Source organism: Urocitellus parryii, chromosome 15 (assembly GCF_045843805.1).
Source record: "Urocitellus parryii isolate mUroPar1 chromosome 15, mUroPar1.hap1, whole genome shotgun sequence".
NCBI lineage: Eukaryota > Metazoa > Chordata > Mammalia > Rodentia > Sciuridae > Urocitellus > Urocitellus parryii.
The window spans coordinates 5,723,134-5,782,702 of NC_135545.1; the positions used below are offsets into that span (position 1 = coordinate 5,723,134).

The 59,569-nt window shown below is 57.4% G+C and overlaps 3 protein-coding genes across 5 annotated transcripts; all 3 read right to left on the bottom strand.

Annotated features, from left to right (window-relative positions):
- Positions 1 to 5,020: 5,020 nt before the first annotated feature.
- On the bottom strand, positions 5,021 to 9,051 carry LOC144250501 (myeloid cell surface antigen CD33-like). Its single transcript, XM_077793333.1, has 6 exons — positions 9,025 to 9,051; positions 8,702 to 8,765; positions 8,270 to 8,638; positions 7,803 to 8,084; positions 5,332 to 5,453; positions 5,021 to 5,050 (listed from the first exon to the last, which is right to left on the bottom strand). The coding sequence occupies exons 1-6, from the start codon at positions 9,049 to 9,051 to the stop codon at positions 5,021 to 5,023; spliced, it is 894 nt and encodes a 297-aa protein (XP_077649459.1).
- A 3,406-nt stretch (positions 9,052 to 12,457) lies between these two features.
- Positions 12,458 to 43,740, bottom strand: LOC144250352 (sialic acid-binding Ig-like lectin 13). Of its 3 annotated transcripts, none has more exons than XM_077793019.1 (7): positions 43,302 to 43,740; positions 42,841 to 43,113; positions 42,574 to 42,621; positions 41,432 to 41,689; positions 18,315 to 18,411; positions 17,873 to 17,954; positions 12,458 to 12,655 (listed from the first exon to the last, which is right to left on the bottom strand). In XM_077793019.1, exons 1-7 carry the CDS (start codon positions 43,735 to 43,737, stop codon positions 12,467 to 12,469), a joined length of 1,383 nt encoding a protein of 460 aa, XP_077649145.1. In that variant the 5' UTR covers positions 43,738 to 43,740; the 3' UTR covers positions 12,458 to 12,466. The 3 variants fall into 3 exon arrangements, with proteins under 3 accessions (XP_077649145.1, XP_077649146.1, XP_077649147.1); XM_077793020.1 differs by lacking the exons at positions 12,458 to 12,655; positions 17,873 to 17,954; positions 18,315 to 18,411 and adding exons at positions 38,287 to 38,313; positions 40,626 to 40,704; positions 41,030 to 41,123; XM_077793021.1 differs by lacking the exons at positions 12,458 to 12,655; positions 17,873 to 17,954; positions 18,315 to 18,411 and adding exons at positions 40,100 to 40,123; positions 40,626 to 40,704; positions 41,030 to 41,123.
- Positions 28,885 to 32,601, bottom strand: LOC144250353 (sialic acid-binding Ig-like lectin 13). The gene is made up of 8 exons (XM_077793022.1): positions 32,491 to 32,601; positions 32,091 to 32,421; positions 31,625 to 31,897; positions 31,359 to 31,406; positions 30,217 to 30,474; positions 29,815 to 29,908; positions 29,411 to 29,489; positions 28,885 to 28,908 (listed from the first exon to the last, which is right to left on the bottom strand). Exons 1-7 carry the CDS (start codon positions 32,599 to 32,601, stop codon positions 29,417 to 29,419), a joined length of 1,188 nt encoding a protein of 395 aa, XP_077649148.1. The 3' UTR covers positions 28,885 to 28,908; positions 29,411 to 29,416.
- Positions 43,741 to 59,569: the final 15,829 nt, after the last annotated feature.

The following is a 59,569-nucleotide window of genomic DNA, read 5'->3' on the forward strand; positions in this document are numbered from 1 at the left end:
CACCAGGTCAGTGACCCTCTAGAACAGGGGCCACGCGGTGTCCTCAGGAGGCACAGAGAGGGGGCAGTGTCCTCAACCAGAGCCGAGGGGCTTCTCTCCCAGGAGTGCTGCCTGCTGGGCAAGCACTGGGGCCATTTGGGGATGTCCCCGTCACACACACTGGCACTTCCACATTAGTGTGTCTCTCACTGTGAAGTGGCCCTCGAGGGACGTCAGGTTTGCAGACAGCCCCAGTGGCTCCCAGGACAAGATGCAGCGCTCAGCTCGTGGTTCCCCTCCCCCAGCAGGGGCTCAGGTCTGCTCCACTCTCCTGGCTCCTCATATTCCAGGGTCATCGCGGGTTGGCTGTGTCCCCAGGAGCTCCTTTCATGACGACCACCCATGTGGCTTCTGTGGACACCTCTCACACACTCACCAGGTGACAGTGGGGTTGCTGTCAGGCCTGGTGACAGTGACAGAAAGCTGCTCTAAATATAGAAACACAAGGACAAGCCGCTTATTGTGTGGAGGAGAGTCCCCATGTCACTTGGTGAAGATTTGGGAGAGGTTGGCTGATCCCTGACAAGAGTGTAGCTTCCCATTTAGGTGACATCTCCCAACTCCTCCCCACGGGGCGGTACTGGTCATTGTCCCGCTGTCAGCCTCAGGGAGCTCTGGTGGCTGCAGGTCCTCTCCAGCATTTGGGGACAATGGGGTGTCCCTAAACCTATGTCATGTTAACCTCCTTGTTCCTTTGTGAAGTTTTCCTTGGTGCGTTACAGTTGTGCCCGAGAGCAGGGTCACTGGGACACCGTCATCTGGGCAGGGAAGGTGACTGGCTCCACTCAGTCCCAGTTCTGTGTCCCCCCCCTCTGTCCTCCACCTGTCCCCTCCCCTACCCACTGGGCTCTCCTACTGATTCACTGTCCTCTCATTGGGGCTCTGTTGGAGCAGGAGAAGGTGGGGTTCAGGCCCTGTTCCTGGGGACGCACAGCAGGACTTGGTCCACTGCAGTCCACGGTCCTCCCCTCTGGTCACTGTATTCCCCTGGAGCAGGCCGCGCCCCACCCCTGGCTGCAGTCTCCAGCCCCCCCCCACAGGCCAAGGCTGCTGAGCAGCGTCTCCTCACTGACTGGCCCTGGGTCCTCTGTGCCCAGTGGAGGCCTCTTCCCGGGGCCCCGCCATGGAGACCCCACTTCCCTGTGAACTCTCCTGCTCCAGGCCCCTCAGTGGAGATGGTGCTGTCCCTGTGCCTGGCCTCCTGTGCTCAGGGAGCACCCTGCTGAGGCTCCTGCTGGGTCCTCCTCCCCTGCAGGTCAGGGTAGGCTGGGTGGGTCCAGCAGCTGCTGAGGGACAGGTGGCCGCTTCCCCTTAGCTACAGTGAATGCTGCCACAGTGACCCTGGGGTGGACACGTTGCCTCCCAGGTCTGTGTGGGTTCCCTGGGGGTGGTCACAGTGGACCCTCTGGTGACCGGATCAGCTGTTCCTGGTCTTTTGAGGAACCATGGCGCTGCCCTCCACAGCGGCTGCCCCTTTCTCCTTCTCAGCACAGAGCACAGGCCTCCAGCCCCACGTCCTCCTCCTCCCTGGCTTTGCCCATTTTAAAATAGGACCCTCATGGTGGGTGTGAGGGGCACGTATTCAACAGGTGCAGTGTGAAGGGTGACGTGGTGGTTTGGGGTTCTACTTCTCTGGTGTGTGTGTGCTTAGCACCATTTGTATACCTTGGAGAAGTGTCTCCAGCCATGTGTTTATTCCTTATGGAAGAGATGACCAATCAAGTGAGGACCATCTTTACTCCTTTGTCATTTGCTGATGGCCTGGTTGTGAGGGTCCTTCCTTGAGGATTGAACCCACTGTCCACACGTGCTGGGCAATGACTCCACCACTGAGCTACTGCCCATCCCAGAGGGTCCTCCCTTGATATGCTCTGGACACAGGACAGTCCCTTGTCCCAGGGTTTCTTCAGAGAGGGTAATGTTCCCTCTCCCCCTTGAATGTCCTTTTCCCCAGAGTAGGTCCTTGTCCTCACCCCCCACAGGTGTTGCACACCAGGAGCCCATGAGTGTGGAGGGGCCAGAAGAGCTGTGCAAGGAGATGAACAAGGTCTAGCTCAGAGGATGGGGTGGCCAAGGTAGGGGATCAGCCTACGTGTCCACCAGTGGGTGATCGTCTGTGAAAAATTGATGCACACACACACACACACACACATGCACACATACACACACACACACACGTACACATGCACACCCACCGCATGCTCTTATACAACCTTGGAAAAGAAGGAAATCCTGCCATTTTTAAGACCCACCGGAGCTTGGATGACATGGGGTTAAGGGAAATAAGCCAGAAATAGAAGGACAAATATCCCATGTGTCATCAAATGTGCTCTGACAGAGTCACACTCATGTGCAAGAGCATAGGGCTGGGATGAGCCAGGTGAGAGGAGGGTCCAGAGCTGCACCTGGGAGGAATGAGTCCCGGGGTCAAGGGTGCCCAGTGGACAAGGTCAGTGTGACGTGCAGCGTATTTCAGCACAGCCAAGAGAGCTCCTTCCCATCTCCCAGGACAGAGCAACAGGGCAGACTCTGCCGGGCACAGAGCATCTTCCCACAGCACAGGGTGTGCCAGGTGGAGCGCAGAGGGGCTGGTGGGGTTGAGGGCGCCCACCTGGGAGTCCCTGTGCTCAGCCCTCCATGCTGTAGGGAGTGTCACAGCTCAGTGCTGCACACAGTGAGCAGATGCCACCTCTATCTGTGCATAAGAGAGTGACATTAGTGATGGTAACAACAGAGCACAGCGGTGAATATTCACAAGAGCCTCGTTGTGCATAAATACGGGACATTTTATCTCTCAGTTGGACCACACTCACCTGGAAATGTCTCTTGACCATGTGGAAGGCGTCCACATAAATGGTCAGACCTACAGACAAAGCTGTGGCCCTGGAGTGTGGGAGCCTCTCTGAGTGGCCAGGCCTTCCAGTCCTGACTCACCAGGCTCTGACCAACCAGGGCATTCACTGTGGCCTGGGCGGGGTCCCTCTAGGAGAGCAAGGGGGTCTTCTGTGTGGCCTTAACCCTGGGGCTGAGATCCACTCACCTGTTCCCTTGGAGTCCTGCCCCTTCTGCCTTTATGGACAGCACTTTCTAAAAACAGAGTCCCCAGACATAAAATCTGACTTCTGAAGTTCTCTCTCTCTCCCTCCATCCCTCTGTCCCTCCCTCCCTCCCTCCCTCCCTCTCTCTCCCTCCCTGTCTCTCTCTCCCTCTCCCTCCCTCTCTTTATTCCTCTCTCTCCATCCCTCTCTCTCCATCCCTCTCTCTCTCCATCCCTCTCCCTCCCTCCCTCTCTCCCTCCCTCCCTCTCTCTCTCCCCCCCACCCCCCACTGTCCTGAAGCCTGTGTGAAGGTCAGTTGTGTCTGTGTTTTATTTTGGGTCCCTGCAGATTCCCATGGCGACCTGAGTTCAGCTGCAGGCACTGGTTGGGGACAGCAGTGAAGGTCACTAATGACAACTGTGCTTCGTCTCCACCTGCCCAGGTGACTCACTGTTCCCAGTGACACAGTGTGACATCCAAAGGCTGGACTCTCTCCTCTGTCCCCAGGGTGCAGCCAGCTCCCTTCCCAGGATCCCTGTGGGGCCAGGAGCCTCTCAGAACCCCCCTCCTCCCACAGCCCTGCCCCTCTGTGTCCATTGGTTGCTCAGGGAAGCGGGCTGCCCCCACCCCTGCCCTTCTCCCCACACTGACCACATCCCTGGACACTCTGACCTTCCAGCTCTTCCCAGCGCATCCTCCCCACACCCTGCCTGGTCCCGCCTCCCCAGCTCCTCAGGAGGCTGCATGGCCCCTTCTCTGGGCACCCAGGACCCACTCTGGCCAACAACCACGGAAGCACAGGGTCCTGCTAATGCCAGGTGCACCTAGGGCCGCTGTCCTCGCAGGTCCTGCTGTCCTCGCAGGCCCTGGGTCCTGGGCTCAGCCTGCAGGGCCAGTCCGCATCCTCCCACCTCTGCTCTCGCCCCCCTCTGCGCCCAGTCACTCCACAGAGCAGAGCGGTGGCCTCTGGTCTGAGCCATGTCACCCTGCTCCTGTAACCCTGTCCCAGGTCCCTTCCTCAGGGAGCCCCAGCCTGTCTCCCCCACCCCATGGCTTTGCCCAAACACCACCCACAGCCATGGCCCCAGAGCCTGTCCCCTCAACCAGCTGCCCCCTGCACCACCTCCGACAGACCCCCGTCAGTGCCATGTGTCCTCGCCCACTGTTTATGATGGTTTCCATTCCTGCCACCTCTGCAAGGAGACCCTGGGACAGGGAGGACCTCCACATCAGTGACGTCACAGGCCTAATCACAGGTGGACGCCACCCCCAACACCTGCAGGAACCTCACACACACACACACACACACACACACACACTCACACACACACTGGACCTGAAGGAGGACCAAGATGTGCAGAGGCAGGAGGGGCCGGAGCTGGATGTCGGGAGCAGGATCTGCGCCTGCCAAGTCTCGGAGCCCAGCAGCCTGGCCCTGAGGGTGTGGGGGTCTGCAGAGGAGGGAGGACAGCTCTGGGGGAGAGTCGACAGCACGGCCCTGGGAGGCCCTCTTGTCCAGGCTCCCCTGTTCCCCTGTCACTGCCCATGGAGGGGACACGCAGCTGGTCATGCCGTGGAGGAAGTGGGCACACTCTAGAGCTGAGTCGGACACAGTGAACAGGGGAGACGAGGACCACAAGTGACCAGGGTCAGGGGGAATAGACATGAGGGAGGCCAGGTGCTGAGGGGACCAGGGAGTTCAGCAAGGCCGAGCTGGGGACCCACCTGGCTCTTCTGTAGAGACAGGGCCCTGAGCCAGGGTCACAGGGGACCCAGGCAGGAAGGTGGGCCTCAAGACAGGAGGGTAAGCTCATCTGTGGAGCTGGCCAACCTGTGGACATCAGAGCGGAGGGGTCCCTGGGCACCTGGGATGCTGAGACGCTTCGTCACTGACCTGGGACTAACTGGTGACAGTGTTTACAAGCTCCTCGCCCATTGCTGGCCTAGCTGCCCTCTTCCTGCAGGACCTCACTCTGAGGGAAGAGACCAGGGCCTTCAGGGGGGCAGCTTGGTGCAGTGGGCAGTGGTCCCTGCCCTGTGCCCTGTCAGGGGCTGGAGGTGACTGAGGGAAGCCGAGGAGGCCTGGCCTGAAGCCCTCCTTGATGAGACCCACTTCCCCCACATTGGGCCAGAACTGGGGACAGACAGCGATGGCCCATGGCCCAGGCAGAGTCCTCAGCACTCATTCTTGACACCTTGGGTCCCCATCACTGGGACTCTGGGATTCAGTGCCAGGTGCCTGCCCTGCCCACACCTCCTCTCCACCCCTGGGCAGCGCTGACCTGAGCAAGATGAGGCAGAGGCCGAGGAGCAGGATCTTGACAGCCACCTCCCCGATGGCCACCAGGACCACCTGGGCCATGGGCCCTGACCTCCCTGCAGAAAAGTGGACGAGGCCAGGGTCACCTGCTAATCCACAACCCAGGTCCCTCCTGCCACCTGAGGCCATGGACATGGCTCCTCAGGCCGCCTCCATCCCTAGTGTGGGGCCATCAGCCCAGGCCGCCCCCAGGCCGTAACTGAACAGCAGCTGGACAGACAGGACATAACTTCCTCATTGTCACAACGAAGTCTTTCGTTAATCGATTTCACCATCAAGAAAATGAACAGACAACACACAGAACTGGAGCACAGAGTGGCCAGTCACAGGGTTGGGGGAGGACAGGTCACTGTCCAGTGTGTGGAAAACCCTCCTAGGGCTCCAGTGACCAAGGACCCACACACCCAGGCTAAAGCAGGATCCGGGATTTGAAAACACCCCCTCTGAAGGGACCCACAAATGACCACACGTACAGGAAAATGTTCCCATCACCCTCCACGGGGACCTTCATGACAGTCGAAGCTGCAGTGACTGTCCCCTTCACACCCACAGCAGAGCACAGTTTGCACAGAGGAAAGCCCCAGTGTTGGTGAGAGTGTGCAGAATTCAGGACGCGTGGACAATGCTGGTGGGAATTCAGGGTGTCTGACGCTGGGGGAGGGGCGTGCATCCTGACACAGGGACAGTGACAAGAGCCTTGGTAGCTCCACCTGCAGGTTATACCCCAGGAACAGGAAGCCCTTACTCAAAGCAAAACACCAGCCCTCCCAGCAAATGTTCATAATGGCCAAAGGTGGGGAACAGCCCTCCTGTCCATCAACTGGTGAATGGATGAGCAAAGGTGGTCTTGCCCACAATAGACACTGGGCACTTGGGAAGGAGTGCAGTGCTCCTCTGTGTTACAGGGAAGAACCTTACATCACTGTCTGGTGAGCGAGGCCAGAACAGAAGCCACTCTTGTGTGATTGAACTTCTATGCAACGTCCAGAGAGCAAATCCACAGAGACTAGATCAGGTTGGTGTTGGCCAGAGGAGGAGACCTGCTTCCTGGGTGCAGGGCTTCCTTCTGGGGTGATGAACGTGTTCTGGGACTTCACAGAGGTTGTGGGTCACATCACTGCACAGGCACAAGATGCCACGTCTTGTGTAAAGTGGATTGTGGTGGGTTTATCTCAATAAAAATGTGTGGATGTAAATTTATAAACTACAGGGAGATTTGAAATTGACCTGACATGGGCAGAGATCCAAGGGTTCTTCCAGGAGTAGAGGGTGTCGCTCAGTGGTGAGCAGGTCCCGAGCCCTGGGTTCAACCCCAGCACCAGAACACAACCAGACAGGAGGTCCTCCCCCCTGGCTTGGTGGACACCCTCACTGGCCCCTCGCTGGTGGGAGTTACTGTCTCCACTCTGAGGGGAGAAGCACCTGGTCATGCCCCAGAATGAGAAGAGCCTGGGACCCAGGTGCCTCTGGTTCAGGAACTGAGCTCACTGAGTGCACACCCAGCTGTGGACGGAGGCTCAGGACCATCCGCTGCCCACTCCTGTGGGCTGAATGGACTCAGAGCCAGGTCGGCCAGTTGTGGAAGCTGCCCACAGAACAGGGTCCCTTCTTGCAGTGGGACACCACAAGGAACATGGACCCTGAGTGCTACTGACATGCAGTGACCGCTCAGTCCTCAGGTGGACAATCCAAGGCTCAGCTCACCTTTCATGCACACTGGCCACTTCTGGGAGGGACCTAGGCGCTAGGGACAGACTGCTGTCTGTTCTGCGTGTGCCCTGGACTGTGCCTCCTCCCACAAGCACTTAGATCAAAGCTGTTGAGGAATAAGAAGAGGAGGCTGGAGGCGGGTCCAGGAGGAGGCTGGGAGGGGGCCTGGGAAGCCCAGTTCTGCTGTGAGAGTGTCACCCTGTCCCTGTGGGGGTGAGGAGCAGGTGCTGGAGTCCAGGGAGCCTGGGAGGGTGGGGACAGGTGCTCAAGGCAGTGCTGGGGCTGAGGTGGGCAGTGGTCAGTGGATTCCCCAACAAGGGGCTCAATCACCAGGTTAGTCCAGCATGAGGTGGACACAGCTCTGCCCTGAACTGAGGAGTCCCTGCTCCCCCAGCCCCAGTGAGGCCCCCCCTGCCTGGGCAACCCCTGGGGAGACACTGACTGCAGGGTTCTCTGCAGCATCTGGACAGGAAGGAGGTTTGTTTCCCCTTTTAGTTGGATTGAAGATGAGGCAGCACTCCCCACACCCACCCCATGACCACAGACACACAGAGGGACAGGCCTGTGCCCTCCAAGGTCCCTGACTCAACTAGGTCCCCAGGACATGGACAAAAATTGTCCTCAGCCCTGGGACCCAAGCCTCCTTCCCTTCCCCTCACACCCTGAGGACCCAGGTGTCCTGGCCCATCACTCACAGGTGACATTGAGCTGGATGGTTCTCTCTGTGGTCACACCAGCTGCAGGGAACTTCACCTGGCAGGTGAGGTTGGTGCCATGGTCCTGGGGCCGCGGGGTGAGGGTGAGCACCGAGGAGTGGATGATGTTGGGGCCCAGGGAGGACACAGAGGGCCCTTCCCAGGAGAAGGTGGGGGGCGTCCCCTGCTTACAGGCCCAGGGCACAGAGCAGGTCAGGTTGCTGGGACGGCCAGACTCCAGGGGCCCAGGGACGAGGATGTCAGGGGTGTGGGTCAGGGCTGGTGAGCAGAGGGGGACAGGCAGGGTCAGGAGGGAGGGTGGGAGGTGGGGTCCTGAGAGAAGTTCAGGCTCTGACCCAGCTGCTCCCTGAGCCCCCAATGCTTGACCCCAACTCCCCCAGGGCAGGGTCCCACCCAGCTCTGTCCTGTGACCTCCCTGAGGGTGGCCCAGAGCTGGAGCCCTACTGTCACATGCACTGAGACTTGGTTTGCACAATAACTCCACTTGAACCTTCCTTTCTCCATCTGAAAGAAGTACAAGCCACTGTCACTACTCTGCTTGTCTCTGATGCTCAGGGAGCAGTTGTTGGTTCCTGGGTCCCCGAGGAGATGGGACTGACCCTGGGTCTCCTCGTACCCTGTCCAATAAGGGTGGTTGGAGGCCACTGAAGAGTCGTGGTCTGTATTGTCCCCTGCATGGAACCAGTAGCCAGAGACAGAGCCAATCCCTGAGCCGGGGCAGGAGAAGCTGCAGGGCACCAGGACACACAGACCCTCCTGCACTGTCACAGACTTCGGCATCTCCACACCAGATCCAGGATCCTGAGCCAGGTACCACGGGGGAAGCCGAGGGCCATCATTGTGCCCCCTCCCTGGTCCCTCTGCACAGGCCCCCTCCACTGCCCACAGCAGGGACTGCAGCAGCCGCAGCATTGGGAGGCAGAGGGTCCTGGGCTCCTGGGACTGAGCAGAGCAGCGAAAGCCTGCAGAGGGGAAGCTGCAGGACCCACGGAAGCTGGGGAGGGGCCAAGGCCTGGGCAATGACAGAAGAGGACCCTCAGGCCGGCCCTCCAGGGGAACTTGCCCTTCTGCACAGAATGGACGGAAACCCCACCTCCAGGGCCCAGAGACCCACTCAGAGGGGGACCAGGGCCCAGTCTGCCCCTTTCTCTGGGCTTCCTGGATTCCAGGGGCCTGGGCGGGAAATGTGTGCACGGCCCACCGTTCCTTTAGGATCAGCCATGCACATCCTGTCTGGGGTCAGACAGGGACCTCTGAGGTCCCCTGAGGCCCAAGAGAGGGGACACCACGTCTAGGAGAGCTCCTGCCCAGGCTGAGGTGCTGCTGTGCCCCTTATTATGCACCAGGAAGTGGTCCCTCCCTGGGTGGCATGAGGAAGTCACAGGGTGGTCCAGGCTGTCTCTCAGCCTTGCTCAATTCCACCCCAGGACCCCTGGCCCCCTGGGCAGGCACTTCAGAATATTTGACTGGGACATGGTGGAGCTGCTGCCCCCTAGTGGGTGGAGGCCAGAGATGCGGCTCCCATCTGACCCTGCAGAGAGCAGTCCCCAGCATCAGGTCAGCAGGGTCAAGAGCACCAGGTGAGGAGCCCTAGAGGCAGCCTGTGCAGCCAGGTGTGGGCACCGGGGGCACAGAAGGTGGGCAGCGTCCTGGTGACGGGTGCAGGCAGCCATCCTCCCTCACTCCCAGTGAACACAGTGGCTTCTGCTCTCTGGCCTCAGAGCCCAGCAGCCAGCTCTGTCCACGCCATCGAGGGCCTCCCCAGGGCAGGACTCAGACAAGCTGCCAACGAGCACTTAGCTGTGGGTCGAGGCCTCATGTGAGACGGGACGTGGACTGTCCTCTCCGGGGACTGGAGGGATCTTCCCAGAGACAGGGCCCTGCCAGGGGGGTGACCTGGCCAGGGGCAGAGCTGGGCAGGCCCTCCTCAGCGCCCGCCCTCTCCCTGCTCACCTGCCCTTCTCACCAAGGTGGTGCTCAGCCGCCTGCAGGTCTCTTCTCCTCTCTCACCTCCCAGCACCCTGGCCTGCCCCACCTGGTCACGCTGTCCCCGATGGAGCCCACACCTGCGGCTGCTGACAGCTGCTTGATGCTCTGAGAGGAGTGTCCCCGTCCCCCACCTGTTCCTGTGCTGAAGTCCTAACCCTGAGGTGATGGAGTTCAGGGGGGGCCTCGGGGGCCATCAGGGCCTGAGAGTGGAGCCCTCCTGAGTGGGTCCCTGTCCTTGGAGTAGAGAAGCACCTTGGCCCTCCCACCACGGGAGGCCACTGTGAGCAGGGGCCACGGGGACCAAGAGGGCCCTCGCCAGACAGACCCCCCTGTGCTCTGCTCTGCCCTCTGCCAGGGCAGACAAGGGTCCTGCCTCCTCCATCCTCAGCGCAAACCTCTGCCCCGAGCTGGGTGTGATGGTGGACAGGGCGGCCCAGGAAGGTCCTCTCTGTGGGTTGATGTCATAGTCACCTGCCTGAGCCAAGGGCTGCCCAGGTGAGGGCCTAACAGTGTCTGGACGTGCCCTGCCCCTCCTCCCACGCGGGGTCTCTGCTGAGTGTCCCAGGAGTTGAGTTTGGCTCGACCCCAACACGATGCAGCCTTTGCAGGTGTTGAATAGCACTTGGTTCCCATCAGTGTCCACAGATTTATGTTTTAGGTGGCAGTTTAAAATACATCTGATTTAAATTAAAACAGAGGAGACTCGTTTGCAGAGCTGGTTTGGCTCTCAGAACACTGGAAGGCCCAGACTTTCCCCTCGCCCTGCCCCTTCCCTTGTGATGGACATCTCACTTTGGCATGGAACATGGGCTACAGTGAAGACATCATTATCGGTCCTTTACACATGAGTCAAGTCCATAGCTGATTTGTGCTGCCCACTGCCCTCCTCCCTGGCCCCCCAGGACACCACATCCCCTTCAGCCTTGTGTCCTGGTTCCCTGGGCTGGGCTGGCCTGGGGAGTTCTGAGCTGCAGGGGCAGGTGACTTGTAGGGCGCCCTCTACTGGAGCTTCCTGGTGCTTTCCTCCTGTTCAGTCTGGGAACAAGCATTTGGAGAAGAATTGAGCTGTTCACTTTATTCTCTCAAAAATGGAAGTCAAGCGTGCATCTGGGATCTTAGCAGGTAAAAAAGTAAATTAAAGGACTGATTTGGAGTATTGGCCAGGTGTCTGAGAGAAGCTCAGCTAAAGGCTTTTCAGCAACGGTCCTGGATGAACGTTCAAGTTTATCATTGGTCAGAGAATAAATAGCAATTCTCAATTCCACCACCTGTTAGAGGCAGACTCACTCTCATCACAGAGATGTGCCCCTAGCACACTGAATCTGACTGTTATATTGATCACCTATTTGTATTTAATAGCGATGTCTAATCATGAAAAAAAAAATATTTGCATTCCATTCTGACGATATTTTTCATTTGTGACTTTAAAATTCTCCTCTGGGTTTAATTTTGGAGACATCTTCCAGGAGGAATGGAAACCTGTGTTCAAGGAAAACTGACCTAGTATTTAGAATGAAAAGCACATGCACACACTGTGACACACACATTGGTCACACACATGCTAAGCCCAGTGACAAGATCCAAGGAAGGGAACCCAGTTCCACAACCCTGACCCCTCCAAGGCATGAAGACACGCAGTTAATTTCTTTTAGGCATAAAGAGAATCCAAAGAGTCGCATTTCAATTTTGTTCCGAGACAATTCTCAGAAAAAGTGTCAAGTTGCTGGGAACAAGGAGTAAGATTTGTTGTGAAATGCTGTGAAAGGAGGGGAAGAGGCCGGGCCAGAGCTGCGCAGGCCTGACCCTAAGGCACGGTCACTTCCTGGAAAGCTGTGGAATGGCCACATGTGGCCAAGGGCACAGGCAGGTGCACCCTGATGCCTCCAGAGGAGGAGCCTGCAGGTCCTGCTGCTCAGAGCACAGGGACCTGCAGGTGCTCAGCACCCACCTCCAGGCCCTGCTGACGGGCCTGACTCCCTAACCCCCACCCGGCAGGCGGACGTCTCAGCCCAGGTTCAGAGAGACTCTGCCCCTCAGTTCCTCACCTGTAGGGCTTTTTAAAGTTTTATTCTGTTTTAATGTACAAATAGTGACTGTGTGCATTTATCGGGGACAATGTGATGTTCAATGGCTTCACACCCTGAGGACTGACACACTGGGCCAATTAGCCATCCATCACCTGGGACACCCTTCATTCCCTTGTGGGGAGGACATTTAAAATCCTCCCTTGAGGCCGGGGACATGGCCCAGTGGGTAGAGTGCTTGCCTCACGGGCACAGGGCCCTGGGTCCGTCCCCAGCACCACAAACAACACTCCTCTCTTGCAACATACAGTGTGATGTTCTGTCCTTGGTGACACCTGGGGGACCTGCAGGACAGTGTGGTGGATGACACAGGCCCAGAGAGACGCACAGCAGGATCTCACTGCAGTGGAGTCAGAAAGAGTTAAGCTCAGGAGCAGAGAGGGGAGCGGAGGCCCTGGGTGGGCAGGTGGGGGGAGGAGGAGGTGGCCACAGCACGGAGCGCAGCTGGGAACAGGTCTGGGTTCCAGTTCTGTGTGGCCCAGGACCCAGAGGCGTCCCTCTACAGGGACCTGACTTTTCCTTGGCCTGGAAGAGGCTGTGCCTCCTTGAGCCGGGGCCGGTCTCAGCCTCTCATGGCTGGATGTGGATCTCCGCGTACTCACTGTCGGGCGCCTGCTCTCCCTGCGGGCCGCTGGCCTTCACCTCATGAAACCTGAGGGCTGCATAATGGATCTCCTCATCCTCTGAGGGGCGGGTGGCCACGGCCAGGGCAGCTGGCTCTGGGGAGCGTTCCTCTGCCTGGGACTGGACCAGGCGGCTCTGAGTGGAGAGAGAGGAGAGAGTCAGGGTGGACAGTGGGGAGGAGGCCAGGGCTGCAGGCTGCCCGTGTCCTTCATGCACACAGCCTTGTGGCCAGAGTTGAACTGTCCTCATGGACACTTCCCCAAGCACCGAATGCTCCACGCACCGAGCCTCGTGAACTTCCCCCAACAGCTCCATGGGGGAGGGATGATTTCGTCTCCATTTCATAGAAGTGAAAACCAAGGTTGAAGTAGGGACGCAGCACTCCCAAACTCCCAGGTAAAATCAGGGTCTCATCTGTTTCTCCCTGACCCCAAAGCCCAGTGTCCTCCTGAGGGCCCCGGTGCCAGATCCTAAGCTGGGGGCTCGGTGCACCCTGTGGACACAGCAGACACAGGCCTGGCCTCTTGCAACTCATTCCTTAATGGACGGTGGTCACAATTAGGACTAATCAACCCCAAAATCCCATCGTGCATTATGATAAGATGGGCAGGCACAGGGCACCTGGGAGAGGCCGGGCCTGGACCAGACATGGCGCCCGCCCCAAGATGCTTACAGCCTGATGGGCTGGGGCAGGAGCCAGCCAAAGAAATGGAATCCCCCCAAGAGGAAGAGAAAGGACCCCCAAATGTCCTCATGTGAGTCCCTGGAACCTGCAAATACATCTCCTTGTGAGAGAGACTTTGCAGGAGGAATTAAGTCCAGGTCGTGGAGGTGCAGAGGGATCCTGGGTGTGTGGGTGAGCCCAGGGTAGTCACGAGGGACTCTTCAGTGAGGGTGTGGGACGTGAGGGACTGGACGATGCTGCTGGCTCTGCAGATGGAGAGAGGCCCCGCCCCCGCCCAGGTCCCCAGGCCCCCAAGACACAAAAGCAAGAAAACGTCATCTTCCGGAGCCCCCTAGGAACCAACGCCCGCTCCCTGATTTTATTCCCGGGAAACCCATTTTGGACTTGTCACCTCCCGAATGGTAAGGTGACACGTATTTTGTTTGAAGTCACTAAATCTGTGGCAAGTCTTACAGCAGCAGCGGGAAGCTAATAGAGCAGGTCAGGCAGCAGAGAGCCACGGGGCTCCCCCAGGGGTCCCCCTCATCTTAGGCCTTTCTCTGCCACCCTGGACAGCAGATGGCACCACAGAGTGACAGTGACTTGGCTCCTCCCCCTGCGTCCTGATTCTCTGAGGATTCACACTCAAGCTGCTTCTCCACCCTGAGGCCCCCAGCCCTGCTCCTCCTGGACTCTGCAGAAGCCGAGGACTCAGCCGCACACCTTCCCACGCAGAGGCCCTCTGCACTGAGCTACGGGACACCTCCAGGCCCATCCACCGCCCTGGCAGCCCTCTGTCCTGTCCACACCTCCTGATCCTGAACCTCAGAGTCAAGGATTCTTCTCTGCAACGTCCCTTGTGGTCACGTTCAGTCCCCAAGGCCCCTCGCCATCCACAGCTGTGACATGCAAGCCCTCCTCCCGCTCCCCCTCCTGACCACAGACTCGGGCCAACAGTGTGCAGACGCCCCTCAAGTGACAGCCAATAAACCTACATAACTAAAAAGGTCAAGGTCAAAAGTGGGCTTAGTGCACTGGACGGCCCAGGAGCACCAGTTACCTCCTGACCTTTAAGCACGCTCACCTCACTCACGAGAGCCTGGCACTGGGAGAGCGCTCACGCAAAGCCTGTTTTGTAGCGAGTTTGAACACCACGGAGCCACTCAACACCGCATCCACAACAGGGCAGCGCAGGCCTCCACAGAGCGCTGGTCTACCTCGGGTGTGGCTTGTGTGGACGCTGCCCCTGCCCAGGGCCACAGCATGTCATGTACCACCCATCCCTGGTCCCGGAGAAGGTCCACATGCTAAATCTGAAATGTGGCTTCTCTGAGTGGGAACTGCTTTGCATGTTCGTAAAGTTGAGAAGTCGTCCATGGAAACACTGTGAGTAGGGGCTGTCAGTACTCGGAACCCCTCCCTTGTCCAGAGCTAAAGCCTATTTCAACAGAACTCCTCCTTCCCTCCCCAAGTCCCCTCCTCCTACCTCGACTGGACCTCAGTGGCTGGCGCCTCCATTCTGACTGCTCAGGGCAAAGATCCCAGAGTCAAGCATCCTGGATCCTGTCACTCAGTCCCCTCTCCCAGTCCACAGTGGTCCCACTCAGCTGACCTCAGGATCCAGCCAGAGGCCAGTCAAGGTTCCAGCCAGCATGACCTCCTGCCTGGCACTGCCTCCCAGCCTCCTTTATAACCTCTGGCCTCTGCCCTCCCCACACACCTGCCCCCCACCACACACACACACACACACTCACGCACACATACCTGCCCCACACAGCCACACACACACACACACACACACACCTGCCCCCACACAGCCACACACACACCTGCCCCCCACCACACACACACACACACACACACACACACACACACACACACCACACACAGGGTCTCTCCTGCACACAGCAGCCAGAGGACCCCCTCCTGGTGCTCAGGCCTGCAGACCCTGCACAGCCCTACAGCAGAGGGGTTTGCATAAGCTCAGCCTCTCCCAGCTGATCTGGGGTCACCTGCCTCCCTCTGTAGAGCCCAGGCCCTGCCCTCAGCCCTGGGCAGCCTCCTGTGGGAGTAACTGCACCCACTGCTCCCTCTGCCTGGAACCTCACACCACAGACTCCAGAGCCCCCTCGTCACTACCCTCGCCACAATGGGAAGAACTTGGGAGAGCCTTCCATCTGATGAGGGCCCAAGAGCCAGGCTGCAGAAGGACCCTGCAGCACGTCAGCACAAAACACAGCCCAAGGAGACAGTGGGCAAAGAACGTGCCCAGACATTTCTCCAAAGGACACAGAAATGGCCAAGAAGCACACAAAAAAATCTTCAGTGTCACTAGTGATCAGAGAAATGCAAGTCAGAGCCACAGAGAACTGTCACCTCACATGCATTAGATGGACAGTATTAGGAAAATAATAGGAAATCAAACAAAAAAAACCCCAAAAAACAGTGTGGCCAAGGATGTTGAGAAATGGGAACCTCGTACGCTTCTGGTAAATGTAAAATGGTGTAAATTTTGCAGAAACAGGCAGTTCCTCGAAAATTAAAAATAGAACACTATACAATCCAGAAATCCTAGTTATGGGCACATATCCAGAAGAATAGAAAACAGAATCTTGAAAGGATGCTCACACAGCTGTGCATCATTCACAGTAGCCAACAAATGGAAGCAACCAGAATGCCCATCAACAGATAAATGGGCAAAGAAAATGTGGTGGATATTTTTAACCCTTAAAAGAAAGACCTTCTGTCACATGCTACAACACAGACAAACCTTAAGGATGTGCTGCATGACACAAGCCAGTCACAAAAGGGCAAATCCTGGACATGTCCACCTCAGTGAGGCCCCAGAGGAGGCAAAGGCAGAGAGACAGAGAGTAGGAGGGGGGCTGGCAGGGTGGGGGGGGCCAGGAGGGCAGCGGGTTGTGCTCATGGATGGAGATGAAGTGCTCCGGGGATCTGCTGCCCAGCTCTAACTTCAACACGGCTAAGATGGTCAACTCCAGCTGCATGGTTTTTCACCATCGAGGACAGATCTAAAAAACAGAACCTCTCAGCCCCTCCCAGTCCTGCACCCTTCCTCCCCAGAGCAAGTCTCTCTCCTTGTGCCCATGCACCACCATCTATTTGCTTGGTGGCTTGCTGCACCCCTCTGTCTAGAAGAGAAGCTCCGAGCCTCAGGTTTGCTGCTGTGTCTCCTAGATGGGTCCCTGACCCCTACACAGCTGGTCCCTGGTAGGTCTCAGGGACGTTCCCTGAGGGTTAAAGAATTCCAGAGCAGGCTACTCTGCTGCCCAAACTCTCCAAAGCAGGCTCTAGATACAAAACACAAAGGAGGAGGGTGACAGGTCCTGGAGCAGGGAGGGTGACAGGAATGAATAGTGGGACTGCAAAGAGCCTCTGAGAGGGAGGAACAGGCAGGCCCAGGCCCAGAGGCACCAATGACCCTGTTCTGTTCTGGGGACCACAGTGAAAGCCCTCTGCAGAGGAGCCCAGTGTGGGGGGCAGCCTGTGGGGAGGACGGGGCCAGGAGAGTGAGCTGGGCACTCACCAGGAAGGAAAAATTAAAAAGGGGGAGAAAAATGTCAGAAATTGAGATAAATATTTTAATGTAAAGATTTTAAAAATAGAAATTAATGCCAAAATTCATGGAAAACAAAATAAACCCAGCATTAGTGCAAGTGTCCAGATGAGCCAACTGGAGGAACACTCTGTTTGTATGTTTTAGTGACATTTTTAATGGTCAGCTTTTTTAGAGGACTTTAAAATAACTGAAATGGTCACGTTTCATTAATATGTAGCACAGCCTTTTCCTAAGTTGAGGATCTGATGTCCCCACCAGCCCTGAAGTCATTGTGCCTCCTGGCTCTGCTAGAGATGAACACGGGACGGTATTTACAACCTACTCTTTGCTTCCCTTCTGTTCAGGGGAATGCGGCCACGCTGCACCATGACTCTGGACTGAATGACAACCTTAAGTCACCTTCACTAACTTTAGTTACCTAGTTTTGTCAGCTCATTAGAACACTATTTGTCTCCATTCCTGAGATTTTCTTGGCACCCCTTAAATTTGCACTGAAGGCAAGTGGCTCCTGGCTCCCCCAGGCTCCTGACCTGATGGAGGTTGGGGGCCACCAGGGGCTGAGGAGCTCACTATCCCTGTGGTCAGCCTTGCACAGGGCCATGGTCACCAATTGCACAGACCCTGTGACACCGCAGAGCCTCATGCCACAGTAGCAGAGCTGAGTAGCCACAACAGGGACAGGGGGTCAGCAGCCAAGGGTCTACCGTCTGGCCCTGCAGACAGGTGTTCAAGTGCAGAGGAAGTGGACACTGGGCGCCTGAAGATGGCACCAGGTGGAAGGGAGACAGAGGCGGGAGGTGAACAGGTCCAGGGACCAGATCCCGAGCCCCTAACCATGAGGGGGTCAGGGAGTGTGGGGCTGGTGCTCGCTGCTCTGAGGAGCCATGATGTGACACAATGGTTTAACAGGAGACAGCAGAACAGAGGGGGGTCCCTCGGGCCTGGCCTGGGAGAAAGCAGGGAGGAGGGCGCTGTCAGCAGCCCAGGGTGTGGGCATGCAGCTGGACAGCCGGCTGTCCCGGGGAAGAGGGGAGAGCAGCTGCGCCACCCTCAGCAGAGCATCCTGGGGACATCTCTGGGAGGTGTGGGGATGGGCCATGTCACTCACCTGAGAGGCCGGGCCCTGGACAGCGTTGGTATCCCCCGAGCCCGCCGCTGGCCTGGCGGACCTCTTCCTGTAGGAGCGCGCTCTGAATGGGGACACCAAGGAGCCTCAGTGGGGCCAGGACGGCGCAGAGGGCAGATGGCCGCCCCACCCCTGCTTCTTGCTGAGCCCAGGAGGGTGGCCACGTGGGAGAGGACGGGCCTGTCCTGGAGGCTCCTACTGGGAAGGCAGCTCCGGGCTCTGGCCTCAGAGAGTGGGGACAGCCAGGGAGCCCCTTACTGGGAGGTGGGCTTGCGTGGCTGGCTCCCCCAGAGCCCACCTGGACCTCAGGTGCCTGGCTTCAAGCCCTCGGCCACCCAGGTCCCTCCAGCTCAGGGCCGGGCCCGGCTCGCCCTCCTCCTCTCCAGGGTGCTGCCCGGCCTCCCCGACGCCCACCAATGCTCACCCGAGGAGGAGGAGGGTGCAGGACAGGAAGAGCAGGGAGGCAGCTCCAGCGCCCCAGAGGGCCCCCCGCGTCACTCCGGATAGAGGCCCCGCTTTGCCTGTGGACGACCAGAGGGAATCCCTTTGCTGACTCAGCTCCCAGGATCCCTCCTCCCTCCCTGCCGCTCCCTGCAGGACCCTGGACTGAGCCTTCCTGGTCCCTGTCCCAGACCAGGAGAACTAGGATGGGGGGGGGGGGCGCCGTGTGGTTATTAAAATTTGGTATTTTGTTCATCATAAAATTGGTTTCCATCCATTTTTACTTTTTTGATTATTGCATCGTGATACTATCTTCGCTCAGTGTCTGGGCTGGTTCTGTTCTCACGGGGTTTGGTTTGCTTTTACTCTTGGCTTCTGGCTTCTGGCTTCATCCTAAATGTTGTGCCCAAGGCAAATGCCTCACGAGTCCTGGCCCACAAAGCAAGGGCCCTGCTGCCCAGACACCTGTCTAAGGCCACCTGGCCTCCAAGGTCCACCACCCACCCCTTGGCCCTGCAGGGAGAGGACAGCGAGGCTCTGGGTCCAGGCCCCCAGCTGAGGGCAGGACAGAGATGAGCTTCCCTCTCAACCAAGGAGGTGGCTGTAGGGACTGGTGTGGGGCAGGTACTGTCCCCTCCTCCTGGCCCTCTGCAGCCCACTGTGACACTCACTCTGTGGTGTCAGGCTCAGGGAGATGTGCTGGGAGCCCAGAGGGTTCTGCGCATGGCAGGTGAATTCCCCTCCACCCCTGAGGTGCTCTGCAGACAGCTCCAGCACCCCAGGGTCCATGGTCTGCGAGGGACACAGAGTCAGGTTCCCCCAGGACCAGCTCAGCCTGGCAGGGGGACTGCTGTCAACCACACAGAACAGACGCAGAGATTGACCCTCCAGGACGGAAAGAGATGAGCCATTCCCCAGGGTTGTGGATGCTGTGGAGAAAGAGACAGAGGGTCAGAGTGACAAAGAGAGCAAAGGAAAGAGAACCCTGGAGTCCAGAGAGGGGACCCCCCACACTCATGGACTGAATGAAGCACAGGAAAACACACCCTTGACCTGTGCCCAGGAACATGGCCACGTTGATGTTCCTGTGACGGATGTGTGTTCCTGTACCTCCTTCAGCTACATTGACTCAAGCTCTTGAACCAGAACATGTGGCACAGCTGTATTCTGTGCTCAGGAGCTGAGCTCACTGACGTGCACACCCAGCTGTGGACGGAGGCTCAGGACCATCCACTGCTCACTCCTGTGGGCTGAATGGACTCAGTGCTGGTTGTCAGAGGACGCCCACAGAACGGGGTCCATCTGGGCAGTGGGACACCCTCACCACCAAGAACGAGGACCCTGAGTGCTACTGACATGCAGTGACCTCTCAGTCCTCAGGTGCACAGTCCAAGGCTCAGTGCATCCTGCATGGACACTGGTCACTTCTGGGAGGGACCTAGGCTCTGGGGAAAGACTGCTGTCTGCGTGTGCCCTGGACTGTGCCTCCTCCCACAAGTACTTAGAGCAAAGCTGTTGGGGAATAAGAAGAGGAGGCTGGAGGCAGGTCCAGGAGGAGGCTGGGAAGGGCCTGGGAGCCCAGTTCTGCTGTGAGAGTGTCACCCTGTCCCTGTGGGGGTGAGGGGCAGGTGCTAGAGTCCAGGGATCCTGGGAGGGTGGGGACAGGAGCTCAAGGCACATGTGGGGCTTAGGTGGGGAGGGGTCAATGGGTTCCCCAATAAGGGGCTCTGTCACCAGGGTGAGGGGACCCAGCTCTGCCCTGAGCTGAAGAGGCCCTGCCCCCAGCCCCAGCGAGGCCCCTCCCTACCTGGGCCAGCTCCTCGGGACACAGTTACAGTCAGGTTCTGTGGAGAGTCTGGGGCAGGGAGACACGCAGACCTGTCAGTGGGAGGCTGGGGACATCAGCCTCTGTCCCAGGAGCCTCATGGTGGGGAGGGGTGGAGGCTGCATCCTCCTGGCCCAGCCCCCACATGATTTCAGGACCCAGCACCCAGTGTCCAGGGTCTGACCCCTCTCCCTCTCCCTCAGGGACCAGCCCCATCAGAGACCCAGGTGTCCCAGCCCAGCTCTCACATGAGACGTTCAGGTGGACGGTCTTTGTCCTGGTCACACGGGCCCCAGGCAGGGTCACCTGGCAGGTGAGGCTGGTGCCATGGTCCTGGGGCCGCGGAGTGAGGGTGAGCACCGAGGAGTGGATGATGTTGGGGCCCAGGGAGGACACAGAGGGCCCTTCCCAGGAGAAGGTGGGGGGCGTCCCCTGCTCACAGGCCCAGGGCACAGAGCAGGTCAGGTTGCTGGGACGGCCAGACTCCAGGGTCCCAGGGACGAGGATGTCAGGGGTCAGGTCTGGTGAGCAGAGGGGGACAGGCAGGGTCAGGAGGGAGGGTGGGAGGTGGGGCCCTGAGAGAAGCTCAGGCTCTGACCCAGCTGCTCCCTGAGCCCCTAATGCCTGACCCCAGCTCCCCCAGGGCAGGGTCCCACCCAGCTCTGCCCTGCTGCCCTGTGACCTCCCTGAGGCTGCCTTGATCTGGTGCCTTACCTGTCACTCCCACTGAGACCATGTCATGTGTGTAACTGAATCTCAAGCGTCCTCTCTCCACCCGAAAGTAGTAGGACCCCGCGTCCGTCTTCCTGGCGTCTCTGATGCTCAGGGAGCAGTTGTCGGTTCTTGGGTCCCCAAGGAGGTGGAACCGGTCCTGGGTCTCCTCCTGCACCTTCCTGTAAGGGTTGTTGGTGGCCACTGGAGCACGCATAATTGTGTCCCGTCCCCGGAACCAGTAGCCATGAACTGAGTCCGTGTTAGTCCAGCTGCTCCAGGGGTAGGAGAATTGGCAGGGCACATGGACACACAGGCCCTCCTGCACTGTCACCTTCTTCTTCTCCAACTTCAGGGTGTAACCCGGCAGGGCATAACCCCCCTGGCCCTCCTGCACTGTCACCTTCTTCTTCTCCAACTTCAGAGTGTATCCTGGCAGGTCATAACCCCCCTGGGCCTCCACCCGCCCACAGCCCCGCAGCAGGGGCACCAGCAGCAGGGGCAGCAGCAGCAGCATGTCGGCCGGGGCTGCAGGGGAAGTCTGCCCCCAGAGCTCCTCTCTGAGGAACTAAGAGCCCACAGGAGGAGGCCCACGGGAAGGGGACAGGAGGGGACTGTGGCCTCCTAGAGGAGGAGCCTCAGCCAGCCTCTACCAGGGCGGCCTCTGCCCTTAGAGACCAGCCCCCACCACCACGTCCAGCCTGCAGCCCTGAGGACAGAGAGGACAGGGACCTCCCTGTGTCACCCTGTCCCTCCCTCCCTGTTGACATTCTTCCTCTTGGGAGACTTCGTGGTTGAGCTCCATGATTGAGGGCCAAATGAGTGTCCTCCAGGACAGGCCGCAGAGCACCCAGGGCCACCGTTGTCCTGCTCCCCGTGGCCACCCCTGCTCCCCTCGGGCAGCCCTGGCCTCCTCTGCAGTTCTCCATCTGAGCTCACCCCCCCCAACACCATGGCTTCCTCTGAGACTCTGTGCAACAGAAAGTTGGGCTGTGTCTGTCCACTCAGCCCCATGGACCTGTCCATTCCATGGTATCCCCAGAACCAGCTTCCAAAACCTTGGGTGGCGGGGTCATGCCCTGTGACGGCTGGGGGGAGGGGTGGGGTTCCACACGCAGCCCCCCCTCACCACCCCCTGCATTTCCAGCTGCAGTCCCACCTGCAGCCCTCCTAGGTCCCCCGCTGCCCAGACACCCTCCCAGCAGGAGCAACTGCAGAGCCCAGTGGTCAGAAGGGCTGCTCAGGACCCTCTGTTTTCCATAGTCCCCAATTTGCAAAGAAAAACAGAAGAACAGGAAGGAGAGAGCTGGGGAAGCCACAGAGAATCTGCATGTAAGAGAGGAACTTGTGAGAGAGCTGGAGCAGCCCTCTTGTTCCACTTCCCCAATTTAGAAGAAGAGCCCCAGGTCAGAGTGGTGAGTGTGGGGGCTGAATGCTATGTCCCTCCAAAATCCACATGTTGACATCCTAACTGCTAAGGGGAGGGTCACAGGAGGAGGGGACTTTTGGAAGTGATTGGTCCTGGGGGCAGAGCCCTGATGAATGAGATTAGTGTCCCCTACAGAAGGGACCCAAGGGAGCTCCTTTGCCCTTGGGCCACAGGAGGACACAAGGAGGAGGCAGGGTCGAGGAGGACACTGGCCTCCCCAGACATGGGATCTGCCAGGCCCTGGGCTGTGGGCGTCCAGCCTCCAGAACTGTGAGGAGCAGATCTCTGCTGTGCACAAGCCCCAGTTGATGGCATCTCCCCCACAGCCCAAGGACTCAGAAGGCAAGTGGGTCCCCTCTTGCCTCTTGTCTGGGGCAGCCACCTCATCAAACGTTGTCCACCAGGGCTGACTGGGCCGGGGAGGAGAAGTCCAGTCAGATGGGGAGGGAAGGACTGTCCAGTCTGTCCAGGGGACAAGGAGAAGCTGCATTCATGCCACAGCCAGGTGGTGCCCACTCACACTGGGCCCTGAGGTCTGCAGCTAAGGGGTGAAGAGGACAGGTCCAGTGGTTTCCTTGGGGACAGCAACGTCTGGTTGGGGACACACAAGTCCCCAGACAATGCCAGTGCCACAGGGCAGGTGGCTGAGATGGGCAGGCCCAAATGGGGGTGGAGGGGATCTTGCTCTTCTGGAGAGGAAGGTGAACTCTCAGGGGACACAGGCAGAGGGACATGGTGGGGACGTCGGGCAGACCTGAGGGACATGGGTGACCCAGGGGACGCTGAGACAAAGGCCATTCCTGGCTGAGTTCCCCACACCTCTGAAGCCCCCTCTGCTGAAGTCCTCAGCCAACAGTGAGTCTGTGCTCCGTCTGTGTCCACTCCCACTCTGCCCAGCAGGGAAAGGGCACTGCTCAGAGTGGGCGCTGCCTCTGCTCAGGACTGGCTCTGGCTTGGGGATGGGAGGCCTTGGGGGTGCTGTCCGTGGTGCTATGAGAGTGGGTTCTGACCCAGGAGATGGCCACAGCTCTGTGCAGGAGCCTGACCAAGAGTCTGCAGTCAGGGGTCAGCTCGTCAGGTGCGCCAGGGGGAGCCCAGGTCCACCTGGACGGGGGCACTCAGGAGGGGGACAGATCTCTGCTTCTGTCTTGTCCACCCTCAGGAATGCCCTATGGACCACGCCAGGCTGCTGGCTCTGTCCCCATTTCACCTCCCTACACCCCTGACTGAGGGGGGATTGTCCTTGGCAGGGGGACGGGGCAGCTGGTGTGCAGGTGGGTGAGCCGCTGTGGGAAACAGTCTCCAGACACAACCCAGACCCCACCCACAGGACAAGGGGTTCCTCGGTCACTAGAGGGTTATCCCCTTCCCACGGCCCCTCCTCTTGGGGTGAATGGAGCCCAGGGCTGCTCTGGCCATAGAACGTGGAGACTGAGAAGTTCTGAGACTGGGGAGGTCAGGCAGCCTCCACCCCACCCCTGGATCCCTGGGCACCTGGGCATCCTGGGCCTCTGCTGGACAGAGACCCACGGGAGGAGCACCAAGATGTCACATGTCCCACCCTGACAGAGGCCACCATCTCAGTGCAGCTGCCTGAGAGAGCCCAGGGCCAACCACCAGCCACAGTGCCCAGCCGGGGTCCCGCCCACCCACAGCAGGGGACGTACCATCCAATGAGTCCTGGGGCTGATGGGCAGCAGTACCTGCCTGGAACAGCAGGCCACGGGGCACAGCGGAGGGAGAAGGAGGGACTGCACTGGGCTGCTCTTGTTGCTCACTGATCTGAGAGGACTGCTCTTAGCTGGCCACGAGGAGCCCTGGGTGAAGACCCTCTGGAGGTCTCCACTCGGTCAGCCTGGCCAGGCCGGACCTGCATTCCCAGAATCCTTTGCTCTACATGCTCCAGGCTAAAGCAGACCCAGGACCAGGCGGAAGGAGAAGCAGCCACAGGGCTGGGAGGGTCAGGCAGCCTGGGCTATTACAGGGATGGGTCACAGGTCACCAGGATCTGTTGGTCATCTCACTGGTGGGACACAATGGCTCCTAACTTCCAGGCCCGAGGAAGGGTCCTGGGGACAGCCACTGGGAGCAGGGATCACTGAGTGCTGGGGCAAGCACTGGTGGCCCAGGGGGACCAAGTGGCCGAGACTGAAATGGACAGCAACATGCAAACAACCAGGGAAAATGTCGTCCCTGATATTTCACTTTTACCAAGACAGTGACCTAGGACTCTGACCTGACCTCTAGGGTCCTATTCACAGTGCCCCATCCTCCCAGGAAAGAGGGCAGGGTAAGGTCCATCTCAGTACTTAGAATGTACAGTGCCTAGGTAGGTGTGTGTGTGTGTGTGTGTGTGTGAGAGAGAGAGAGAGAGAGAGAGAGAGAGAGAGAGAGAGAGAGAGGAGGCGGGGGAGAGAGCCTGGCAGACACTGCAGAGTCAGGCTCTTCTCTGATGCTGTAATGAAGCGGCTGAGTCTGGTGATTTATAAAGAGCAGAAGTTCATTTGCCTCATGGCTCTGGAGGCTCCACATGAAGAGCGTGGAGCCCCATCTTCTCCCCTGGGGGGGCTCCCTGCTGTGTCACAACATGGCAGAGGGCACCACAGGGTGGGGTGGGGCAAGCCCGCCAGCCCAGGTCTCTTCTTACAAAGCCACAAATGCCAGCAGGGGTCCCACCCCATGAGCTCATCTAATCCTACTCAACTCCCAAAGGTCCCTCCTCCTGTGGCTTTGGGACCACCTTTCCCCATGTGGACTTTGGGGGACACATTCCAGCCACAGCAGGTGACATAGAGTTACAAAGCAAGCAGGAGCCAGGTTGCATGTTACCAGGTATTGTCATGGACGAAATTCCTGTCCCCAAACGTCCCATGACCCCATTCACATCTGTAACCTGAGAACCCTGGGGAGGCTGTGCCCACTGCAGGTGACACAGAGGCAGACCATTAAAGCCACAGATTTATGGGGGGACAACAAATCTAGAATGCAACAGAGCCTCAGGGTGGGGTAAGGACAGTGCAGTGTTACCAAGGGAACGTTCAGGTGGCAGAGGACAGTCCCCTGGGATTCCCACCAGCATCTCCCTCAGAGCACTGCGTGCTGAGGCCCCTGCCCTGCAGCCCCCCCAGGCTCCCCCCAAGCTCAGCGTGTGACACCTGAGAGGACTTGAGCAGAGCTCCTGAGCTGGTCACGGGCTGGTCAAGGTGTCGTGGGACAGGAACCTGCCTGCAGGGGAACAAGGACTTCCCATCTCTGACCCCAGCCTTCCCCCGTGAGCTGGGGCTCTGGCCCTGCCATGGGGTGGCGGAGACCCACCTTTCCTTCTTACTTGGAACGTCACTGAAGGCGGTGGTGCCGGGAGAGCAGGTCTGGGACGAGATGCAAGTTCCTGCTCAGGGTGGGGGTGCGGCCACGGATGGTGCCCCCTCCGCCTACAGCCAGAGTCAGCACAGAAGGTGGAGTCTGGGCTCCCTCTCCTACGTCTGTCCCCAGGAACCAGGCCCTCAGCGTCCCTAACCCTGAACTCTCCCTGGGGTCCCCGTTGCTCTCAGGGTCCTGGAGCCCTGGCCCCACTCCTAGGAGACATCCAGCTGGACAGTTCCTCCACTCACCGGCCCCAGAACACAGCGTGCATGGCGCCTGATGTCACCTTCCCAGATACAGAGCGAGGACTTAGAGATGGCTGCCAGCGCCCTGCTCTTTCTGACCTGGGGTCAACCTTCTCCTTCCAACCTGACCTTGACCCCGTCTGTCTGGAGGCCCAGGGAGGTGGCTCAGCACACAGTGAAACTGTCCTCCCAAGACAGGGACCTGGGGAGTCCCAGGCCATGGGCGGTGCTGTCCACGGTGCTGAGCAGCATTGGTGGGGCCTGGGCTTAAAACCCACCCAGCTCTGCAGAGGACTCAGGGCCCACGGGAGGGGACCCAGCTCAGGCCAGGAGAGTGGGCGGGAAGGTCTGGCCTGTCTGACAGGAAGGATCTGGGAACAAGCAGACCTCGCCCATGGGCTGGGATCTGGAAAGCTGCCGTCCCCTTCCTGGTCCATCGTGGACTCTCCTGTTGTCCCTGCTATTTTAGGAACACTGAGTCTCCAGGAAACCCCATGGGGCCTCAGGTTGAAAACCCCAAACCTGAAGACAGAAGGATTCAGGGAGATGGGCCATGGGCACAGAGGGGGACAAGTGAGTGACAAGGACTCATGGGTGAGGGGCCATCTATTCCAGAGATTGATCATCATAATACCCCAGGCCTTCACAAGTCTGGGGCCCATGCACTAGACCCCTGTCACAGACACTTAACTACTGTGGTCCTGGAGCTTGAGTCAAGAGTAAAGGATACTCCTGGGGCCACCAGGGACAACTTCCAATGACAGGGGAACTTGGCCACAATCCTGAAGACTAAGAAGACTCCTGGGGGTGTCCCCAGCATTGTTCTGCACGTGGAAAATGCTCAAAATCATCAGTGCTCGCACTAGGACCACCTTATTATCTACTCTGCCAAACAAATGCCACAAGACTCAGTGGATCTTACACATCCTTCAAGTCTCATGGTTTCTCTGGGTCTGAATCAGAGTGCAGCTGAGTCAGGTCCTACAGCATAAGGCCTCTCACAGGCCATGATCCGACGGATGCTCCAGTCATTTGAAGGACAAGGGAAGGAGTCCCCCAGGACGACTCTCGAGGTTGGGGAACGGAGTCGGGTCCTGAAGCTGCTGGTGGAGGACCAGTCAGAGGCTCTGATTTATTAATGAAGCAGACACACGTTCAAGACAGAATGCAGGCCATCGTGGGGGTGAGAAGCTTCTGGAATAAAGAAAAGAATTCACGTTCAAGAGGGAGCGTGGGCCATCTCCAGGGGGAAACAGCAACACCTTGGTCTGGGGTGTCCATATTCACACTGGGACAGTAGTTAGGGACTGGACTAGAGGGGAGCAGGGCTGTTTCTCTGGCCCTTGTGCATTGCCCTCGAGTCCATCCTTGCAGACAGGGCAGGGGCTGAGGACCTGAGTTGGTGGCTCAGGAGGGCTTGTTTGGCATTCCAATGGCTCATGGACGCTTCTCTTTTGAGACTCACTATACCTTTACTTTTCTGCAGCCCCAAGTTCCTCCCTCAGGGCCAGTGCAGGGGCCACCTCAGAAATGTAGATGACACTGCATGGACCCGAGGGCCACAGAAAGACGGAGACCTGGCAGGGACAGGCCAGACCACTGGCCCCTCTACCAGGCATCAGTTGCTTCAGTGACCCTACAGAGAGCAAGGCATGTTGAGGTGGAAGGTGGGCAGGGCTGCAGTGCAGTCTGAGGAAGGGGGCTTTATCGTGATGGCACTGGGGAGCCCTGCCAGGGTCCTCACAGGGAGAGACACTCATCCATCCGGAACTCTGAGGGAAGACTCAGGTTCTGACGGAGATTCGAGAAAGGCGGGCCAGGGAAGCCTTTGGACCCCTCAGTGTTGGGTCTCCAGCATCTTGGGATCCCATCAAGACCTGATCACCCACCATCGACCTCAAGTGCACCCACCATCGCAGCTCTCTCCCACACTCACCTGTGCACACTCACCACTACCACCCCCAGGGCCAACACAGACCCACTCCGTCCCCATCCTCTGAGACTCTGCCCTGCACATGTGTGTTCTGCCCTGTACAAGTCCCCATCTTCACTTCACTCCCTCCCTGCAACCCCACTGCAAACAACGATGCAACGAAAGGCCACCAACTCCAATTGACATCAAATTAAAGCAATCCTGTAATTCCGACCAGCCAGGGCTGTCTCCTGAAAACCGTGAGAACAGAAGGCAGCCCGCAGCTCTGAGGAGCGAAACTTTAAAGCACAGAAAGTTATAAAAGGGGGTTGTCTGGAGAACTTACAGGTATCAGGATTTTGACAAGTGTAAGACAGAGGCAGGCAGTAGGTAATGGTCGAGCACTTAGGGAGTAAATTGGATTCCAGCATCGGAATTCATAAGAGCTTCAGAGAGGTCCTTATCTGGCCAGGGAAGGCCAAGAGTTATGAGGCGTCACTAAAGTCTCAGAGAGGGCTGCTATCTGGTCGGGGAAAGCCAGGCTGGGTGAGGTCGAGGCACGGGCAGGCATTCCAAGCAAGTGCAGAAATCGCAGTGATTCATAGTAAAGCTGAAGTTAACTTTTCATGCCTTAGTGACGTGATGGCTCCCCATCTTAAGAGGGAATTAGGCTGCGTTATCACCCACCTCGAAGGGTGCAAATCCTATGTTCTATAATTCCTGTAGCCTGTAGTGACCACAAAACCAGGAATCAGGACAAGCCGTTCCCCTCCAGGCGATCCACCAGCAACAGCCCTCTGCCACATCCACACCACGGTGGTCTCACAACCTGGTGCAGGCGCAGAGGAGAGGCCCAGCAGTGCCCTTGGAGCCTCAGGCCGAGTGGAAGCCTGGACCACAGGGTTGGAGGGAATCCCCCAGCCTCAGGCTCCCCGAGGACTTTTGTTCTGGGAGTCGTAGGCCAGGCAACACCAAGGGCTGGAGGTGACCAAGTCGAGCAGAGGCAGGAGGGGGCGGAGCTGCGTGTCGGGAGCAGGGTCTGCGCCTGCCAAGTCTCGGACCCCAGCAGCCTGGCCCTGAGGGTGTGGGGGTCTGCAGAGGAGGGAGGACGGCTCTGGGGGAGAGTCCACAGCACGGCCCTGGGAGGCCCTCTCTTCCAGGGTCCCCTGTTCCACTGTCACCACCCATGGAGGGGACACACAGCTGGTCAAGCCGTGGAGGAAGTGGGCACATGCTGGAGGCTGGTTCTGGGGACAGATGCAAGTGCCTAAGGCAGATCCAGTCAGCAGGGGAGACGAGAAACAGGCGTGACCAGGCTCAGGGGGACAGACATGAGGGAGGCCCAGCTTAGGAGGAAACAAAGGCCAGGTGCTGAGGGGACCAGGGAGGTTCAGCAAGGTCGAGGTGGGGACCCACCTGGCTCTGCTGTAGAGAAGGGCCCTGAGCCACTATCCATATGGGACCCAGCAGGAAGGGTGGGCTTCAGGATGAGGGCGGGCAGCTCACCTGTGGCCATGGGGAGGTGGCCAACCTGGGGCCTTGAGGAGAGAGGGGTCCCTGGGGATGTGGGATGCTGAGACGCTGCGTCACTGACCTGGGACTACCCGGTGACAGTGTTTCCAAGCTCCTCCACCATTGCTGGCCTAGCTGCCCTCTTCCTGCAGGACCTCGCTCTGAGGGAAGAGACCAGGGCCTTCAGGGGGGCAGCTTGGTGCAGTGGGCAGTGGTCTCTGCCCTGTAGCCTGTCAGGAGGTTGGAGATGACTGAGGGAGGCTGAGGAGGCCTGGTCTGAAGACCTCCTTGATGACACCCACTTCCCCCACATTGGGCCAGAACTGGGGACAGACAGCGATGGCCCATGGCCCAGGCGACACTCCCTCAGCCCCTGCCTGGCCGGAGCAATCTTCACCCTTTGGGTCCCCAGTGCTGGGACTCTGGGATTCAGTGCCAGGTGCCTGCCCTGCCCACACCTCCTCTCCACCCCTGGGCAGCGCTGACCTGAGCAAGATGAGGCAGAGGCCGAGGAGCAGGATCTTGACAGCCACCTCCCCGATGGCCACCAGGACCACCTGGGCCATGGGCCCTGACCTCCCTGCAGAAAAGTGGACGAGGCCAGAGTCACCTGCTAATCCACAACCCGAGTCCCTCCTCCCACCTGAGGCCATGGACATGGCTCCTCAGGCCTCTTCCATCCTTAGTGTGGGGCCATCAGCCCAGGCCTCCCCCAGGCCCTGACTGCCCAGCAGCTGGACCCCAAGCACTGTCCAGCCTCACAGCTGACTTGAGGCTGAGCAGAGGACCCTCATGCCCCCTGCTGGGCACGTGGGCATTTGCTCAGAGGCCTGGGACCTGCAGGTCCTTCCTGGGCTGGGGTCAGGTGAGCTGACCCAGGACACTCACTCTGCGGTGACAGGCTCAGGGAGATGTGCTGGGAGCCCAGAGGGTTCTGCGCATGGCAGGTGAATTTCCCTCCACCCCTGAGGTGCTCTGCAGACAGCTCCAGCACCCCAGGGTCCATGGTCTGCGAGGGACACAGAGTCAGGTTCCCCCAGGACCAGCTCAGCCTGGCAGTGGGACGGCTGTATTCGACACAGAGCAGACGCAGAGATTGACCCTCCAGGACGGAAAGAGATGAGCCATTCCCCAGGGTTGTGGATGCTGTGGAGAAAGAGACAGAGGGTCAGAGTGACAAAGAGAGCAAAGGACAGAGAACCCTGGAGTCCAGAGAGGGGACCCCCCACACTCATGGACTGAATGAAGCACAGGAAAACACACCCTTGACCTGTGCCCAGGAACATGGCCACGTTGATGTTCCTGTGACGGATGTGTGTTCCTGTACCTCCTTCAGCTACATTGACTCAAGCTCTTGAACCAGAACATGTGGCTCAGCTGTATTCTGTGCTTAGGAGCTGAGCTCACTGACGTGCACACCCAGCTGTGGACGGAGGCTCAGGACCATCCACTGCCCACTCCTGTGGGCTGAATGGACTCAGTGTTGGTTGGCAGAGGACGCCCACAGAACAGGGTCCATCTGGGCAGTGGGACACCCTCATCACCCAGAACGAGGACCCTGAGTGCTACTGACATGCAGTGACCTCTCAGTCCTCAGGTGGACAGTCCAAGGCTCAGCGCAGCCTGAATGGACACTGGTCACTTCTGGGAGGGACCTAGGCTCTGGGGACAGCCTGCTGTGTGTTCTGCGTGTGCCCTGGACTGTGCCTCCTCCCACAAGCACTTAGATCAAAGCTGTTGGGGAATAAGAAGAGGAGGCTGGAGGCAGGTCCAGGAGGAGGCTGGGAGGGGGCCTGGGAGCCCAGTTCTGCTGTGAGAGTGTCACCCTGTCCCTGTGGGGGTGAGGGGCAGGTGCTAGAGTCCAGGGATCCTGGGAGGGTGGGGACAGGAGCTCAAGGCACATGTGGGGCTTAGCTGGGGAGGGGCCAATGGGTTCCCCAATAAGGGGCTCTGTCACCAGGGTGAGGGTACCCAGCCCTGCCCTGAGCTGAACAGGCCCTGCCCCCAGCCCCAGCGAGGCTCCTCCCTACCTGGGCCAGCTCCTCGGGACACAGTGACACTCAGGTTCTGTGGAGAGTCTGGGGCAGGGAGACATGCAGACCTGTCAGTGGGAGGCTGGGGACATCAGCCTCTGTCCCAGGAGCCTCATGGTGGGGAGGGGTGGAGGCTGCATCCTCCTGGCCCAGCCCCCACATGATTTCAGGACCCAGCACCCAGTGTCCAGGGTCTGACCCCTCTCCCTCTCCCTCAGGGACCAGCCCCATCAGAGACCCAGGTGTCCCAGCCCAGCTCTCACATGAGACGTTCAGGTGGACGGTCTTTGTCCTGGTCACACGGGCCCCAGGCAGGGTCACCTGGCAGGTGAGGCTGGTGCCATGGTCCTGGGGCCGCGGAGTGAGGGTGAGCACCGAGGAGTGGATGATGTTGGGGCCCAGGGAGGACACAGAGGGCCCTTCCCAGGAGAAGGTGGGGGGCGTCCCCTGCTCACAGGCCCAGGGCACAGAGCAGGTCAGGTTGCTGGGACGGCCAGACTCCAGGGTCCCAGGGACGAGGATGTCAGGGGTCAGGTCTGGTGAGCAGAGGGGGACAGGCAGGGTCAGGAGGGAGGGTGGGAGGTGGGGCCCTGAGAGAAGCTCAGGCTCTGACCCAGCTGCTCCCTGAGCCCCTAATGCCTGACCCCAGCTCCCCCAGGGCAGGGTCCCACCCAGCTCTGCCCTGCTGCCCTGTGACCTCCCTGAGGCTGCCTTGATCTGGTGCCTTACCTGTCACTCCCACTGAGACCATGTCATGTGTGTAACTGAATCTCAAGCGTCCTCTCTCCACCCGAAAGTAGTAGGACCCCGCGTCCGTCTTCCTGGCGTCTCTGATGCTCAGGGAGCAGTTGTCGGTTCTTGGGTCCCCAAGGAGGTGGAACCGGTCCTGGGTCTCCTCCTGCACCTTCCTGTAAGGGTTGTTGGTGGCCACTGGAGCACGCATAATTGTGTCCCGTCCCCGGAACCAGTAGCCATGAACTGAGTCCGTGTTAGTCCAGCTGCTCCAGGGGTAGGAGAATTGGCAGGGCACATGGACACACAGGCCCTCCTGCACTGTCACCTTCTTCTTCTCCAACTTCAGGGTGTAACCCGGCAGGGCATAACCCCCCTGGCCCTCCTGCACTGTCACCTTCTTCTTCTCCAACTTCAGAGTGTATCCTGGCAGGTCATAACCCCCCTGGGCCTCCACCCGCCCACAGCCCCGCAGCAGGGGCACCAGCAGCAGGGGCAGCAGCAGCATGTCGGCCGGGGCTGCAGGGGAAGTCTGCCCCCAGAGCTCCTCTCTGAGGAACTAAGAGCCCACAGGAGGAGGCCCACGGGAAGGGGACAGGAGGGGACTGTGGCCTCCTAGAGGAGGAGCCTCAGCCAGCCTCTACCAGGGCGGCCTCTGCCCTTAGAGACCAGCCCCCACCACCACGTCCAGCCTGCAGCCCTGAGGACAGAGAGGACAGGGACCTCCCTGTGTCACCCTGTCCCTCCCTCCCTGTTGACATTCTTCCTCTTGGGAGACTTCGTGGTTGAGCTCCATGATTGAGGGCCAAATGAGTGTCCTCCAGGACAGGCCGCAGAGCACCCAGGGCCACCGTTGTCCTGCTCCCCGTGGCCACCCCTGCTCCCCTCGGGCAGCCCTGGCCTCCTCTGCAGTTCTCCATCTGAGCTCACCCCCCCCAACACCATGGCTTCCTCTGAGACTCTGTGCAACAGAAAGTTGGGCTGTGTCTGTCCACTCAGCCCCATGGACCTGTCCATTCCATGGTATCCCCAGAACCAGCTTCCAAAACCTTGGGTGGCGGGGTCATGCCCTGTGACGGCTGGGGGGAGGGGTGGGGTTCCACACGCAGCCCCCCCTCACCACCCCCTGCATTTCCAGCTGCAGTCCCACCTGCAGCCCTCCTAGGTCCCCCGCTGCCCAGACACCCTCCCAGCAGGAGCAACTGCAGAGCCCAGTGGTCAGAAGGGCTGCTCAGGACCCTCTGTTTTCCATAGTCCCCAATTTGCAAAGAAAAACAGAAGAACAGGAAGGAGAGAGCTGGGGAAGCCACAGAGAATCTGCATGTAAGAGAGGAACTTGTGAGAGAGCTGGAGCAGCCCTCTTGTTCCACTTCCCCAATTTAGAAGAAGAGCCCCAGGTCAGAGTGGTGAGTGTGGGGGCTGAATGCTATGTCCCTCCAAAATCCACATGTTGACATCCTAACTGCTAAGGGGAGGGTCACAGGAGGAGGGGACTTTTGGAAGTGATTGGTCCTGGGGGCAGAGCCCTGATGAATGAGATTAGTGTCCCCTACAGAAGGGACCCAAGGGAGCTCCTTTGCCCTTGGGCCACAGGAGGACACAAGGAGGAGGCAGGGTCGAGGAGGACACTGGCCTCCCCAGACATGGGATCTGCCAGGCCCTGGGCTGTGGGCGTCCAGCCTCCAGAACTGTGAGGAGCAGATCTCTGCTGTGCACAAGCCCCAGTTGATGGCATCTCCCCCACAGCCCAAGGACTCAGAAGGCAAGTGGGTCCCCTCTTGCCTCTTGTCTGGGGCAGCCACCTCATCAAACGTTGTCCACCAGGGCTGACTGGGCCGGGGAGGAGAAGTCCAGTCAGATGGGGAGGGAAGGACTGTCCAGTCTGTCCAGGGGACAAGGAGAAGCTGCATTCATGCCACAGCCAGGTGGTGCCCACTCACACTGGGCCCTGAGGTCTGCAGCTAAGGGGTGAAGAGGACAGGTCCAGTGGTTTCCTTGGGGACAGCAACGTCTGGTTGGGGACACACAAGTCCCCAGACAATGCCAGTGCCACAGGGCAGGTGGCTGAGATGGGCAGGCCCAAATGGGGGTGGAGGGGATCTTGCTCTTCTGGAGAGGAAGGTGAACTCTCAGGGGACACAGGCAGAGGGACATGGTGGGGACGTCGGGCAGACCTGAGGGACATGGGTGACCCAGGGGACGCTGAGACAAAGGCCATTCCTGGCTGAGTTCCCCACACCTCTGAAGCCCCCTCTGCTGAAGTCCTCAGCCAGCAGTGAGTCTGTGCTCCGTCTGTGTCCACTCCCACTCTGCCCAGCAGGGAAAGGGCACTGCTCAGAGTGGGCGCTGCCTCTGCTCAGGACTGGCTCTGGCTTGGGGATGGGAGGCCTTGGGGGTGCTGTCCGTGGTGCTATGAGAGTGGGTTCTGACCCAGGAGATGGCCACAGCTCTGTGCAGGAGCCTGACCAAGAGTCTGCAGTCAGGGGTCAGCTCGTCAGGTGCGCCAGGGGGAGCCCAGGTCCACCTGGACGGGGGCACTCAGGAGGGGGACAGATCTCTGCTTCTGTCTTGTCCACCCTCAGGAATGCCCTATGGACCACGCCAGGCTGCTGGCTCTGTCCCCATTTCACCTCCCTACACCCCTGACTGAGGGGGGATTGTCCTTGGCAGGGGGACGGGGCAGCTGGTGTGCAGGTGGGTGAGCCGCTGTGGGAAACAGTCTCCAGACACAACCCAGACCCCACCCACAGGACAAGGGGTTCCTCGGTCACTAGAGGGTTATCCCCTTCCCACGGCCCCTCCTCTTGGGGTGAATGGAGCCCAGGGCTGCTCTGGCCATAGAACGTGGAGACTGAGAAGTTCTGAGACTGGGGAGGTCAGGCAGCCTCCACCCCACCCCTGGATCCCTGGGCACCTGGGCATCCTGGGCCTCTGCTGGACAGAGACCCACGGGAGGAGCACCAAGATGTCACATGTCCCACCCTGACAGAGGCCACCATCTCAGTGCAGCTGCCTGAGAGAGCCCAGGGCCAACCACCAGCCACAGTGCCCAGCCGGGGTCCCGCCCACCCACAGCAGGGGACGTACCATCCAATGAGTCCTGGGGCTGATGGGCAGCAGTACCTGCCTGGAACAGCAGGCCACGGGGCACAGCGGAGGGAGAAGGAGGGACTGCACTGGGCTGCTCTTGTTGCTCACTGATCTGAGAGGACTGCTCTTAGCTGGCCACGAGGAGCCCTGGGTGAAGACCCTCTGGAGGTCTCCACTCGGTCAGCCTGGCCAGGCCGGACCTGCATTCCCAGAATCCTTTGCTCTACATGCTCCAGGCTAAAGCAGACCCAGGACCAGGCGGAAGGAGAAGCAGCCACAGGGCTGGGAGGGTCAGGCAGCCTGGGCTATTACAGGGATGGGTCACAGGTCACCAGGATCTGTTGGTCATCTCACTGGTGGGACACAATGGCTCCTAACTTCCAGGCCCGAGGAAGGGTCCTGGGGACAGCCACTGGGAGCAGGGATCACTGAGTGCTGGGGCAAGCACTGGTGGCCCAGGGGGACCAAGTGGCCGAGACTGAAATGGACAGCAACATGCAAACAACCAGGGAAAATGTCGTCCCTGATATTTCACTTTTACCAAGACAGTGACCTAGGACTCTGACCTGACCTCTAGGGTCCTATTCACAGTGCCCCATCCTCCCAGGAAAGAGGGCAGGGTAAGGTCCATCTCAGTACTTAGAATGTACAGTGCCTAGGTAGGTGTGTGTGTGTGTGTGTGTGTGTGTGAGAGAGAGAGAGAGAGAGAGAGAGAGAGAGAGAGAGAGAGGAGGCGGGGGAGAGAGCCTGGCAGACACTGCAGAGTCAGGCTCTTCTCTGATGCTGTAATGAAGCGGCTGAGTCTGGTGATTTATAAAGAGCAGAAGTTCATTTGCCTCATGGCTCTGGAGGCTCCACATGAAGAGCGTGGAGCCCCATCTTCTCCCCTGGGGGGGCTCCCTGCTGTGTCACAACATGGCAGAGGGCACCACAGGGTGGGGTGGGGCAAGCCCGCCAGCCCAGGTCTCTTCTTACAAAGCCACAAATGCCAGCAGGGGTCCCACCCCATGAGCTCATCTAATCCTACTCAACTCCCAAAGGTCCCTCCTCCTGTGGCTTTGGGACCACCTTTCCCCATGTGGACTTTGGGGGACACATTCCAGCCACAGCAGGTGACATAGAGTTACAAAGCAAGCAGGAGCCAGGTTGCATGTTACCAGGTATTGTCATGGACGAAATTCCTGTCCCCAAACGTCCCATGACCCCATTCACATCTGTAACCTGAGAACCCTGGGGAGGCTGTGCCCACTGCAGGTGACACAGAGGCAGACCATTAAAGCCACAGATTTATGGGGGGACAACAAATCTAGAATGCAACAGAGCCTCAGGGTGGGGTAAGGACAGTGCAGTGTTACCAAGGGAACGTTCAGGTGGCAGAGGACAGTCCCCTGGGATTCCCACCAGCATCTCCCTCAGAGCACTGCGTGCTGAGGCCCCTGCCCTGCAGCCCCCCCAGGCTCCCCCCAAGCTCAGCGTGTGACACCTGAGAGGACTTGAGCAGAGCTCCTGAGCTGGTCACGGGCTGGTCAAGGTGTCGTGGGACAGGAACCTGCCTGCAGGGGAACAAGGACTTCCCATCTCTGACCCCAGCCTTCCCCCGTGAGCTGGGGCTCTGGCCCTGCCATGGGGTGGCGGAGACCCACCTTTCCTTCTTACTTGGAACGTCACTGAAGGCGGTGGTGCCGGGAGAGCAGGTCTGGGACGAGATGCAAGTTCCTGCTCAGGGTGGGGGTGCGGCCACGGATGGTGCCCCCTCCGCCTACAGCCAGAGTCAGCACAGAAGGTGGAGTCTGGGCTCCCTCTCCTACGTCTGTCCCCAGGAACCAGGCCCTCAGCGTCCCTAACCCTGAACTCTCCCTGGGGTCCCCGTTGCTCTCAGGGTCCTGGAGCCCTGGCCCCACTCCTAGGAGACATCCAGCTGGACAGTTCCTCCACTCACCGGCCCCAGAACACAGCGTGCATGGCGCCTGATGTCACCTTCCCAGATACAGAGCGAGGACTTAGAGATGGCTGCCAGCGCCCTGCTCTTTCTGACCTGGGGTCAACCTTCTCCTTCCAACCTGACCTTGACCCCGTCTGTCTGGAGGCCCAGGGAGGTGGCTCAGCACACAGTGAAACTGTCCTCCCAAGACAGGGACCTGGGGAGTCCCAGGCCATGGGCGGTGCTGTCCACGGTGCTGAGCAGCATTGGTGGGGCCTGGGCTTAAAACCCACCCAGCTCTGCAGAGGACTCAGGGCCCACGGGAGGGGACCCAGCTCAGGCCAGGAGAGTGGGCGGGAAGGTCTGGCCTGTCTGACAGGAAGGATCTGGGAACAAGCAGACCTCGCCCATGGGCTGGGATCTGGAAAGCTGCCGTCCCCTTCCTGGTCCATCGTGGACTCTCCTGTTGTCCCTGCTATTTTAGGAACACTGAGTCTCCAGGAAACCCCATGGGGCCTCAGGTTGAAAACCCCAAACCTGAAGACAGAAGGATTCAGGGAGATGGGCCATGGGCACAGAGGGGGACAAGTGAGTGACAAGGACTCATGGGTGAGGGGCCATCTATTCCAGAGATTGATCATCATAATACCCCAGGCCTTCACAAGTCTGGGGCCCATGCACTAGACCCCTGTCACAGACACTTAACTACTGTGGTCCTGGAGCTTGAGTCAAGAGTAAAGGATACTCCTGGGGCCACCAGGGACAACTTCCAATGACAGGGGAACTTGGCCACAATCCTGAAGACTAAGAAGACTCCTGGGGGTGTCCCCAGCATTGTTCTGCACGTGGAAAATGCTCAAAATCATCAGTGCTCGCACTAGGACCACCTTATTATCTACTCTGCCAAACAAATGCCACAAGACTCAGTGGATCTTACACATCCTTCAAGTCTCATGGTTTCTCTGGGTCTGAATCAGAGTGCAGCTGAGTCAGGTCCTACAGCATAAGGCCTCTCACAGGCCATGATCCGACGGATGCTCCAGTCATTTGAAGGACAAGGGAAGGAGTCCCCCAGGACGACTCTCGAGGTTGGGGAACGGAGTCGGGTCCTGAAGCTGCTGGTGGAGGACCAGTCAGAGGCTCTGATTTATTAATGAAGCAGACACACGTTCAAGACAGAATGCAGGCCATCGTGGGGGTGAGAAGCTTCTGGAATAAAGAAAAGAATTCACGTTCAAGAGGGAGCGTGGGCCATCTCCAGGGGGAAACAGCAACACCTTGGTCTGGGGTGTCCATATTCACACTGGGACAGTAGTTAGGGACTGGACTAGAGGGGAGCAGGGCTGTTTCTCTGGCCCTTGTGCATTGCCCTCGAGTCCATCCTTGCAGACAGGGCAGGGGCTGAGGACCTGAGTTGGTGGCTCAGGAGGGCTTGTTTGGCATTCCAATGGCTCATGGACGCTTCTCTTTTGAGACTCACTATACCTTTACTTTTCTGCAGCCCCAAGTTCCTCCCTCAGGGCCAGTGCAGGGGCCACCTCAGAAATGTAGATGACACTGCATGGACCCGAGGGCCACAGAAAGACGGAGACCTGGCAGGGACAGGCCAGACCACTGGCCCCTCTACCAGGCATCAGTTGCTTCAGTGACCCTACAGAGAGCAAGGCATGTTGAGGTGGAAGGTGGGCAGGGCTGCAGTGCAGTCTGAGGAAGGGGGCTTTATCGTGATGGCACTGGGGAGCCCTGCCAGGGTCCTCACAGGGAGAGACACTCATCCATCCGGAACTCTGAGGGAAGACTCAGGTTCTGACGGAGATTCGAGAAAGGCGGGCCAGGGAAGCCTTTGGACCCCTCAGTGTTGGGTCTCCAGCATCTTGGGATCCCATCAAGACCTGATCACCCACCATCGACCTCAAGTGCACCCACCATCGCAGCTCTCTCCCACACTCACCTGTGCACACTCACCACTACCACCCCCAGGGCCAACACAGACCCACTCCGTCCCCATCCTCTGAGACTCTGCCCTGCACATGTGTGTTCTGCCCTGTACAAGTCCCCATCTTCACTTCACTCCCTCCCTGCAACCCCACTGCAAACAACGATGCAACGAAAGGCCACCAACTCCAATTGACATCAAATTAAAGCAATCCTGTAATTCCGACCAGCCAGGGCTGTCTCCTGAAAACCGTGAGAACAGAAGGCAGCCCGCAGCTCTGAGGAGCGAAACTTTAAAGCACAGAAAGTTATAAAAGGGGGTTGTCTGGAGAACTTACAGGTATCAGGATTTTGACAAGTGTAAGACAGAGGCAGGCAGTAGGTAATGGTCGAGCACTTAGGGAGTAAATTGGATTCCAGCATCGGAATTCATAAGAGCTTCAGAGAGGTCCTTATCTGGCCAGGGAAGGCCAAGAGTTATGAGGCGTCACTAAAGTCTCAGAGAGGGCTGCTATCTGGTCGGGGAAAGCCAGGCTGGGTGAGGTCGAGGCACGGGCAGGCATTCCAAGCAAGTGCAGAAATCGCAGTGATTCATAGTAAAGCTGAAGTTAACTTTTCATGCCTTAGTGACGTGATGGCTCCCCATCTTAAGAGGGAATTAGGCTGCGTTATCACCCACCTCGAAGGGTGCAAATCCTATGTTCTATAATTCCTGTAGCCTGTAGTGACCACAAAACCAGGAATCAGGACAAGCCGTTCCCCTCCAGGCGATCCACCAGCAACAGCCCTCTGCCACATCCACACCACGGTGGTCTCACAACCTGGTGCAGGCGCAGAGGAGAGGCCCAGCAGTGCCCTTGGAGCCTCAGGCCGAGTGGAAGCCTGGACCACAGGGTTGGAGGGAATCCCCCAGCCTCAGGCTCCCCGAGGACTTTTGTTCTGGGAGTCGTAGGCCAGGCAACACCAAGGGCTGGAGGTGACCAAGTCGAGCAGAGGCAGGAGGGGGCGGAGCTGCGTGTCGGGAGCAGGGTCTGCGCCTGCCAAGTCTCGGACCCCAGCAGCCTGGCCCTGAGGGTGTGGGGGTCTGCAGAGGAGGGAGGACGGCTCTGGGGGAGAGTCCACAGCACGGCCCTGGGAGGCCCTCTCTTCCAGGGTCCCCTGTTCCACTGTCACCACCCATGGAGGGGACACACAGCTGGTCAAGCCGTGGAGGAAGTGGGCACATGCTGGAGGCTGGTTCTGGGGACAGATGCAAGTGCCTAAGGCAGATCCAGTCAGCAGGGGAGACGAGAAACAGGCGTGACCAGGCTCAGGGGGACAGACATGAGGGAGGCCCAGCTTAGGAGGAAACAAAGGCCAGGTGCTGAGGGGACCAGGGAGGTTCAGCAAGGTCGAGGTGGGGACCCACCTGGCTCTGCTGTAGAGAAGGGCCCTGAGCCACTATCCATATGGGACCCAGCAGGAAGGGTGGGCTTCAGGATGAGGGCGGGCAGCTCACCTGTGGCCATGGGGAGGTGGCCAACCTGGGGCCTTGAGGAGAGAGGGGTCCCTGGGGATGTGGGAGGCTGAGACGCTGCGTCACTGACCTGGGACTACCCGGTGACAGTGTTTCCAAGCTCCTCCACCATTGCTGGCCTAGCTGCCCTCTTCCTGCAGGACCTCGCTCTGAGGGAAGAGACCAGGGCCTTCAGGGGGGCAGCTTGGTGCAGTGGGCAGTGGTCTCTGCCCTGTAGCCTGTCAGGAGGTTGGAGATGACTGAGGGAGGCTGAGGAGGCCTGGTCTGAAGACCTCCTTGATGACACCCACTTCCCCCACATTGGGCCAGAACTGGGGACAGACAGCGATGGCCCATGGCCCAGGCGACACTCCCTCAGCCCCTGCCTGGCCGGAGCAATCTTCACCCTTTGGGTCCCCAGTGCTGGGACTCTGGGATTCAGTGCCAGGTGCCTGCCCTGCCCACACCTCCTCTCCACCCCTGGGCAGCGCTGACCTGAGCAAGATGAGGCAGAGGCCGAGGAGCAGGATCTTGACAGCCACCTCCCCGATGGCCACCAGGACCACCTGGGCCATGGGCCCTGACCTCCCTGCAGAAAAGTGGACGAGGCCAGAGTCACCTGCTAATCCACAACCCGAGTCCCTCCTCCCACCTGAGGCCATGGACATGGCTCCTCAGGCCTCTTCCATCCTTAGTGTGGGGCCATCAGCCCAGGCCTCCCCCAGGCCCTGACTGCCCAGCAGCTGGACCCCAAGCACTGTCCAGCCTCACAGCTGACTTGAGGCTGAGCAGAGGACCCTCATGCCCCCTGCTGGGCACGTGGGCATTTGCTCAGAGGCCTGGGACCTGCAGGTCCTTCCTGGGCTGGGGTCAGGTGAGCTGACCCAGGACACTCACTCTGTGGTGACAGGCTCAGGGAGATGTGCTGGGAGCCCAGAGGGTTCTGCGCATGGCAGGTGAATTTCCCTCCACCCCTGAGGTGCTCTGCAGACAGCTCCAGCACCCCAGGGTCCATGGTCTGCGAGGGACACAGAGTCAGGTTCCCCCAGGACCAGCTCAGCCTGGCAGTGGGACGGCTGTATTCGACACAGAGCAGACGCAGAGATTGACCCTCCAGGACGGAAAGAGATGAGCCATTCCCCAGGGTTGTGGATGCTGTGGAGAAAGAGACAGAGGGTCAGAGTGACAAAGAGAGCAAAGGACAGAGAACCCTGGAGTCCAGAGAGGGGACCCCCCACACTCATGGACTGAATGAAGCACAGGAAAACACACCCTTGACCTGTGCCCAGGAACATGGCCACGTTGATGTTCCTGTGACGGATGTGTGTTCCTGTACCTCCTTCAGCTACATTGACTCAAGCTCTTGAACCAGAACATGTGGCTCAGCTGTATTCTGTGCTTAGGAGCTGAGCTCACTGACGTGCACACCCAGCTGTGGACGGAGGCTCAGGACCATCCACTGCCCACTCCTGTGGGCTGAATGGACTCAGTGTTGGTTGGCAGAGGACGCCCACAGAACAGGGTCCATCTGGGCAGTGGGACACCCTCATCACCCAGAACGAGGACCCTGAGTGCTACTGACATGCAGTGACCTCTCAGTCCTCAGGTGGACAGTCCAAGGCTCAGCGCAGCCTGAATGGACACTGGTCACTTCTGGGAGGGACCTAGGCTCTGGGGACAGCCTGCTGTGTGTTCTGCGTGTGCCCTGGACTGTGCCTCCTCCCACAAGCACTTAGATCAAAGCTGTTGGGGAATAAGAAGAGGAGGCTGGAGGCAGGTCCAGGAGGAGGCTGGGAGGGGGCCTGGGAGCCCAGTTCTGCTGTGAGAGTGTCACCCTGTCCCTGTGGGGGTGAGGGGCAGGTGCTAGAGTCCAGGGATCCTGGGAGGGTGGGGACAGGAGCTCAAGGCACATGTGGGGCTTAGCTGGGGAGGGGCCAATGGGTTCCCCAATAAGGGGCTCTGTCACCAGGGTGAGGGTACCCAGCCCTGCCCTGAGCTGAACAGGCCCTGCCCCCAGCCCCAGCGAGGCTCCTCCCTACCTGGGCCAGCTCCTCGGGACACAGTGACACTCAGGTTCTGTGGAGAGTCTGGGGCAGGGAGACATGCAGACCTGTCAGTGGGAGGCTGGGGACATCAGCCTCTGTCCCAGGAGCCTCATGGTGGGGAGGGGTGGAGGCTGCATCCTCCTGGCCCAGCCCCCACATGATTTCAGGACCCAGCACCCAGTGTCCAGGGTCTGACCCCTCTCCCTGCTCCCTCAGGGACCAACCCCATCAGAGACCCAGGTGTCCCAGCCCAGCTCTCACATGAGACGTTCAGGTGGACGGTCTTTGTCCTGGTCACACGGGCTCCAGGCAGGGTCACCTGGCAGGTGAGGTTGGTGCCATGGTCCTGGGGCAGCGGGGTGAGGGTGAGCACCGAGGAGTGGGTGATGTTGGGGCCCAGGGAGGACACAGACGGCCCTTCCCAGGAGAAGGTGGGGGGCATCCCCTGCTCACAGGCCCAGGGCACAGAGCAGGTCAGGTTGCTGGGACGGCCAGACTCCAGGGTCCCAGGGACGAGGATGTCAGGGGTCAGGGCTGGTGAGCAGAGGGGGACAGGCAGGGTCAGGAGGGAGGGTGGGAGGTGGGGCCCTGAGAGAAGCTCAGGCTCTGTCCCAGCAGCTCTCTGAGCCCCTAATGCTTGACCCCAACTCCCCCAGGGCAGGATCCCACGCAACGCTGCTGTTCTGTGACCTCCCTGAGGCTGCCTTGACCTGGACCCTTACCTGTCACATGCACTGAGACCATGTCATATACGTAACTGTGTCTCAAGTCTCCTTTCTCCACACGAAAGTAGTAGGACCCCGCGTCCGTCTTCCTGGCGTCTCTGATGCTCAGGGAGCAGTTGTCGGTTCTTGGGTCCCCAAAGAGGTGGAACCGGCCCTGGGTCTCCTCCTGCACCTTCCTGTAAGGGTTGTTGGTGGCCACTGGAGCACGCATAATTGTGTCCCGTCCCCGGAACCAGTAGCCATGAGCTGGGACCCTGTTAGTCCAGCTGCTCCCGGGGTAGGAGAATTGGCAGGGCACATGGACACACAGGCCCTCCTGCACTGTCACCTCCCTGGGCACCTTCAGGGTGTAACCGGGCAGGTCATAACCCCCCTGGCCCTCCACCCGCCCACAGCCCCGCAGCAGGGGCAGCAGCAGCAGCAGCAGCAGCATGTCGGCCGGGGCTGCAGGGCCGCAGGGGAAGTCTGCCCCCAGAGCTCCTCTCTGCGGAACTAAGAGCCCACAGGAGGAGGCCCACGGGAAGGGGACAGGAGGGGACTGTGGCCTCCTAGAGGAGGAGCTTCAGCCAGCCTCTGCCAGGGCGGCCTCTGCCCATGGCCCCCACCACCACATCCAGCCTGCAGCCCTGAGGACAGAGAGGACAGGGACCTCCCTGTGTCACCCTGTCCCTCCCTCCCTGTTGACATTCTTCCCCTTGGGAGACATCATGATTGAGCTCCGTGACTGAGGGCCAAATGAGTGTCCTCTAGGACAGGCCGCAGAGCACCCAGGGCCACCGTTGTCCTGCTCCCCGTGGCCACCCCTGCTCCCCTCGGGCAGCCCTGGCCTCCTCTGCAGTTCTCCATCTGAGCTCACCCCCTCCAACACCATGGCTTCCTCTGAGACTCTGTGCAACAGAAAGTTGGGCTGTGTTGGTCCACTCAGCCCATGGACCTGTCTATTCCATGGTATCCCCAGAACCAGCTCCCAAAACCTTGGGTGGCGGGGTCATGCCCTGTGATGGCTGGGGGGAGGGGTGGGGTTCCACACGCAGCCCCCCCTCACCACCCCCTGCATTTCCAGCTGCAGTCCCACCTGCAGCCCTCCTAGTCCCCCTGCTGCCCAGACACCCTCCCAGCAGGAGCAACTGCAGAGCCCAGTGGTCAGAAGGGCTGCTCAGGACCCTCTGTTTTCCATAGTCCCCAATTTGCAAAGAAAAACACAAGAACAGGAAGGAGAGAGCTGGGGAAGCCACAGAGAATCTGCATGTAAGAGAGGAACTTCTGAGAGAGCTGGAGCAGCCCTCTTGTTCCACTTCCTCAATTTAGAAGAAGACCCCCAGGTCAGAGTGGTGAGTGTGGGGGCTGAATGCTATGTCCCTCCAAAATCCACATGGTGACATCCTAACTGCTAAGGGGAGGGTCACAGGAGGAGGGGGACATTGGAAAGTGATTTGTCCTGGGGCAGAGCCCTTATGGATGAGATTAGTGTCCCTTACAGAAGGGATCCCAAGGGAGCTCCTTTGCCCTTGGGCCACAGGAGGACACAAGGAGGAGGCAGGGTCGAGGAGGACACTGGCCTCCCCAGACATGGGATCTGCCACCCCTGGGCTGTGGGCGTCCAGCCTCCAGAACTGTGAGGAGCAGATCTCTGCTGTGCACAGCCCCAGGTGATGGCCTCCCCCGCAGCCCAAGGACTCAGAAGGCAAGTGGGTCCCCTCTTGCCTCTTGTCTGGGGCAGCCACCTCATCAAACGTTGTCCACCAGGGCTGACTGGGCTGGGGGAGGAGAGGGCCCCTCAGATGGGGAGGGAAGGACTGTCCAGTCTGTCCAGGGGACAAGGAGAAGCTGCATTCATGCCACAGCCAGGTGGTGCCCATTCCCACTGGGCCCTGAGGTCTGCAGCTGAGGGGTGAAGAGGACAGGTCCAGTGGTTTCCTTGGGGACAGCAACGTCTGGTTGGGGACACACAAGTCCCCACATAATGCCAGTGCCACAGGACAGGTGGCTGAGATGGGCAGGCCCAGCTGGGGGTGGGGGATCTTGCTCTTCTGGAGAGGAAGGAGAACTCTCAGGGGACACAGGCAGAGGGACATGGTGGGGACGTAGGGCAGACCTGAGGGACACGGGTGACCCAGGGGACGCTGAGACAAAGGCCATTCCTGGCTGAGTTCCCCACACTTCTGAAGCCCCCTCTGGCCTTCTACGGGGACACCAGGATCCAGCCTCCCCGTGAGTGCCACAGCCCTCCCAGGTCACCTCTCCAGGTCTCCCCTCCCTGCTGGGCCTAGACAGTGCCACCCCATGCTCACGGCTTCCGTGGTGTCCTCCCTGTCCTCAGTGTCCAGGGCCAAAGCTGCCTCCTCTGAATGCTCCAGACCCTCACATAGGGGCCAGGAGAACCCTGGGGACAGTGGGGGCTGTCATTTACTGAGCACGTGTCCCGTGCTGGCCACCCTCCTACCTGTGTGCCTGTCATGGAATCGTGGACTTGAGTCTGAGACAGGGAAGGGCTGCTCCCCGTCCACACATCCAGCTTTCTGTGTCGAGGGGAGAGGCCAACAGGCCCAGAGAGCCCATGACAGGCCAGGGAGCAGGAGGAGTCTGGGGTCTGAGACCCAGGTCACATGCTGGCCCTGCCCTGGCCATCACACGGAGCAGGAGCAGGCAGCTCAGGTTCCAGACTCAGGTCCCCATGTGCAGTGTGAGGACAGTCCCCACACAGCGTGAGACTGCAAGGAAGGGCCCAGGGGGCTGCCAGCCGGTCACTCCAGAGCCAGCTGCAGGCAGGGACGGGGCTTGTTGAGACCTTGGGCTCCTTCAGGCCTCAGTGTCCCCAGGACTTAAGGACCTGGGACCTGACTCCTTCACTCTTCCCCAGGAGGAATCGGGCTCCCTGACCTGAGACCTGGAGGACAGTCCCCGTCCAGCAAGGAGGTGAGTGGAGAGCGACGGGGAGGAGCTCAGAGTCCCAACCAGGGACAACCGCACTGGGAAGGCCTCAGGGTCTCCCTGGAGGGACAGTCAGGGGAGGGAGCTTGAAGACAGAGGCTCCTACAAGACTGAAGACCCCGTCTAGTGTTATGCTCAAGTTCGTGACCCCCAAAAGACCACCAGAGACCAAGAGCGATGTAAGCAGCAAAGAGGTGTTTATTGTGAGCTAGCTCGGTCCTCCAGGCGCACAGAGCAACTGGTGATGCTGAGAGGCCCCGAGCCCAGGGTTTGCAGCAGTTTTGTACACTCTTTGTGGAAGGCAGGGACTTCACATCCATCATAGCATCTCTTCACAAATCATCACACACCACGGGAAAATCATAAAACCACTCTAAAACATGATTCGCACATTCTCTGGTGGGAACAAGTTGGGTAGGGGTGATTGGTTAGTACAAGACGGGGATTCGTTTGAACTGATTTTTTTTAAGCCATGAGGAGTGTACGTGCTGAACTACATGGTTTTCTAACACGTTATCAACCACCATAAATTACTGGGGGTCATCTGACATCCCAGGTATTTCCCTGTCTCATGCTGATTGGTGGTTGCTAGGGCATTGCTATGGGTCCCCACCTAGCCTGACTGAGTCAGGGACACCTGGTGCTCCAGATCTCTCCTGTGATTTGTAGATAAACAACTCAGCAGGGTGGGTATGTGCCTAGGAGTGCTCTGTGGGTCTTTCCAGGGACAAGGGTCATGCCCCCTTCCTTGGCCAAGCTTTGATCTGAGGTAGAGGCTGGTTTCTCAAAAATGGAGTCACATCAGTTTCTCACTAGGACTTGAGAGATGACATCATGGGCAGCATGGCCACTGGCCACTCTGCTTGTCAGTCAGAGCTGACCAATGGGAGCAGGCTGGGCGGGTCCTGGGCTGAGCTCTGACTCTAACCCTTCACCTCCTCTCCATGTGCCTCAGTGTTTCCCTTCCCACTTCATCTCCATCACCCCATGCCCTGGAGTCACCCGAGGGGCTGGAAGGGTCCCCAGGTCAGCACTGCTGAGGACAAAAAACAAAGCAGCTCACAAATGCCCAAGACAGACAGTTGCTTCACTGGGGCGCTGTGCTTTGACAGTGATGTCATTTTGGGGGTAACCCCAAAAGCACATGTGACAAAAACTCAAGAAGACAGATGAGATTGTGACAAAATGAAGAATTTCTGCACAACCAAGGAACTGACCAGGCAGGTGACAAGGAGAGAAGGGACAGGGACAGGTGTTAACAAATACAGACACACATGGATCAGGGCTGGACATCCAAGTGCACAAGGGACACAGATTTCACAGCAAGAAACCACCTGTTAAAATGGACCTGAGTAGATATTTCATTGAGGAAGATTCCTGTGGACAGCAGGCGTATCTTAAAACACTCCACATCACTAGTCATCAGGAATATGCAAGGCACAACCACAGTGGATGTCCCCACACCCCTGCTAGGACAGCCACTGTGAAAAAGAGAAAAGTTGAGTGTCAGCAAGACACAGAGGAAGGAGCCCGTGCCCAGTGTCTGTGGGGATGTCCCTCGGCAGAGCCGCCCTGTGGAAGAGCACAGCCCCAACCCTGAGAGAAGGACCCACCCAGGATCCAGCAGCCCCACTGTGGGGGTCAATGGCCACAGCTAGAAATGAGCTTGTCAGAGAGACGCCTGCAGCCCACGTCCATTGCTGCACTGTCCACAAGAGCCAAGGCAGGGAGCCAGCCTGTGTGTCCACCAGCGGGCATTTGTATATGAAGAGGTGATGCGCGCGCGCGCACACACACACACACACACACAGTATAATGTGCAGCGTATTTCAGCACAGCCAAGAGAGCTCCTTCCCATCCCCATGGCAGACCAACAGGGCAGACTCTGCCAGGCACAGAGCATCTTCCCACAGCATAGGGTGTGCCAGGTGGAGTGCAGAGGGGCTGGTGGGGTTGAGGGCGCTCACCTGGGAGTCCCTGTGCTCAGCCCTCCACGCTGTAGGGAGTGTCACAGCTCAGTGCTGCACACAGTGAGCAGATGCCACCTCTATCTGTCCATAAGAGAGTGGCATTAGTGATGGTAACAACAGAGCACAGCGGTGAATATCCACAAGAGCCACGTTGTGCATAAATACGGGACGTTTTATTTGTCAGTTGGACCTCATTGAAGTGACTGTTCTTTGGGGAGTAATACGGAAAAATCTGCCCAGATTAAGGTCAAGAAAATCTTTTCTTGAGTTTTCTTTTTGTGATTTTACAGATTTAGGTCTTGTGTTAAGTCTTTATTCCATTTTCAGTTGTTTTTCTATGTAGTTCAAAATAAGTGTCACTTTCATTCTTCTGCATGTGGATATCATATTTCCTAGAATTTTAGACTTTATTTAGCTGTGATTCTGCTGATAAATACTTTTTAAATTAATTTTCCATTAAGATATAATTCATGTACACCGAAAATTGACCGTGTTAGAGTGCACAGTGGGGATTTAGTGTATTCCCAGTTGTGCAGCCATCGCCATCATCTAATTCTAGAACATTTCATCATCACTTAGAACCCCAGTGTGCTCTAACCTGCACTCTCCCAGCTCCCAGCCCCAGGACCAGAAATCCACTAACATACTCTCTGTAACTATGGATTCATCTGCTCCGGGCATTTTTATAAATGAAATAAAATAAAATTTAGTTTTGGGGGCCTTCTCTCTCTCCCTGTGCATGTTTCCAGGCTCTTGGTGTCATTTCTCAGTGCCCCTTTAGTCTTTATGGTTGAAGAATCTCCCACTGTATGGAGAACACCTTTTATTTTACACATTCACTAACTGATGGGCATTTTGGTTATTTCCACTCCTTGGAATAAATTACAAACCCATGAATCACACTGCTGTGACTGGGAACTACCTTTTAGTTCACATCTAATGAAAAGTTACTGTTGCAATTTACAACTCTAGAGAAACTCTGTCTCACTTGATCCCCCAGCAACCTGGGACTTAGATCTCAGTGTCCCTTCACATAGAATGGCATAGACCCAGAAGAGTCCTGTGTCTGGACCAAAGGATGGGAGGAGCCATTGGGTTGACAGGTTTCAGATTCAACTCGATTCCAAATGGAGTGCCCTTCTCAGGATTTCATGTAGCTTTAAAACCTGTGATATAAGCATGATCAAGTTCATTCTGTCACGTCCATCTCCTCATGAACAAGATATGAGACTAAATCAGCTGGTCCTGACCACCTTATAAGGTGGGTAAGACATTCCAGGAAAGAGCTGTGAAATGCACAGCAAGACGAGTTACAGACATTTTCACCTATGACCTGAGATGACCCACACAGTGTGCCAGCAAAGGGATCTAGATTCTTCCTCATCAGAAACTGGAAGTCAGAAGGCCTGATCTTTGTCCTTACTTCCTGGGTGAGTCTCAGGAAAGTCACTTCCCTCACTATTGGACTCTCCCAAGATTGGCAACCAGTGGTACCCACGCTGGGAACTCACTACTTCTCTTTAGTTAAAAAAAAAAAAAAAATTCAAATGCACTGCCTGATTGTGGGTCACATTCCTGGGGAAAAAACACTCAGGGTCTCTCAAGTGAACTGGGCAGCGCCAAATAACCACAGAAGGGACAGAGATACCTTGTTCTTTGGGGGTGCTGTGATGGCTCCTCTGACCTTAATGATGGGGGGGGGGAGAGAGAGAGAGAGAGAGAGAGAGAGAGAGAGAGAGAGCGAGCCAGGGAGTGCTGACCCCTTTTATTGAGGAGAAGCCATTCAGATGAGGCCAGGGGTCAGGTTTCAGGGGCTGAGTCTAGCTTTGTGATGTCCACTGTCAGCAGGTTGACTGACATCTAGGAAGGCCACACCCAAGGACAGAGCAAGAGAAGGGGACACACAAAGGGAGTTTCCATGGAACATTCCATCCCCAACAGGGCAAGGGGGTAACATCACAAAGGATCAGGTGAGCGTAGCTCCACCCATGAGGCTGCAGGAAGGCACACCTGGGCATGAAGACACATTTGGCGGCATTTTTACTCCTCTCAAGACAGGGGTCTACAGCCACTTGAAAGTGGCCAGATCACTGGACGTGACCAACAGGACCTCAAAGCAATCAGGAGAGGAAAATGCTGGTCACATGGCATGGCGCCTCCCACAGTGTGAATCCTAGTTAGCTGTGTACTAGCGGAAAAGCTAGGCCCCTCTGCTAGTGTACAGGTACGCTCACCTGTGGGCTGGGGGGTGGGTGTGTGGGGGGGCGCTGGGGCTGGGGGGTGGGGGGCAGAGTCTTGCCAGTTGGCAGGGGCAGTGTTTACTTGGGGAGGCTTCTCTTGACCACACTCTTGAAAGCCCACCCACCCTCCAACCCAGACCCTCCCTTCCCCTTGGTCGATCCTCCTAATCTCCCATGCTTCCCCCACTGCATGCTTTCTGACCCCCTTGAAAACATTATGCCGATCAGTTCTGCTTTTATCGCCTGACTGTCCCACTAGGACACAAGCTCGAGTAGGCAGAAATTGTTGTCACTACATTTCCTGGCTGTGTCCTCCAGGCTTGAAATATTGAGGGCATCATATTCACCCGTGAGCGGTCATTTAATCAGGGACAAGCACGTGGGGTGGGCCTGGGAGTTCCACAGGTTAGACATAGAGATCACTTTGTAAGATGTGGCTGATGTGGATAAACAGGTGACACTCGCACCACCAGAGCAGGAGAGTCCCATGTGCTCCACATCCCTGCCAAGGGGTGATGAAGGGGTGTGTGTGTGTGTGTGTGTGTGTGTGTGTGTGTGTGTGTGTGTGTGTGTTAGGGCCTTACATGACTTTAACTTGCATTTCCCAGAGGGGTGATGTTATTTTATATTCCTATAAACCATTTGGAAATGTCTCTGTGTTGTGGGGTACCAGTGTAAAGTCCATATTCATTAAAATAAAATTTAGTTGTTTTTTACCTTTATTTTTATTATTTATTACGGATTGAACCAAGTATGCTTAACTACTGAGCTAAATCCCCAGCCCCTTTTATTTTTTATTTTGAGACAGGGTCTTCCTAAGTTGCTTAGGGCCTTCCTAATGTTGCTGAGGCTGGTCTCACACCTGCAATCCTCTTGCCTCAGCCTCCTGAGTCACTTGGGTTACAGATGTGTGCCACCACACCTAACATAATGCTTTTAATATTGAAAGAATTTCTTAGAATTTTAAGTGAAATTCAATTTAACATTTTTTAAAAATTAAGAGCTGGGTTTGTGGCTCAGCATTAGAGTGCTTGCCTCCCACCTATGAGGCACTGGGTTCGATCCTCAACACCACATAAAAATAAACAAAATTAAGGAATTGTGTCAATCTACAACTAAAAATTGTTTTTTAAAAAAATATGGCTATTGATTTTTGATACTGCTTAAGAAATATGAGCCCCACAAGGTGGTAAATTTGCTTCTAGGACTTCAATGTTTTACAGTCACACTGAAGTCTATATATACCAAATTGATATTTGGGTGTGATATGAAATGTGGATCCAGGTTAATCCTCTTTTGTTTAGATCTAATGACTTTGGCACCAATTATTGAAAACACCATTTCTCCCCTGAATCCCTGTGGCCCTTAATCACCCCCAGTTCTCTGTGTTCACAGGTCTTTATTTAGGTGCCCTGTTCTGTCCCAGTGGCCTGTTTATCTCTGCTGCCACCAAAACCAGTGTCTTAGTTACTCTAACTTCATCCAAGTCTGAAAGTCAGGCATTTGCAGGATTCCAGCTTTCTATGACTGCAATAATGTCTTGTTTTTCATCTGTTTTGCATTTTCTTATTACTTTGAATCAGCTTGTGAACCCCCTTCCACACACACCCCTGCCAGAATTTTGATTGGAATTTACTGAACTTAGGAAAGGTTTGGGGTGAATTGATCACAAATATGGTACAATATTATTTTAGTTCTTTTTGAGAAAATAAACATGAAATAATAATTATAGTTTTAACCATTTTAAAGTGTAATTGTCAGTGTCATTAAAGACAGAGGTCTCAGTTTGGAGTGTCACGGTGGGGACCCTGGCGTGGACGTTCCTGCTGGTGGGCAGCTCCATTTCCCTGTGGTCCTGGTATCTGGCACATCCTCAGCACGATGCTGGCCTCCAGAATGAGCTGGTGCTCCTCTCTCCACACTTTATGGGGAGATTGAGGTTCATGTTAGCCCCACGTGATCAGTAGAGGTGACCAGTGAGGCCATCTGGCCAGGACTGTCCTGGTGGAGGTCTGGGGTGAGGGACTCATCTTCTTGCCAGTGTGAGGTCTGCTCAGAGGCTCTGCCTGCTCCTGGCTCAGCCTGTGTAGGTGGCAGGTTCCAGGAATCTGTCCCCTCACCCAGGTGGGGCCACTCATGAGCAAGGACTGTCCCAGGGGCTCAATTAATCCTCTTCATTTCTCTAAAGTCATGGGGGTATCTTCAATTTCACTTACGACTTTCATGATGTGAGACTCTCTGCTTGTCAGTCTAGCTACACGTTGGTCAATTCTGTTGATTTTTTAAGAAGCAGTTTCTTGTTCCCTGATTTTCTGTGACTTTTCTGTCCCGTGTCATGGTGTCTGTGTGACTGTGGTTCCCCTCTGTTAGGTTTGTACTTTGGTCTTTTCCTGACGTCAGGTGGCTGGTTGGAGACCTTTCCTCCCAGGTCAGCTCTGATGCTCACATTTCTCTCCACTCTGCCCCCTGGACCCTGGATCCTCACGCTGTGTCCCCTGCTCCTCATCTCCAGGAATTGTCGGTCTCCCTGGGGAGTTCTTCTTGCCCACGGGGTGTTCGAGGTTGGTGTAGGATTTCCACATCCCTGTGGCTCTCTGCTCTCCTCTTGGGATGGATTTCTGGTCTCGTTCCATCATGATAGGAAAAGATGCCGCGCAATTCCAAACTTATAAAATCCATGACGACCTGGGTATGGCCCAGGGGTCCTCCTGCCCCAGCAGATTATCCTGTTGATAAATCTCCTTCTGGTCCAGGTTTGTCCTTTCCGTGAGACTGCAGGGGGACGTGCGTCCTCATCCTGGCTGCCTGCCTCTTGGGCACAGACCCAGGTGACTCTGGGGGACCCTGATGTACAGGACCTGGCTGCTCCTTGGCTCCTCTCTCTTGGCCACCTCCTGCCTCCCCTCCAGGTGCAGCTGGAAGGAGCTTCTTCCAGGAACCTCTCCAACCTCCACTGCCAGGAAAGGACTCTGAGATGTTGTCACTAGTCACAGGCTGGAGGACGGAGGAGGAAAGGACAAGGGAGGTTTGTGACAATGATGGTTCCAAGCTAAATAAAAAAAGAAAAAACAAAGGCTCCCCCTCCCTCTCCTGCAGGTTGGAGACTCCCCATCAAGGTGACATCCTTCTGCTCTTAGATCCAACCAATCAAGGAGCAGCAACACCTTCCCTCCCTGGACTGCCCCTGTCCCAGGATTCTGTTCACTCTGTGTCACCTTGTCCCCTATATCCACAGCCAGTGTAAGTTCAGGGGAGATGGTTTACATTTCCTCTCCATAATGTCATTCAAACCCTCCTGGTCCCTTAACTCTGGTGGGTGTTTTTCCAGCTGCCATCTGGCCACCCTGCTGGTGGCCCAGGGGACTGGTCTCAGGACCAGGTCTCCCCCTGGGCCAGCATCCGTGCTGCTCACCAGCCCTTTCCTTCAGACACCTCTTAGTCTCAAAGCTGCACAACTCCCCTCCCCAAGAGCTCGTGCCCTTGGCCCCAGACCTGGGCCCTAGTGACCTGTTCAATACCTTGGGCTCCTATTACAGGAACCTGTCACATTGTGTCTTAGGAAGTCACCTATTTCTGTCCCTTCCCAAACCCCAACCACTCATGGATTTGAGCCCCACCCATTGGTAGAAGTAATTCACTGGGAAACCATTAGTGTTCCCAGATCTGGCTCTTGGCTCTGGCACCTTGGGTTTCAAGGTAAAGAAAATGAACATGGACTCATAGTGACTGGTCATCTCCAGGTCAGTAAGCTTGAGGTCAACCACCAGAGCCACACGCCACATCCCAGGAACATTTTTTCCTTTTTCTTTCTTTCTTTTTTCTTTTTTTTTTTTCAAGAGACAGGATCTTGTTAAGTTGCTGAGGCCGACGTTCAACTTGCAGTCCTCCTGCCTCAGCCTCCCCAGCCACTGAGATTGAAGCCAGGTGTGCTTTGACCACTGAGCCTTTTCAATTTTTTGTTTAATTTTTTAATTTTGAGATCAGGTCTTGGGCAGTTGCTGAGGCTGGTGGTGAACTTGTGATCCTCATGTCCCAACCTCCCAAGTTACTGGGTAACAGGGGTGTGTCCCCTAAGCTGGTGTCTTAAGGTGAGGGAAGCACTGTGCCTCCTTCCTCCGAGGTTCCTGGGGTGGCAGATCCATGCATGTGGCAGAGCTTGAGAGCAGAGAAACAGGAGAACCAGCCACCCCCAGGGTTTCCTTCACAGTGTGACCAGGAGGAACCAAATGCACTTCACTGTTTTACTGTGTGGAAACCCGACAGGGAGAGGAGTGATGTCCCCTGTGGTGACCTTGAAAGGAACAAGTAGGAAGTGGTGCAGGAGGCTCCCAGCACAGGCTTCTTTTTTGACACTGGAGGAAGGTCTGCACAGAGTGGACACAGTTCTGCTTGTCAGCTGGACAGAGGACACTGCACATGTCCTGTAGGTGGAGGCCAGGGAGGCGGCTCAGCCCCCACAGTGCCCAGGACAGCCCACCACCCCACAGAGTCACCAGCCCCAAATGCCCCAGTGGAAGGGTGCTGAGGGGGCTGAGCCCGGCTCCAGGCCACCCCGTGGGAAAGTGTGGGGTGGGGAGGCGGGGAGCACTTGGTGAGGGGTGGGATTGGAGCCACAGGTGAGCATGTGCTGCCAAGATGGAGACAGGGGAGGGGACTGCAGGGGACAGAACTGGAAGGAGGCTGGAGAGGCTCCCTGAGAGTCCCAGGAAGGACCAGGTGTGCTGAGCAGGGCGGGGCTGAGACAGGGCTCTGGGGTGGAGGGAGATGGAGAGTCCCCCAGGGCTCACTGCAGGGGGTTGGGGGAAGGACAGGGCTGGGGGGACCATTAGGAAGCTCCCTTTGCTGATGCTGTGGGTGATGGGCTGGAGGCTGAGGGGAGCCCAGAGGTGGGGAGAAGGCTGTAGGAATGGTCTGGGGAACAGAGGTCACAACGTGGACCTGGAGGTGGGGAAGAGGGCACAGATCAGAACTTGGGGACTGTGGGAAGGGACCACCAGAGAGAGAGGGAGAAGTGAACCAACACCCTGGCCAGGCACGTGGGAAACTTCTCCTTATAGAAACATTATCTAAAACTTCCTATCTGCTAACTGGGACTTCAGGGGGTTTTCCCTGTGACCACAGGGACACCGACTGGACCAGGGGCAGGTGGAGAGCAGCATACAGCTGGTCCCTTAGGGGACTGTTATGGTTGGGTATGAGGTGTTCCCTGGAAATCTCCTGTGCCAATGCAGGAATGTCACAGGTGAAGTGAGGAGACTGTGACACTGTCACCTGATCTGTGGATTAGTCCACGTGATGGATAATAATTTGAGGGATTACTGGGTGGTGATGGGAGGCAGGTGGGGATGGCTGAAGAAGCAGTCCATGGGGTGTGACTTTGGGGCTTTTACTTGTCCCTGGCTCTGCCCTCTCATGTGCTCTCCTCTGCCCTGGGATGAGCAGCTGTCCTCCACCACGCCCTTCTGCCACCATGTCCCACCTCCCCTTGGCCCCAGAGCAATGGAGTCTGCCCACCACAGACTGAACCTCTGACTGTGATTCCCAGATAAACTTCTCTTCCTCTGAGCTGTTCTCGCCAGGTGTTTGGGCCACATCAGTGAAAAGCTGACACAGTCAATTAGAAAATTGAACAATGACCTCAGCAGCACGTGGCACTCAACTGAATGCACTTTGACCAGTCCCCCAAAGCTGACTGCTGCTGGACACTTACCACTCCCCAGACATGCACCAGACTGCTGTGCCACTTCCTGAATCCTCAAGATGAACCCTGAGCTAAGTGGTCCTGTTATCCCCATTTACAGATGTGCAAAAGGGAAGAAGCAAGAGATGGAGCTGTGAAGCAGGCATTAGAGTCCTGGAGCTCTGACTTCAACTTTCCATCCCCATCACCATCATCACCATCATGACTATCACCATCACCATCACCATCATCACCATCATCACCATCACCATCACCATCACCAGCACCATCACCACAATCACAATCACCAGCACCATCACCATCATCACCATCACTATCCTCATCATCACATTTTGATTTTGGGGACTGATCTCAGGGGTACATTACCACTGAGCCACATCCCCATCCCTTTTTAATTTTTATTTGGAGAGAGAGTCTTGCTACATTGCTTAGGGCCTCTCTTATTGCTGAGGCTGGCCTTGAACTTGTGATCCTTCTGCCTAAGTCTCCCAAGGCACTGGGATTACAGGCACAATGTCACTGTGCCAAACCTATTATTTTTCTAATTGAGGCAAAATTCACATGACATAAAATGAACCATTTTAAAACAAACAATTCAGTGGCATTTAGTACATTCACAATGTTGTGCAACCAGCTCTATCTAGTTGCAAAATATTTTCATATCCTCAAAGTTATGAAACTTGTGTCCACTAAAGAGCAGCTATCCATTTGCTCCTCCTCCTTCCTTCCTGCACATTACCAATTTAATTTCTGTTTCCATTGTTTTACCTCCTCGGGACATTTCCTATTGTTGGAATCATACAATATGTGATCATTGGTGTCGGGCTTCTCATGGAGCATCATGTTCTTGAGATTCATCCATGCTGGAGTGGACATCCATGTTCAGTCCTTTTATGGCTGAGTGATACTCCACCATATGGGTAGGTCACAGTGTGCTAATCCATTCATCAGTTGATGGGCTTTTGCTTTTTCTCCACCTTCTGGCTGTTACAAAGGGGTTTAAAGTTTACCCAATGTTCTCTGTTGTTTCCCTCAGACAATTTACACAGTCTCTAGATCCTGTATATACAGCTATGGAGAAGAGATGGATGAGATCCCAGAGGAGGGAGTTCTAGAATTTTCCCAGGGTGGTAGGAAGGACTTGAATAAGGCTCATCCTGCAGAGAACTTTGTCATTGGGTCTTGAGGCTCTTTATACAGTACCAGAGAGCTCCCAGGCCCGGGGAAGCAGGAGGAGGGGAAGACTCACCAGATCAGGAAGTGGCTCAGTGACCCCTTACAGAAACAGGCAGAGAGGCCCTCAACTGGGACATGAGAGATTGGAGGATGACAGGGTGAGACAGTTCCCCAAGATCCTGTGAGTGACAAAGAGCTTGGATCCTCTTTCTCCACAGTGTGAGACAGGAAGAGGAGAAGATGGTCATCTAAAATCCAGGGGGGAAACCCTCACCAGGAAACAGATGGGCCAGCACCTGGAACCTGTACTTTTAGCCCACAGAACTGGAGAAGTAAATTTCTGTTAAGTCACCCAGTGCACAGTGTTTTGTTACAGCAGCTCAACAGACCAAGACAAACTGTGTGCTTACTATTATAAAACAATAGCATTGCAAGATGGAAGGGGAGCAGGCTGGGTTGGGACCCTAAGGAGAATGAGGGCAGAGTGTGGGACAAGAATGTAGCTCTAGGAGTGGGGTTGTGGCTCAGTGGTCGAGAACTTGCCTAGCATGTGGGAGGCACTGGGTTTGATTCTCAGCACCACATAAAAAATGAATGAATGAATGAATGAATGAATGTCCATTGACAACAGCATTAAAAAAAAAGAGTAGGGTTTGAATGCAAAGGAGCATCTTTGAATCGTCCTGAGTGACAGATGTAGAAGTGGATATTAATTAAATAAATAAGTAACCACCTGAAGAAGCAGCAGCAGAAAAACAAGAAGAAAGAGGAGAACGCAGCCCTGGGACAGGTGAGAGGGGAAGTGGCCTTGGGATCCTTGGGGACAGCAGGAGGATGGAGTTTGTAAGGTGACAATGGGTGGGTTCCTGCCTGTGCTGGTCCTGCACCTGGTCTGACCTCCTCCTGAGCTGTGAAACCCAGGTCTTGTCTGAAGCTGACACAGTCCCCACCTCCATCACACCCCGGGGAGGTGGCTGTGCCCCCCTGTGCCATCTCACATGGCCGGGTTCTGTGGAGACAGGACTGTTCCTCTCAAGTCACAGGAAGGTGGCTGTGGATACTGTCCCAGAGATTTAGGAAGGGGAAGGCGATGGGGTCTGTGATGCTCCCCCTTCCTCCTCAGTCCTGGCTTTTAGGGACCTGGGCACCCTGACCTGGCACTCACAGGGCACATTTAGCCTGACAGCTCTCTCCACCGTCACCTCCGCTCCAGGGAGGTCACAGGAAAGGTGCGGTAGGAGCCGTGGTCGTGGGGCCCTGGTGTGAGGTGGCCCTGGGGAGCGGGCGTTCTCAGGCCTGGGGGAGAGGCTTGTGCTGCCTCGGGAAGGCGCTTGGCCTCTCTGTGCAGCTGGAGGCCCTGCCCTCAGGGGTGTGGGCGGAGCCTACAGTGAAATGGGGTCAATAAGGGAACTGAGGGTGGGTTGGAGCTGGGTGTGGTTTCCTGAGTGTGGTCCAGGGGGGCCTGGCTGAGAAGGAAACACCAAACCCCATGACTCCGCCCACACCACAGGTTGGCTCCACCCACTGGCCACACAGAGAGGAGGGGCTTGCAGGCTCAGCTCCTGATTGGCTCTGGCGGCTGCTCCATGTGGCACTGGAGCCATCTGTCCCACTGGCTGGAAGTGGAGCAAGCGTTTGGAGCCGCTGATTGGCTGCGGGGTGGGTGGTCCCTGTGAGGTCCAGGGTGGCCCAGGGCTGCAGTGAAGCCCTCCACCCCGTGCCCTGCACTGGTGATTGCTCCTTGCAGTGGCGATGGGACCTGCGAGGGGCTCCGCAAACTGGGCAGCAGGAAAACGCGCTGCTCCCTAATGGGCCACTGAAGCCAGCCAGGAGCCACCGGCCGTCAAAGCCCCTCGTCCAAGCCCTGCACCACCGCCCTGCGGGCCTGTTGGTTGTGAATGACCAGCTCCTGAGGGTCAGACCCCAAGAGCACACACTCCTGGTCAATTCGCTCAGAGCCCATCCATTTCCTGTCAGTGGACGCTGGTCAGCCTTTGTCCCCCTCAGTCACTTGGACCTCCAAAAGACAGCCAGTGGGTCACCAGTCACAAGGCAGCCAGTGTGTGCTAGTGACCAAGTCCCTGTCCTGAAGGATGGAAAGCTTGTCCCCTTGAGGATGGGTTCATGTGGGTCACCCCCAGCCTGCCAGGCCGAGGCACCATTAGGCTCCACTGTCCTCTTACTAAGACAGTCCTGCTGTAGGTCACTGTTCCCCAGCCCTGTGCCTGTCCCATTAGTAGGGCAGGT

Excerpts from the sequence above, each read along its gene's own strand:
- LOC144250501 (XM_077793333.1), bottom strand. The coding sequence starts at position 9,051 with ATGTGCATGGCTGATCCTAAAGGAACG. Across the intron at positions 8,766-9,024 it reads TGGCTGATCCTAAAGGAACG|TCCCAGGAGCCCAGGACCCT; the intron begins GTGGGCCGTGCA and ends TGCTCTGCTCAG. Across the intron at positions 5,454-7,802 it reads CATCCAGCTCAATGTCACCT|GGAGGTCAGGGCCCATGGCC; the intron begins GTGAGTGATGGG and ends ACTTTTCTGCAG.
- LOC144250353 (XM_077793022.1), bottom strand. The coding sequence starts at position 32,601 with ATGCTGCTGCTGCCCCTGCTGCTGGTGCCCCTGCTGCGGGGCTGTGGG. Across the intron at positions 31,407-31,624 it reads CGTCCACCTGAACGTCTCAT|ACTCTCCACAGAACCTGAGT; the intron begins GTGAGAGCTGGG and ends TCCCTGCCCCAG. Across the intron at positions 30,475-31,358 it reads GTCCCGAGGAGCTGGCCCAG|CATCCACAACCCTGGGGAAT; the intron begins GTAGGGAGGAGC and ends CTTTCTCCACAG.
- LOC144250352 (XM_077793019.1), bottom strand. The coding sequence starts at position 43,737 with ATGCTGCTGCTGCTGCTGCTGCTGCCCCTGCTGCGGGGCTGTGGGCGG. Across the intron at positions 42,622-42,840 it reads CGTCCACCTGAACGTCTCAT|ACTCTCCACAGAACCTGAGT; the intron begins GTGAGAGCTGGG and ends TCCCTGCCCCAG. Across the intron at positions 12,656-17,872 it reads TCCAGGGCCCGGCCTCTCAG|AGCCGCCTGGTCCAGTCCCA; the intron begins GTGAGTGACATG and ends CTCTCCACTCAG.